Source organism: Ranitomeya variabilis, chromosome 3 (genome assembly GCF_051348905.1).
Source record: "Ranitomeya variabilis isolate aRanVar5 chromosome 3, aRanVar5.hap1, whole genome shotgun sequence".
Classification (NCBI taxonomy): domain Eukaryota; kingdom Metazoa; phylum Chordata; class Amphibia; order Anura; family Dendrobatidae; genus Ranitomeya; species Ranitomeya variabilis.
Genome location: NC_135234.1, coordinates 684,331,907 through 684,403,995, shown reverse-complemented (window position 1 = coordinate 684,403,995; position 72,089 = coordinate 684,331,907). Strand labels below are relative to the sequence as shown.

The following is a 72,089-nucleotide window of genomic DNA, read 5'->3' as shown; positions in this document are numbered from 1 at the left end:
AACCCTAGGGATCCTAACCCTAACCCTTAGGGTTAGGATCCTAACCCTTAGGCCGGAGACACACTGGTGCGAGAGACGGCCGAGTCTCGCTGGTTAAAAGCAAGCTGTGGCACCTGCACTCCGGAGCGGAGCGTGCGGCTCCATGTATTGCTATGCAGCTGCACGCTCCGCTCCAGAATGCAGGTGCCACAGCTTGCTTTTAACCAGCGAGACTCGGCCGTATCTCGCACCAGTGTGTCTCCGGCCTAAGGGTTAGGATCCCTAGGGTAACGGTTAGGGTTAGGATCCCTAGTAACCCTAGGAATCCTAACCCTAACCCTAGGGATCCTAACCCTAACCCTTAGGGTTAGGATCCTAACCCTTAGGGTTAGGGTTTGGATCCCTATGGTTAGTGTTATGGTTAGGGGTAGGGTTTGGATCCCTTTATCACCTTGATGGTGGGGGGTGGCTTAGGGTTAGGATCCCTTTATCACCTTGATGGTGGGGGGTGGCTTAGGGTTAGGGTTTGGATACCTTTATCACCTTGATGGTGGGGGGTGGCTTAGGGTTAGGATCCCTTTAGCACCTTGATGGTGGGGGGTGGCTTATCAGTGACCTGGTGACCAGGACATTCTAATAAAAAGCTACCCCTAACCCTAACCCTAGGGATCCTAACCCTAGCTAATTCTATTAATAGTGTGTTTTCTAGTTGATTTTGATGTTTGGCAGCTGTCACACACTTCTCAGCATGCGTTTCAAAAACGCAAATGCGGGAAAAAACGCATGTAAACGCGGGAAAAATCCGCGTTTTGCCGCAAAAAATTTTTTGGGCGCAAAAACGCATGCGTCAAAAAACGCACCGTTTGCATGCGTTTTCATGCGTTTTTTCACCACATGCGTTTTTTTAAAAAACGCTGCAGATCAAAACGCAAGCGTGAAACCAGCCTAAGATGGTTTTGTGTTTAAGGACCTGTGGTGATGTCACGCTCACCTGACTGGCCATGTGACAGGTACCTGGGTGTGGTTACACCTATGTAAAGGAGGTGTGTGTAGCACATGGTGTGAGTGTTTGGGAGTCTGCAAGTGTGGACAGACTTCCATGTGTCCTGGCTGGACACTGCAGAGTGGCCTGTGTGTTGGACGGTTCCAAGTGGGGACAGACGTCCTGAACAGCACACAGAGACCATATTTAGGCTGGAGAGCCTGCGTGCTGGACATGGCACAGCCTGTGTGCCTACAGGTCTGAGAGAGAGCGGAGCTCTACTGTGGACATTGAGGATTCATCTGTCTGATGTAAGATTGTTTATCGTTTGTTCATCTTTCTATGGTTTATGGAGAGAATAAACCAAACAGACTGCTTTAAGTGGAAAACCGTGCCTGAGTGCTTGACTACCGCAGCCAAGAGAGTGTCTCCCCAAGACCTGTAGTGGGTGAAATGCTACAATTGGTGTTTCGAATGCGGGCAACGATCACATGGAGCACATGTTGCAGCGCTGGCTGGTCTGAGCCAGAAGAGTGGACGGTCTTGACAACCATGAGTAAATACTGACCGGGGTCTGTAAGAACTGCTGTTTATGGGATACCTCTGAGGAGAAGAGGGATCCGGGAACCTGTTTGGCCGGCAGGTAACAGACAGGAGTCTGTGTTATTCTGACCGGGGTCAGTGAGAATTGTTGCTTGTGGAATACCTTCGAGGAAAAGAGGGTTCCAGGAACCTGTGTGGCCGGCACCAACAGGTAACGGACAGGAGTCCGTGTGATACTGACCGGGGTCAGTTAGAAACTGTGTTTGGGCTGTAAAGCCGGGTGTGTAACAGACAGGAGTCTGTGCTGTGCTGACCGGGGTCAGTGAGAGACTGTTTTTCCTATAAAGAATGTGTGCAGGTGTTTGCTGTGGACCGGCGAGTCCATGTATTTCTTTTTTTTCTTCTCTGATCAACTTGCTGTGGCTCGGCGGGGCCACGAAGACTGAAGGCGTCTGGCGGTAACTCGGCGGGGTTACGAAGTTTGCTGTGGATCGGCGGGTCCACGAAGTCTGTGGTGGTTACGTGCAGTGCAGTTGCAGCAGGAGGATTTGCAGCAGCCGGAGGTGCCGGTGGTTTGTGTCTGCAGCGGGAGCTGTGGTAGCACCAGTAGGAACTGGTGAGGTGTTGGAAAAGACATTGCTGGACCAGGTCGTGCAGACTCTTAAAGGGCCAGTGCCGAGCTAAAGAGACATATACTGTGGAACTGTTGGGGCTTGAGAGTACTGTGGGGAAGTCCACAGGGTGTACCCCAGAGTGGGGTAGTGTCCCTAAAGGGGGTGGAGTCCCAAAAACAGAGCGGTGACCCAAATAATTATGGTTGGCCAAAAAGGGGCCGGGCATCCCAAAAAAGGGGCGGTGTCCCAAAAGGGGGTAGTTGCCCAAAAGGGGGTGGAGTCCCTAAAGGGGGTGGTGGCTCTAAAGGAGAAAATAGCCCACAAGGGGGTGGTGGTCCTAAAAGGGCAGAGTCCAAAAAGGGGACAGTGACCCAAAAAGGGGTGGAGCTTTCAAAAGGGGCGGAATTGGTTACCTCACTAGACATGTCTGGGGAACAGCAGTGTTTGTGTTTTGCATATTCCGAGTGCAGCGTAGACTTCCCATTTGATGACAGGCTGCAGGTGTGCACTGTTTTGTTACACCGTGAAGGAGTTTCTGGACTGCTGGACTCAAAGAGTCAGGTGACTCTGAAGGGAACTCCTCTTGTTCTCTGTCTAACCGAGAAAAGGTCAAGGTTCGCTGCATCCATGGGGTCACTGTGGACTATACTGTGGACAGAGTGATCATTGATATGTTCAAAAGTGTAGAGTGCCAAGATGGCGGTATAACACCAAACTTGTTCTACCCCTTTGAGAGGGGCCGGGACTTTGTGATCTTTGAAGACATATGGGAAGTTGACGCAGTGTGGGGTTGTTCAGAGGAGAGATGGAATGGTCATATTGAAGCCCCACTACAGCAGCAGGCTGTGGGGATTCCTGTTAATGGGATGTATAAAGAGGAAGTAGCGCCACCTAAGGTCAATAGTCCAGAGTTACGGGTGACCGGAAGAAAGTGTGGGTCTGACACCTGTTTAAGTGGGGACTTGTTGTTCCAAGATGACAGGGTGAGAGGGGGTGATGCCTATTCAGACTTTGACTCAAACGCAAGGGGAAAAGAGTGCAGTAAGGGGAGCCAAGTAAAAACGACACATCTTCATCTCGTCGTGGGGGCCGCGGAAAGACGATGTCACGTGCAGATCAGGTTATCGTCCCTGATGAGGGGGTTACTTTATCTCTGACAAACCCTAGCACTGAGGTAGTTAGTGACGGGCTGGGGTTAGAACAGACCTGTAGTAGACCCACATCTGCAATGCCCGAAAAGAGTGAAGTGGCTCAGTATGATGAGGACTCCAGAGTACCTGATGCTGAAAAGATGGAGAACTCTGAAGTTACCAAGAGCCAAGAGGTATCTAAGAGTAAACAAACAGAGAGCCCTGCAGAGACTATAGATGTGGGTGCAGAAACAGGCGGAACCCTGAAGAGGCAGAGTGTGGGTGGCAAGAGACCCCATCTGAAAGTTTAATTAAAGAACTGGTGGTGCGGCATGTGCTAGCCATAAGAGAGCAGGACCATAACATAGAGCTGCTTAAAGAAACAGTCGAACGAGAAAGGGTCCTGAGGCAAGCAATTGAGCACAGAGTGGGTGACCTAGAGAAGGAAGTCTCTGAGCTCAGAGGTCACCTATCAGGGTGTCAAAACATGAACAAGGCCATATTGAAAGATATGGAGGTGTTCAGAGAGGCCCAAGAGAAGAATCAGCAGGAGCTTCTCCACAGAGAGGATGAGCGTCGCTGCTTGGTAGACGAGCAAGATAAAGTTCTCCAAGACCTTAAGACAAAGGAGACTAATCAACAGCTCCAGAAATCCACGGACGACCGGGAAATCGAACTGTTGCGCTCTCCCGATCTGATCGCTATGAATGAGAGTGAGATGGAGAGGCTGACCAAAGAAGGGGCCTCCACGGAGGATGAAATCCAGCAAGGGAAGTGCCATGCAGATGGCTGAACAAAGGACATCGAGGTCTTGGAAAACTGCGCTGACGCTAAGGACGAGGAGGTCCAACGATATGACCAAGAAGGTGAGACTTCGATCTTCAAGTGCGTAATAGACGGGCTATCCTTTTGAATTGGGACCGTGGAAGACTAGTGGAAGATTATTTTTGGTTGCTTTAGGATGACAACTCGCATAAAGCAACAAACTGTTGTGTAAGTGGAAGACGAGGTGGTGTACGATGAAGCCACTGACCCAACCTGGTAAGGTGACAAGCAGAGCAAGGATAGCAGCGCACAGGTTGGGGGGGATGCCCAGCATTACAACAGGGAAGAAGAGGCAGTGGGGTGACCATTGACACCGGGTGGGCAACTGTTCCCCAGAGCACCAACACAGGTGAAGTTGCCAAGCAAAGGGTTAGGTGTTTACCAGTCCAACGCTTTTTTAAAGACAATCCAGTTAACCCAAAAAAGACCATTTGCAACAACTGCCATGCCAGCATCAGCAGGGGCAGCACAACTACCAGCCTGACCACCACCAGCATGCTCAGGCACATGCGAGCACGAGCAAAGCACCCGACTACTTGGGCCAAACTCCAGGGTCGAGAAAGTGTCTGCGGGTGACACCACTGTCTCTTTCCCCGTTCTACGTGCACGTCAATCCCTGGTCCATGACTTAGGCGAAGATGCCTCCCATCCTGCACCTATCGCTGAACCCTTGCAACCACCTTCGGCAACCATGTCTACGTCCTTGTTGCAGCGCAGAGTTCAGATGTCCCGACCCCAGTCCTTGAAACGCAAATGTAAATACGCAGCGACACATCAGATGCAGCAGAGGTAGGGTAACACTCACAAAGATCTGGGGCAGTTTTCTCAGACCTTCCCAGCGCCAAGGCCCTGATGCATGTGGCACTCTAACAAGGAGGGAAAAGTTTTGGAAGATGCTAAAGGACTACCTTGCTGACTATACCAGTGTCCTCCGTAATTCTTCTGTGCCTTACAACTATTAGGTATCCAAGCTAGACATGTGGCATGAACTGTCACTCTACGCCTTAGAGGTCCTGGCCTGCCCTGCCGCTAGCATTTTGACAGAGCGGGGTTTTAGTGCAGCTGCGGGTATTATAACCGATAGCATTATCAGTTGACAGGCGATTGCATCTAACAGGCTGATTCTTATCAAAATGTTTAAGGGCTGGATTACACCAGACTTCTGTACACCAGGTGACAACAGTGGAACATAAACTCAAATCCTGTGTTTTTGTTTTTTTCTGGTCTATTCCCATGCACACCCTGCCACCCAAAAATGGGTATATGCTTCAGGATTTCATCTTTTTTGTGTCATCCTCCTCTTCCTCCCCCACCATATCAACAGGTTGATCATGCTACTCTCACTATAAATTTTTAAAGATGTTTATGATGCCCACATTGACAATTGACCTATGCTGCTCCCATGACTTTTCAGCGCTGTTTACATCGTTTTCCGCAATTTTCAGTCCTTCGGGGGGCGAAAGGTCCGCCAGAAAAATGCTCTAGTTTCCCATTGACTTCTATTATACTCATTATTTGTGTCGAACACCTGAGAATTAGGATTTGCTCGACTTGAGTAACAAGTACCCAAGCATTTTAGTGCTCGCTCATCACTACAAATAACGTCTTTACAAAAGAAAGGTGAATGCTTTAAGATCGGCAAAGCATAACTTGTCAGAATACTGTAGCAAAAGGGATAATAAATGTAACAAAGATGGAACTGCAACCATCTCATAGAGACGTCCAGGCCGACCACGGAAATTATCACCTAAAAAGTAGTGTCTTCTGATTACAAGGGTTGAAGAAAATCGAAATGCAAGTTCACTGCAGCGATTTAAAGAAATTTAAATCGAAAGCGGGATGTTTCCTGAGACAGAGTACGGCATACACTGCAGAAAAATGGCACGCATGGGTGTCATCTACGAAGAAAGCCTCTCCTAAAGTCCAAAAATCAAAAAAGCCCACCTAAATTTTGCCAGGTAAAAAAATATGAAAACTACTGAGACTCTGTATACTCTGGAGTGATGAGTCCAAGATACACGTTTTTGAAAAAGACTTCAAAACTGTATGGTGTTGCAAAGAGGAGTACAAAGAAAAATGCATGGTGCCTAGAGTGAAACACGGTGGTGACCGAGTCCTTATGTGGAAAATCAGAAAAAACTTGGCACTCTAGAGGAGGGTAACGGAAGTCGCTTCGCTTCGTACTGCATCCAGGCTATCCGAATAAACCTAATGGAACCGGTATTGACAGGATACACGCTTTTCTCTTTAGACCAGTAAAATTTGTTCTGATGAAGGTCCGGATGTGGACCGAAAACTTTCAAAATCTTATCTTTAAGGATGCACATCAATAAATATCTTTTTTCACGCCAAAGTTCCTCTAGAGTGCCAAGTTTTTTTTCTGATTTTGGGCTGGATACCCTACTTGAGCACCCATCTTATACATTCCTACGAGTGCCCTGTTGCTCCTTCTCAATATTGATGAGTCCTTATGTGGGGCTGCATGAATGTTGCTGGTGTCAGGAGCTGCATTTCACAGTTTCATGAATTCACAGATCTACTGCTCTATATTGAAATCAAAGATGCTACCATGACTCCGTGCCCTTGGTAGACATGCACTTTTCTAACATGACAATGATCCAAAACACATCTAACGCCTGTTACATTTTTGAAGACCAGGGTGAAAAAAATTCAGTGTCCAAGTGTCTACTGTTCTGAACCCAGTCAAAACACCTATGAGGAATTCTGAAGAGACACGTTGAGCATCGCTCTCCATCCAGAATCCAGGCTCTAAAAGAGGTTGTTCCTGAAGAATGGAAAAAAAGATGTTGCAATATGTCCTCAAATTGTTCATTCCATGCCTAGAAGTTTTGGTGCTGTCCATAAAAATCATGGAGGGCAAACAAAACACTAGATTTGTAGTAGCTTTTGATGTGGGGTGTACTCATTTTTGCATCAACTAATTTGAGTAAAAATGAAGAGTTTGTAATGAAAGTTATATTAACCTTTCATGTTATGGATTAACAAACGCACTGACAGAAGGGAAGATTGAAGGTGGCTGTTGCAGAGTCTGAAGGTCATGATATTCTGTCATCTGACCACCAAGGTCACTGATTGGCTGCAGGGTCAGGTGACTAATGGACAAGATGTCATGGCTTCCAAAGCTGGTGGAGGGGACCAGCACAGGAGCAGCAGGGATGGGATTGATAAATTACCTTACTCTTGATTCTGCTGTAGCCATCTCCTCCCTCTGCAAGTTTTCCAAACGTGGTAGAAAATCCCTCTAAATTATTTACTAATTGTGGGGTTAGTGTGATGTCAATGTGATTTCTGGAACAATTTTAGTACACTTATTAAAGGATTTGTTCTAAGAAATTGAAAACAAGATAGGTGATAACCGATATTGGGCATTGCCATAGACCAGGGATGGGCAATAAAGGGGGTTGTCCTGTCCAAATTGGTAAGTCTGCAGTCACTGTGCGCTGCGGGGACTCGCCGGATTCTGATTCGGGTCTGGAGGGTATGAATGCGTTCTAAATACTCTCGGCAAGAGCTCATCCAGTGTGCACGGTCTCGCTCTCTCGAATCTGCCCTCTGTGCCTCCACGGATGAAACCCCAAACACTGCATCAGACTTCAGCGATCAGGCCTGACCAGTGACCGTCAGGTACCAACGCCGAACATTTCAGCTTGGGTTCACCCATCTCTAGTCACCTGGTATTTGCCATGTAATCTGAGAGCAGCAGAACGCAGTGCAGTGGTAAAGACCCCGATTCCTGCAATGTCATAGGGCTGCACACTACGGTTTTAGTACATTCAATTTTTTCTGCTGCAGATCTAGAAGTTCTCTATTGCTGAGCTTTGTATAACTCCGCCCACACGCACCCACTGATTGGCTGCTCTCAGGATACTGTGCATAGGCAGAAAGCTGCCAATCAGGGCCAGGAGTTTTACAGAGCTCATGAATATGGCAAACTACATGGCAGCAGATGTGGGGCTCATGCAAATTGGTCCAAGCACAGACCGCGGCTCTCCTGCCAGGATTGTGACAGCCTCAGACATATATGACGCCATCATGACCCGGGCAGTCCGCTCACTGCGGTCTAAGGCCGAGTTCACATTAGCGTTTCTGTGTGCAGCGTATGAGCCGCATGCATCATGTGCACATATCTTTAACCCCTTCCCGACATGTGACGGAATAGTACGTCACATGTCGGGACCCCCGCTTTGATGTGCGCTCCGGCGGTGAGCGCACATCAAAGTCGCGACATGTCAGCTGTTTTTTACAGCTGACATGTGCGCGCAATAGCGGCGGGTGAAATCGCGATCACCCGCCGCTATTAACTAGTTAAATGCCGCTGTCAAACTCAGACAGCGGCATTTAACTACCGCATCCGGCCGTGCGGCCGGATATGAGCGCATCGCCGACCCCCGTCACATGATCGGAGGTCGGCGATGCTTGTACATTGTAACCATAGAGGTCCTGGAGACCTCTATGGTTACTGATCGCCGGTGGCTGTGAGCGCCCCCCTGTGGTCGGCGCTCACAGCACACCTGCATTTTAGCTACATAACAGCGATCTGATGATCGCTGTTATGTAGCAGAGCCGATCGGGCTGTGCCTGCTTCTAGCCTCCCATGGAGGCTATAGAAGCATGGTAAAAGTTAAAAAAAAAAGTAAAAAAAAATGTGAAAAAAATAAAAAAAATATAAAAGTTTAAATCACCCCCCTTTCGCCCCAATCAAAATAAATCAATAAAAAAAAAAACCAACCTACACATATTTGGTATCGCCGCGTTCAGAATCGCCCGATCTATCAATAAAAAAAAAGCATTAACCTGATCGCTAAACGGCGTAATGAAAAAAAAAATCGAAACGCCAGATTTACGTTTTTTTTGGTCGCCACGACATTGCATTAAAATGCAATAACGGGCGATCAAAAGAACGTATCTGCACCAAAATGCTATCATTAAAAATGCCAGCTCGGCACGCAAAAAATAAGCCCTCACCCGACCCCAGATCACGAAAAATGGAGACGCTACGGGTATCGGAAAATGGCGCAATTTTATTTATTTATTTTTTTGCAAAGTTTGGAATTTTTTTTCACCACTTAGGTAAAAAAGAACCTAGTCATGTTAGGTGTCTATGAACTCGTACTGACCTGGAGAATCATAATGGCAGGTAAGTTTTACCATTTAGTGAACCTAGCAAAATAGGCAAGCAAAAAACAAGTGTGGGATTGCACTTTTTTTGCAATTTCACTGCACTTGGAATTTTTTTCCCGTTTTCTAGTACACGACATGGTAAAACCAATGATGTCGTTCAAAAGTACAACTCGTCCCGCAAAAAATAAGCCCTCACATGGCCAAATTGACGGAAAAATAAAAAAGTTATGGCTCTGGGAAGGAGGGGAGCGAAAAATGAAAACGGAAAAACGGAAAAAGCTCCGGGGGTGAAGGGGTTAAAGGGCCACTGTCACCCCCTCCAGCCGTTATAAACTAAGAGAGCCACCTTGTGCAGCAGTAATGCTGCAGTCTAACAAGGTGGCTCTTTTAGTTTTTGATTCAGTTATTACCTCAATAAAGCGTTTTAAAAATTGGCCACAAATACCAGATATTGTATCTGGAGGCGGTCCGAAGCGTCCTGTATGAATCTCCCAACTGCCGTCACTCTTCTCTTCAGGGGCGATGGTCGCCGCCCCCTTCGCGGTGTTGCTTCTTAAATCCGGCGCCTGCGCTGTGCGTGCCTGCCTGGGGCCTGCGCAGTGTTCATTGTCAGTCAGCTCAGATGCCGGGTGCCTGACTGCGCCTGTGCGGGCACCCTGTTGCTGAATCCCCGCCCCGCACTGTGTTATTCATTATGCACAGTGCGGGGCTGGGGTTCCTGGGCATGCGCACTGCGCTTGTCAGACGCTCCCCCGGTCCCCCGCCTTCCAGCATTGCCGGAATATACAGGTTTCATTGCCGACGTTTTGAACAGCCACAAAGAACAACGCTGGAAGGCGGGGGATCGGGGGAGCGTCTGACAAGCGCAGTGCGCATGCCCAGGAACCCCAGCCCCACACTGTGCATAATGAATAACACAGTGCGGGGCGGGGATTCAGCAACAGGGCGGCCGCACAGGCGCAGTCAGGCACCCGGCATCTGAGCTGACTGACAATGAACACTGCGCAGGCCCCAGGCAGGCACGCACAGCGCAGGATTTAAGAAGCAACACTGCGAAGGGGGCGGCGACCATCGCCCCTGAAGAGAAGAGTGACGGCGGTTGGGAGATTCATACAGGACGCTTCGGACCGCCTCCAGATACAATATCTGGTATTTGTGGCCAATTTTTAAAATGCTTTATTGAGGTAATAACTTAATCAAAAACTAAAAGAGCCACCTTGTTAGACTGCAGCATTACTGCTGCACAAGGTGGCTCTTTTAGTTTATAACGGCTGGAGGGGGTGACAGTGGCCCTTTAACATGGTGTATGCAGGGACATGGTTGCTTCATGGTGTGCGGCGAAAGCAACATGTTGCATTTTTTGAGGCGTCAAATAAACGCAGTACTGTCTATGGGAACACATTGGTACACAAGGACATGCGTTTGATACATATGCGTACATCAGACTGCGCATGTCCAGGAAATGATGTCACCACCTCCACCAGGCGCATAAACAACGCAAACGCATGCCAAAACGCATTTAAACACATGCACATGGTTATTTTGCGTCATGCGTAAAATGATGCGGAGGCGTAAGCATGCAGATGATACGCTGCGCACAGAAACGCCAATGTGAACCTAGCCCAAGAGTGGACCAATCTGTAAGGGCGTCTGACTGAGCCCGCACCGCCGTGTCTGACTGAGCCCGCACCGCCGTGTCTCACTGAGCCCGCACCGCCGTGTCTGACTGAGCCCGCACCGCCGTGTCTGACTGAGCCCGCACCGCCGTGTCTGACTGAGCCCGCACCGCCGTGTCTGACTGAGCCCGCACCGCCGTGTCTGACTGAGCCCGCACCGCCGTGTCTGACTGAGCCCGCACCGCCGTGTCTCACTGAGCCCGCACCGCCGTGTCTGACTGAGCCCGCACCGCCGTGTCTGACTGAGCCCGCACCGCCGTGTCTGACTGAGCCCGCACCGCCGTGTCTGACTGAGCCCGCACCGCCGTGTCTCACTGAGCCCGCACCGCCGTGTCTGACTGAGCCCGCACCGCAGCGCACACAGCTCGGACTAGCAGCACCGCTACACTACAGCCCACGGCTGGAAAAGATGGAGGCCGCACTCCGTCCACACGGATGGCCCCTGCTGTCCTCTTGGCACAGGCCTGTAGTTCTGGGAGTTTAACATAACGCAGACTAGTGGTCAGCAAGGCCCGCTGTGTGTGAACCAAGCCTGACACGGCCATCATTCCCTGGCTCATTCCATGCAGGAGTGACCCGGATTATTTCCATGGCCTCATCCTACAACCTGCACAGCACTAGCCCTGACTCATGCGGCCCCCAGCACACTGAGCACAGCACAGAATCTCCTCGGCTCACACGGCTGATAGTGATAGGAGGACTAGGAAGCGTCTACCACGACTTAATCCTCTGAAACACGCGCCGCTGACGTCACTGATCTCCGCCCACTGCTCGCTCCTCCCACTCTCGCCCATCTTTCAGCGATACATACATTCTCTCCGCCCCCCGTGCCGGCTGAAGCCATGACGTCATCGCATCCTCATGGCAACAGCGGGCGGAGCTTGCGAATTCAAACTTGAGCGGGAACGTTAGTGTGGAGAGGAGTGTGGTGACCGGGAGCGGCGGACAGGACGGTAGCTAAACGTGTTGCTGCACATGCGCGGTCCTCGTGTATAACCGGGGAGCAGTCAGCCGGTAAGTGAGTGGCGTCGGGGGAACGGTTCACAGGGAAAATAGGGGCGAGGAGTGCCGGGTATAGTGTGCGGCCGTGTGTGCACCCGCTGGGGAGGCCGAGGGCTCAGACGGGAGGATGGATGTGTGTGTGTGTGTGTGTGTGTGTGTGTGTGTGTGTGTGTGTGTGTGTGTGTGTGTGTGTGTGTGTGTGTGTGTCCCCTTCTCTGTGCACTGACATGAGATGGTATGAGTCTCCAATGTTCCTGGTTCAGTTATTGTCCGCAGAGCCAATGAGATGTCCTCAGCGCTGCAGCCAATCAGTGGCTCTTCCCAATTTGATGGCACAGAGCTGTTGTGCTCACTGATTGTCTGCAGCGTTAAAGACAATGCCAGGGTCAGTGGCGCAGACTAAACTCTGGACTCCTTAGGGAGGGAGGGGGGTATTTAGTGTTTTTTTTTTTTCTGAAACCATAAACCCATTTAATGTCAAAAAGTGGAAGTGATACAACTGGCCGCAGGGGGACCCCACTGACTGTGAGCGCTGTCTGTCTATCATTGTGTCCATCTCTAGAGTAGCATGCACTTTTTTTTTTCTTCCTGTATAAAAAGTCACAAATAGAAACCAGTTGCACCCCATAATGACCGGTGGCCCCCCAGATCCACTCTTAATATTCATTCTCTGTACCTTAAAAAAAAAAAAATCTGCCAATGTCAAAATGCAAACGTACCCATGGCTTTAGGCCATGTGCACACAGCAGATTCCAATGTGGAATTTTCTGCTGCGGAATTGATAAATCCGCAGTGAAAAACCGATGCGGTTTTTACTGCGGATATATCGCGGTTTCTTCTGCGGTTTCCTCTGTGTGTTTTCACCTGCAGATTTCTATTGGAGCAGGTGTAAACCCGCAGTGGATTCCGCAGAAAGAATTGACATGCTGCGGAAAATAAACTGCTGCGTTTCCGAGCGTTTTTTTCCGCAGCATGTGCACAGCGGATTTTGTTTCCCATAGGTTTACATTATACTGTAAGTGCAGCGCCCCAGAGTCCTGGTCGTTGCAGTAACGTTGCTCTGCCGCTAAGGGGAGTGATGTTACGTCTGACTGCACTAAAGGAGTTCACCTGATCAGGTAACACTCACATTACACTTCACACTCCGGCCACCAGGGGGGGTGGTTCTATCTAGTAGGCCACTCCTCACACTCTGGTAAAACTGGGGGTTGGACAGGAAGACAGAGAGAAGTAGCTGGGAAGAGCTAGAGAGAGGACCTGTCAGGGATGGGATCCTGGCAGACTCCCAAGAAAGGACAAAAAGTGAGAAAAATAGGAATCCAGCAAAGAGGCGATAGGACCAGAAGGAGTCGTGCTGTAAGATCGAGGCAACATCCTTCTGAGGCGAAAACAGTCGGTGGCCGGAACGCCGAGAAAGTAAGAGACTTTAAGCATTACTGCAAACCACGGCAGGGCAGCCAATGATAGGTTGGCTGTCTCACATAAACACCTAAGCAGACAACGGAGGCAGCTGTGGGAGAGGGGCGACTCTAGGGTCCCGGAAGAACTCCAGGCCTACCCCGTCATACGGGTGCGTCCTAACCATATCATCTGGGGGACGGAGAGAACGAACATCAGAGACAGATAGAACAAGTTGTGAGGACTATCCTGGGATGCACAGCAGGGAAGGACTACAACACACAGCGCTAGAAGGTAGACACTGATTCCCACCTGAAAAGGGAACTCCGGATGTGCCGTTGGACCGGCCGGTCTCAGCCAGCCCTGTTAACAGTGCTCTGGATTGGGTACTTCCAAACCTTCGGTAGTAAAAAGGTAAAGAGACTGCAACCTGGTGTCCTCGTTAATTACTGTGACCGGCGCTGCACCACATCCTCACCACCACCCACACATCGAACTGTTATTCCTATCATTGGGCGCCCCTCAGCAGGGTCACGGACCGGGTCTAGCCACCGTGACAACCCCAGAGCAGAGACTCAGGGGCCCGGTACCGGGTACCCCTCGGCCCTGCGGCAGTGGGGGCGCTACATAAACTCATGGGAAACTGCTGCGGATCGGCAGCGTGTGCACATAGCCTCAGAGCTCGCTGTGCTTGCCTCTGTATAATGGAGGCGATGAGTCTCTGGGCTTCTGTATATGTGAGTACATGGAATGTTAATGATTTCGATAGATTCTCCTGCCTTCTATAGGGTTATGTGAAGCTCCCTCTCTGTGATGGCACATAAACTGCAGTAGGGAAAATGGAGCGTCGGTCCTGAACCATGAAGCCTATTCTAGTCATTAGTGTCACGTGATAGATCTGGCACAGTCATATTTCATTATTCTCTTCTTGTAGCAGAGGAACAATTAGGTCATGTGCCCATGTTGCGGATTTTTCCGCAGTGGATTTTGAAAATCCGCAGTGCAAAACCACTGCGGATTTTCACGCGGTTTCTTCTGCGGATTCCTCTGCGGGTTTTCAACTGAACTTTCCTATTGGTGCATGTTGAAAACCGCTGCGGAATCCGTAGAAAGAAGTGACATGCTGCGGAAAATAATCCGCAGCGTTTCCGCGCGCATTTTTCCGCAGCATGTGCACAGCAATTTTTTTTTCCCATAGGTGTACATGGTACTGTAAACTTAGGGAAAACTGCTGCGGATCCGCAGCGTCAAATCCGCAGCGTGTGCACATACCCTTATTGTCCAACACGGGTGTGACACAGAGCCCATGTTCCCCGTCAAAACGAAATCCTCAAAAGTCTGATAAAGGATTTGGGTTTAGAGGAACCCTGGTTCATGGTGGCGTAACTAGGAGTGTCAGGAGCCGTGCGCTGGCAGCGGTGCTGTATCCGTGTATGTTGCAGCGGGGCCAGGGGCTGTGTACTTCGGATGAGTGCCCATGCAGATCCAGTGGCTCCTCTGCCCTGCTCCCCCAGACTCACAGGTCTCTGTGTGCATAGTCGCCATCTCTTCAAAGTACAGTATAATTTTCTCTGAAACATTGCAGCGCTTGAGTTATAGCACAATAGCGCAGCTTATGTTATACGCGTGACGCCCGTGGTTCAGCCGGCATGAATCAGATGATATGTCCCACTACTTGGGCAGCCCATCCTCAATCACTGTACTTCCCCATGTGAAATAAGAGCAGCTCTCCTAGCCTCCGGTGCCGCTCCAGCGATGTTGGCGCCTGCTCTCCCAGGGCTCATGTGACATTATAGCACACGAGCCCGGCCAGTGGCCATTTCACTCTGCTTTCATCCGGACGTAACTGACATCACACTTGCGCGTGGCTGGGCTCTGTAGTTCCTCCCCTAAGCTCCACCCACTTCCAAATGCATCCTGCGTACCTTTAACATTGGGTACACAGGGACATGCGTTGTATGCGGCGTTCTGACATGCCTGCCGACTGCACTGGAACGCAAATACATTAGCTTCCTCTTGCGAGGATGGGCATGCAACCGATGCAGTCAGTGGCTGTATGACCTGGACAAGAAGTAGCCACCACATGACCTGCACTTTGACTCCTGGTATCGCCTAGGAGAAATGATCATTGGCAGCACGGTGGCTCAGTGGTTAGCGCTGGAGTCCTGGGTTCAAATCCCACCAAGGACAACGTCTGCAAGGAGTTTGTATGTTCTCCCCATGTTTGCGTGGGTTTCCTCCCACATTCCAAACACATACTGATAGGGAATTCAGATTGGGAGCCCCAAAAGCGACAGTGATGATATAATGTGTGCAAACTGTAAACCGCTGTGGAATATGTTAGCGCTATATAAAAATAAAGATGATTATTATTTTTGCAGCCTGAATACATGTCGGGGAGCTGTTTGTTAGGGAATCCCCACATCTACTCAGGCTGTCTCGGCTGCAAATCATGCAGCTGCCGCGACACACACATAATCTACGAGCATGCTTGGCAAACTCTAGTATCGAGTATACTCACTCATCGCTATTCATTATATATTTTAATACGTTGGTGGCACAGCGGGGTTGAACTTATAATTTTAATACTAGTAATACCAAATATATTGGGAGCAATCGTGTGCACTGTTCTCCTAGGTGCAGCGGTGATGGCAGCCCCTTCTTGTGTGCGCTCCGGCCCTCTGTACACATTGTGTGACGCACACGCAGATTAAGAGCATTGCTTGCCTATAGATGCTGCAGCGCAGGCAGTTGAATAACAATTATTTATTTTTTCTTTAAGGCCACTATACTGTCTGCACAATATTTTAAACCAGTAGTGTGAAGAATATGGGAGCTAAACTTTCTTGCCAATCACCTACCATATTCTGTTCAAGATCATAGTCCTCTTATAAAGTGTGAAGCTGAGACAGGAAACCATTCTCAGTAGGTGACCCAGCCCAATTCACACCTCCAGCAGTTAGCTGGGACCAAGACTTTCCTGGCTGGATCCCTATTGAGAGTGTGAAGCTAATATGCCCTAGCTGGATACCGCTTACATTTTCGAGATCCCTCAATAAAGACTAAAATCTGCTCCGGTCTTAAACTAGAAAGGTTGGAATCTGCACTCTGGGTAGATGGTGGTGCTCACTGGTAGGACAGCTATCCCGACAATAATGCAGGCACTCCGGAGCTACAGTGAAAAGTACATGTACTGAGCGATCTTTAGAGTTTATAATGTATAAAACACACAAGGAACATATCACAAAGGGGATGGGGGTAGCTATAGCATAGTTAAGACTGAAGATAAGGAAGGCAACGTGCAGACCATAAATATGTATAGGTGCGCAGAACCTAAGGTGCTGTAACACGCTTTGACAGGTAACCCATTCGATAAAAGGTCTCATTTAGGCTTTTTTTTTCCCTCTAGTTGGGGCAGGGGGAAGTTTTACCACTTTTTCTATCAGTGAGTGAAAAAACACAGCAAACAGTTGGCATCCAAATGTTGTCTGAATTGTATTTGTTTTTCCTCTACGGACCCCCTAGATTTTCATTATTTTGTTTAATTCAACACTCTCATCAATGACAGGTCTACTCGACTTTGCGCAGACCATTTGGTCTGTGAATAGCCCCATAGATTGTGATTGGGAGGGGATGGGGCCGACTTCCAAATGTCTGGTGTGCAGATGCTCACAATCAGTTTTCACACAGTGGTGTGAGAATGTAATCTGAAGATCTGGCAATTAGTCCATTTCTGTACCATATGATCATTTAACAGTATTAAGGACCTGGAGCAGGTGTGCCTGCATCTACTCCCCCCAAAGACCTGCAAGCTCTGTGTAAGCAGTACATCATCAAATGGTGTATATGATTGTAGCATGAAGAGACCCTGCATATGGGAATGAATGTGGCGACATGGAGAAGCCGTACTGTAATGCCTAACCTCCAGATTTGTATCCACTCTATGATCAGCCTTGAGCCTAAACCCCATGGACAAGATGTGACCTATATTGGGGCACGTAGGGGTGTATTCACAAAAATCCGGCGACTTGTTTTGCGAATGTGGTTTCTGCAGCAGGACTCTCCCTTCAGTCTCATGAACATTAAAGGGGCGTTCCCATCATAGGAAGTGACTGCTGTGACCCCAATATTCTGAGAATGAAGTGGTGTGCAGGAGGCTACAGCACTACTGGATTTACTACTTTGCTCAGGCTAGGGTCCAGGAACAGCTTTGCAGGGAAAATCTTAGGCGGCTGCAGCAGTAAACCAGAGCTGTGACCCCTGCATTCTTAGTTGGTAGGTGGGCTTTAGGGCTGGCTCCTACTAACAAGAAAGTGGTGACATGTCCTGAGTCTCACTTTCTATTATAATCCTCATTTTAATGTTGAGATTTTGAAAATGGGAAGCTAAACCTGAAAAATGTAAAATTTAGCACTGCCTGCTTCCAATTGTGTGGAATAGACCATGTGAAACATTGTTACAGTATATAATCTCCAAAATGTGGTAATAAAGATTGTCCTGTGTGCAGAGGGACGCGGACATACTGTAGTGTTCGTTTTCTAGTCTCCCCACAGACAATCTGCATGATTTAATAGTTTTGTTTGAAGAAAATGCAGTCCCTATAGAAATGCCAACAGTTTTGCTTATGTAATATGTGGCTTGTTACTGGTGGGTTTCAGAGAAGCACGGCGCGATGTGATCGGTGATTAGAAGATTCCCTTCACATTCACTGGAGGAGTCACTCGGGTGCATTGCTTAACTCCTACTGACTAATCCAGTTCTGACCCTCCTGACAGATGGATTTTTCTAAACTGGTGTCACATATGGTAATGGCTTTGGAATGCTTCTAATCCCAGTGATTGAGACTGAGTGTGAAGGAACAAAAGCAAAACAGATGACTCAAAATGAGGCCCATTTTGCAACTTATACACTGCTTAAAAAATAACAGAACACTAAAATCCCACATCCTAGATATCACTAAATGAAATATTCCAGTTGTAAATCTTTATTCATTACATAGTGGAATGTGTTGAGAGCAAAACCTAAAAATCATCAATGTAAATCACAACTAATATTCCACGGAGATCTGGAGTTGGAATGGTGCTCAAAATCAAAGTGGAAAATGAAGTTTCAGGCTGATACAACTTCAGTGGAAGTGCTTCAGGACAAGGAAATGATGCTCAGTAGTGAGTGTGGCCTCCACGTGCCTGTATGATCTCCCTACAACGCCTGATGAGGCAGCGGATGGTCTCCTGAGTGATCTCCGAGACTTGGACTAAAGCATCCGCCAACTCCTGCACAGTCTGTGGTGCAGTGTGACGTTGGTGGATGGTGCGAGACATGATGTCCCAGATGTGTTCAATCGGATTCAGGTCTGGGTAAAGGGCAGGCCAGTCCATAGCTTCAATGCCTTCATCTTGCAGGAACTACTGACACTCCAGCCACATGAGGTCTGGCATTGTCCTGCATTAGAAGGAATCCAGGGCCAACCGCACCAGCATATGGTCTCAAAGGGGTCTGAGGATCTCATCTCGGTACCTAATGGCAGTCAGGCTACCTCTGGCGAGCACATGAAGGGCTGTGCGGCCCTCCAAAGAAATGCCACCCCACACCATTACTGATGCACTGACAAACCGGTCATGCTGAAGGATGTTGCAGGCAGCAGATCGCTCTCCATGGCGTCTCAAGACTCTGTCACGTCTGCCACATGTTCTCAGTGTGAGCCTGCTTTCATCTGTGATGAGCACAGGGCGCCAGGGGCAAATTTGCCAATGCTGGTGTTCTGTGGCAAATGCCAAGCGTCCTGCACGGTGTTGGGCTGTGAGCACAACCCCCATCTGTGGACGTCGGGCACTCAGGCCATCCTCATGGAGTCGGTTTCTAACTAGTGATGAGCGAGTATACTCATTGCTCGGGTGGTCTCAGAGTATTTAGTGCTCGGAGATTTAGTTTTCGTCACCTCAGCTGCATGATTTACGGCTCGGCTGCTGGACAGCTTGAATACATGTGGGGATTCCCTAGCAACCAGGCAACCCCCACATGTACTCAGGCTGGCTAGCAGCCGTAATTCATGCAGCTGAGTCAACAAAAACTAAATCTCCGAGCACTAACAAATACTCGGAGACCACCCAAGCAATGAGTATACTCACTCATCACTATTTCTAACCGTTTGTGCAGACACATGCATATTTGTGGCCTGCTGGAGGTCATTTTGCAAGGCTCTGGCAGTGCTCCTCCTGTTCCCCCTTGCACAAAGGCTGAGAGCGCTCCTGCTGCTGGGTTGTTGCCCTCCTACAGCCCCCTCCACGTATCCTGTTGTACTGGCCTGTCTCCTGGTAGCGCCTCTGGACACTACTCTGACACACGGCAAACCTTCTTGCCACAGCTGGCATTGATGTGCCATCCTGGATGAGCTGCACTACCTGAGCCACTTGAGTGGGTTGTAGAGTCCGTCTCATGCTACCACGAGTGTGTAAGCACAAACAACATTCAAAAGTAACCAAAACATCAGCCAGAAAGCATTGGTACTGAGATGTGGTCTGTGGTCCCCACCTGCAGATCCACTCCTTTGAGTGTGTCTTGATAATTGCCAATAATTTCCATCTGTTGTCTATTCCATTTGCACAACAGCATGTGAAATTGGTTGTCAAACAGTGTTGCTTCCTAAGGGTACTGTCACACTCTGCAACTTTCCAACGATCACGACCAGCGATACGACCTGGCCGTGATCGTTGGTAAGTCGTTGTGTGGTCACACAGACCGCTCTCCAGCGACCAACGATGCCGAGGTCCCGGGTAACCAGGGTAAACATCGGGTTACTAAGCGGATGGCCGTGCTTAGTAACCCGATGTTTACCCTGGTTACCAGCGTAAAAGTAAAAAAAAAAAACGTACATACTCACATTCCGGTGCCCGCCAGGTCCCTTGCCGTCTGCTTCCCGCTCTGACTGAGTGCCGCCGTAAAGTAAAAGCAGATCACAGCGGTGACGTCACCGCTGTGCTCTGCTCTTACTTTCCGGCCGGCAGTCAGTCAGAGCGGGAAGCAGACTGCAAGGGACCTGACGGGCACCGGAATGTGAGTATGTACGTTTTTTTTAAATTTTTTTTTACTTTTACGCTGGTAACCACGGTAAACATCGGGTTACTAAGCGCAGCCCTGCGCTTAGTAACCCGATGTTTACCCCGGTTACAAGCGAACACATCGCTGGATCGCTGTCACACACCGATCCAGCGATGACAGCGGGAGATCCAGCGACGAAATAAAGTTCCAAACGATCTGCTACGACGTACGATTCTCAGCAGGGTCCCTGATCGCTGCTGCGTGTCAGACACAGCGATATCGTATGGATATCGCTGGAACGTCACGGATCGTACCGTCGTAGCGACCAAAGTGCCACTGTGTGACGGTACCCTAAGTTGACAGTTTGATTTCACAGAAGTTTGATTTACTTGGAGTTATATTCTGTTGTTTAACCCCTTTTTGCCAGCTGACGGAATAGTACGTCAGCTGGCAGATCCCCTGCTTTAAGGTGGGCTCCGGCGGCGAGCCCACCTTAAAGCCACGACATGTCAGCTGTTCTGTACAGCTGACATGTGCGCGCAATGAGCGCGAGCGGAATCGCGATCCGCCCGCGCCCATGAACTAGTTAAATGCCGCCGTCAAGCGCTGACAGCGGCATTTAACTAGCGCGCGGCCGGGGGTACTCGCGCTGCTGACCCCCGTCACATGATCGGGGGTCAGCAGTGCATCGCCATAACAACCAGAGGTCTCCTCGAGACCTCTATGGTTGTTGATGGCCGAATGCTTTGAGCGCCACCCTGTGGTCGGCGCTCAAGTACACGACCATTTCTGCTACATAGAGGTGATCTGTATTTCACCTCTATGTAGCAGAGCCGATCGAGTTGTGCATGCTTCTAGCCTCCTATGGAGGCTATTGAAGCATGCCAAAATTAAGAGAAAAAAGTGTTTAAAAATATTTAAAAAATAAAAAAAATATAAAAGTTCAAATCACCCCCCCTTTCGCCCCAATCAAAATAAAATAATTTAAAAAAAATCAAACCTACACATATTTGGTATCGCCGCGTTCAGAATCGCCCGATCTATCAATAAAAACAAAGGATTAACCTGACCGCTAAATGGCGTAGCGAGAAAAAAAATCAAAACGCCAAAATTACGTTTTTTGGTCGCCGCGACATTGCAATAACGGGCGATCAAAAGAACATATCTACACCAAAATGGTATCATTAAAAACGCCAGCTCGGCACGCAAAAAATAAGCCCTCACCCGACCCCAGATCACGAAAATTGGAGACGCTACGGGTATCGGAAAATCGCGCATTTTTTTTTTTTTTTTTTTTTTAAGCAAACTTTGGAATTTTTTTCCACCACTCAGATAAAAAATAACCTAGACATGTTAGGTGTCTATGAACTCGTAATGACCTGGAGAATCATAATGGCAGGACAGTTTTAGCATTTGATGAACGTAGCAAAAAAGCCAAACAAAAAACAAGTGTGAGATTGCACTTTTTTTGCAATTTCATCACACTTGGAATTGTTTTCCCGTTTTCTGTTACACGGCATGGTAAAACCAATGGTATCGTTCAAAAGTACATCTCGTCCCGCAAAAAATAAGCCCTCACATGGCCATATTGACGGAAAAATAAAAAAGTTATGGCTCTGGGAAGGAGGGGAGCGAAAAACTAAAACGAAAAAACGGAAATATGCCATTTTAAAGCCGTATTCATAGTGCCCAGCTTTTGCCTTTAGAGTCTTGCACCCCATAAATTGTTAACCATCTCCATATTAAGTTTTTTATTGGTACGGTTTTGGACTGCTCTGAGAGGGGTGGATTATTCCTGCACACTTCACATGACGCAACCTACAGTTAGGTCCATATATATTTTGGACAGAGACAACATTTTTCTAATTTTGGTTATAGACATTGCCACAATGAATTTTATACAACAATTCAGATGCAGTTGAAGTTCAGACTTTCAGCTTTCATTTGAGGGTATCCACATTAAAATTGGATGAAGGGCTTAGGAGTTTCAGCTCCTTAACATGTGCCACCCTGTTTTGTGAAGGGACCAAAAGTAATTGGACAGATTCAATAATTGTAAATAAAATGTTCACTTTTAGTACTTGGTTGAAAACCCTCTGTTGGCAATGACTGCCTGAAGTCTTGAACTCATGGACATCACCAGACGCTGTGTTTCCTCCTTTTTGATGCTCTGCCAGGCCTTCACTGCGGTGGTTTTCAGTTGCTGTTTGTGGGCCTTTCTGTGTGAAGTTTAGTCTTTAACAAGTGAAATGCTGCTCAATTGGGTTGAGATCAGGTGACTGACTTGGCCATTCAAGAATATTCCACTTCTTTGCTTTAATTAACTCCTGGGTTGCTTTGGTTTTATGTTTTGGGTCATTGTCTATCTGTAGTATGAAACGACGACCAATCAGTTTGGCTGCATTTGGCTGGATCTGAGCACACAGTATGGCTCTGAATACCTCAGAATTCATTCGGCTGCTTCTGTCCTGTGTCACATCATCAATAAACACTAGTGACCCAGTGCCACTGGCAGCCATGCATGCCCAAGCCATCACACTGCCTCCGCCGTGTTTTACAGAGGATGTGGTATGCTTTGCATCATGAGCTGTACCACGCCTTCGCCATACTTTTCTCTTTCCATCATTCTGGTAGAGGTTGATCTTGGTTTCATCTGTCCAAAGAATGTTCTTCCAGAACTGTGCTGGGTTTTTTAGATGATTTTTAGCAAAGTCCAGTCTAGCCTTTTTATTCTTGATGCTTATTAGTGGCTTGCACCGTGCAGTGAACCCTCTGTATTTACTTTCATGCAGTCTTCTCTTTATGGTAGATTTGGATATTGATACGCCGACCTCCTGGAGAGTGTTGTTCACTTGGTTGGCTGTTGTGAAGGGGTTTATCTTCACCATGGAGATTATTCTGCGATCATCCACCGCTGTTGTCTTCTGTGGGCGCCCAGGTCTTTTTGCATTGATGAGTTCATCAGTAATTTCTTTCTTTCTCAGGATGTACCAAACTGTAGATTTTGCCACTCCTAATATTGTAGCAATTTCTCGGACGTTTTTTTTTGTTTTGTTTTGGCAGCATAAGGATGGCTTGTTTCACCTGCATGAAGAGCTCCTTTGACCGCATGTTTACTTCACAGCAAAACCTTCCAAATGCAAGCACCACACCTCAATTCAACTCCAGGCCTTTTATCTGCTTAATTGAGAATGACCTAACAAAGGGATTGCCCACACCTGTCCATGAAATAGCCTTGGAGTCAATTGTCCAATTACTTTTGGTCCCTTTAAAAACAGGGTTGCACATGTTATGGAGCTGAATCTCCTAAACCCTTCATCCAATTTTAATGAATTGTATCCCCTGGCGTCCAACGGAAGATGGATGTGGAACCACATGAAGGGAAGTAATGGATCCAGGATGTACTGCGGGACTGGACGGGAAATCCCTGGGGCTGACAGAACCAGTAAACGTAGAGATAGTCCAGGAGGAACAGATGGTAATGTTGAAAATGTGCTGTCTTAAGGACACAAGAAATGAGAAATGTTGCTCCCGATACTGTTAAGGTACCGTCACACTAAACGATATCGCTAGCGATCCGTGACGTTGCAGCGTCCTCGCTAGCGATATCGTTTCGTTTGACACGCAGCAGCGATCAGGATCCTGCTGTGATGTCGCTGGTCGCTGAATAAAGTCCAGAACTTTATTTGGTCGTCCGATCGCTGTGTATCGTTGTGTTTGACACCAAAAGCAACGATACCAGCGATGTTTTACACTGGTAACCAGGGTAAACATCGGGTTACTAAGCGCAGGGCCGCGCTTAGTAACCCGATGTTTACCCTGGTTACCAGCGTAAAAGTAAAAAAACCAAACAGTACATACTCACCTGCGCGTCCCCCAGCCTCTTCTTCCTGACACTGACTGAGCTTAATGTGACGGTACCTTTAAGGTACCGTCACATTAAGCGACGCTGCAGCGATAGCGACAACGATGCTGATCGCTGCAGCGTCGCTGTTTGATCGCTGGAGAGCTGTCACACAGACCGCTCTCCAGCGACCAACGATGCCGAGGTCCCCGGGTAACCAGGGTAAACATCGGGTTGCTAAGCGCAGGGCCGTGCTTAGTAACCCGATGTTTACCCTGGTTACCAGCGTAAAAGTAAAAAAAACAAACAGTACATGCTCACCTGCGCGTCCCCCAGCGTCTGCTTCCTGACACTGACTGAGCTCCGGCCCTAACAGCACAGCGGTGACGTCACCGCTGTGCTTTCACTTTCACTTCAGGGCCGGAGCTCAGTCAGTGTCAGGAAGCAGAGGCTGGGGGACGCGCAGGTGAGTATGTACTGTTTGTTTTTTTTACTTTTACGCTGGTAACCAGGGTAAACATCGGGTTACTAAGCGCGGCCCTGCGCTTAGTAACCCGATGTTTACCCTGGTTACCAGTGTAAAACATCGCTGGTATCGTTGCTTTTGGTGTCAAACACAACGATACACAGCGATCGGACGACCAAATAAAGTTCTGGACTTTATTCAGCGACCAGCGACATCACAGCAGGATCCTGATCGCTGCTGCGTGTCAAACTAAACGATATCGCTAGCGAGGACGCTGCAACGTCACGGATCGCTAGCGATATCGTTTAGTGTGACGGTACCTTAAGTCTAATTAACTTGAGCTGTCCAGTAGACTTCTGTGTCTTGAAACAAACTGGGTGTCCTGAGTTTTGCACGGTGGCTCTGGAAGATGGCGGCCTACAGAAAGTGGAGAGTCTGTGGCCTAAACGTGAGTGTGATACACCCCACACGAGTGGACATTGGGACAGGGACATGATTTTTCCTGTAGTGTCAGGGCCACATGGAGCAGCAGATTGTCCACGGCTTCTGCCCTCAGTCACTGCATAAGATGTTTTGTTTTTCTCTTCATATACAACTGAATTTGATTCCATTTTATTGTCAGTTTGATGAAAAAGCTATATTTTTGGAGGGATTATTATTTTATTTTTTGTCTGTACACAAAATCCCGTTAGCAAGTGGCTCTGCCGCTATTGACAGGTTGAAAGCTTCCTGGCAGTGTGTCCACTGCACCCGTGCACAGCCCATATCTATTAAGGGCCTGTATTGTGGGCAGTGATGGAGTGGGTGAGATCAGAGCTTCGTTACGGTAACTTTATCTGGTAATTCATTGCATTAATAATTAAGTGTTTCTGAAATCTTTTGATAGAAAATGTCTGTATACTTAATGATGTCCATCTATTCTATAACCTGGCATCATTGTGGCACTAGACACAGTGATGCCTACATGATATTAGAAGCAGTCTGTTTAAATACCCTGAGCCTATATAGTGTTGTCACCACACACATCTGTACATTACTGCTGTTAGCTGTATGGAGCAGATTAGCCAGAAACTAGACCTTCTCAAGATTATTACATTCCCACATTTGGCATTTATTTTACCTTAAGACTACGTTCACACACTGCGCTACTGCATGCACCGGACAGCCACTGCCACCAACATTGGCGAATAAGAACATGAGCTTGTAAGTAAACCCTCAATGTTGCCGCAAACTCCTTTGTGGATGTGGCTGTCACATCATGGTGGCACACGTCCGTGGATTGTATAGAATCACAGCTCGGCTCTGGTGACGTTAGTGATGGAGCAGCATCTCCAGACATGGCCCATGGATGAATGGTTTTCTCATCTTGTATAACCCATTAATGCGTATGGATGCAACTGTACATGAGCGCTGGGGTTCGCTTGTGAGGAGGGGGCTTGGGAGCGGAGCTCCTTCCACACTCCACTGAGGCCAGCGTCTGTATCTGAGCTCCGGGGGTTTGTATTAACCTTTTTATATGCAACTCTCAATCTTATAATGGCATCTATATAGAGCCGTAGCTGGTACATGTGCGCCCAGGCTCCCACATGCCCCCCGCCACAGTGGTTACCTTGTCAGACAGAGGCCGGCTGCAAGCCCATGTCACTGTTTTGATATTCTTGTGAAGGCCAACCACAGGTCTTTATGCAGCGCCCCAGAGTCCTGGTCGTTGCAGTAATGTCGCTCTTCCACCAGGGGGAGTGATGTTACGTCTGATGGCACTAAAGGAGTTCACCTGACCAGGTATCAGTCACACATTACACTTCACACTCCAGTCCACCAGGGGGAGCAAAGGTTCTATGTACTAGGCCACTCCTCACACTCGGGTAAAACTGGTGGGTTGGATAGGAAGTTAGACAGAAAGCACCTGGGTTCGACCCAGAGAAGACCTGTCGGGCAGACAGGGGGAGAAGGAGGAACATCTGAGCTGCAGACAGAAGTCCCTGTCAGGGGTGGGATCCTGACAGAGCAAGAGATAGAACGTTACGGAGCTGTGCCTGCACCTCATTGCGGCAGCATCCTAAGAAAGGACACGAAGCGAAGTATATTGTGGAGAGTGAGAAACGAGATCGCAGCACAAGGAGAACACCGGGAGGAGTTGTGCCTTAACCCCTTCCCGACCCATGACGCCTATGTGGCGTCATGGAATGATCGCATCCCTGCAGATCGGGTGAAAGGGTTAACTCCTATTTTACCCGATCTGCAGGGAGAGGGGGAGTTGTACTTCAGCCTAGGGGGGGGTGGCTTTGCCCCCACGTGGCTACGATCGCTCTGATTGACTGTTGAAAGTGCAACAGCCAATCAGAGCAATTTGCAATATTTCACCTATGAAAATGGTGAAATATTGCAATCCAGCCATGGCCGATGCTGCAATAGCATCTGCCATGGCTGGAAATCATGTTCTGGCCCCCCCCACCGCCCCCGATCTCCTCCCCAGTCCTCCGTTCTGTCCGGTACCCCCCTCCGTCCCCCTGTTCGCTCCCCCGTGCTCCTGTCCGCTCCCCCCGTCCTCCGATCCACCCCCTCATACTTACCGATCCTCCCAAAGTCGGTCCGTCTTCTCCCTGGGCGCCGCCATCTTCCAAGATGGCGGGCGCATGCTCAGTACGCCCGCCGACTCTGCCGGCTGGCAGATTCGTTACAAGTACATTTTGATCGCTGTGGTAGGTTCTACCACAGCGATCAAAATAAAAAAATAATAAATAAACCCCCCCCTTTATCACCCCCATAGGTAGGGACAATAATAAAATAAAGAAAATATTTTTTTTTCTTTTTCCACTAGGGTTAGGGTTAGAACTAGGGGTAGGGTTAGGGGTAGGGTTATGGCATGTGCACACAGAGCGGATCGGCCGCGGATCCGCAGCGGATCGGCCGCGGATCCGCCGCGGATCCGCAGCGGATCGGCCGCGGATCCGCAGCGGATCGGCCGCTGCGAATTCGAAGCAGTTTTCCATCAGGTTTACAGTACCATGTACACCTAAGGAAAACCAAATCCGCTGTGCCCATGGTGCGGAAAATTCCGTGCAGAAACGCTGCATTGTATTTTCCGCAGCATGTCAATTCTTTGTGCGGATTCCGCAGCGTTTTACACCTGTTCCTCAATAGGAATCCGCAGGTGAAATCCGCACAAAAAAACACTGGAAATCTGCTGTAAATCCGCAGGCAAAACGCAGTGCCTTTTACCTGCAGATTTTTCAAAAATCGTGCGGAAAAATCTCACACGAATCCGCAACGTGGGCACATAGCCTTAGGGTTAGGGTTGGAATTAGAGTTAGGGTTGGAATTAGGGCTAGGGTTTGAAATAGGGTTAAGATTAGGCTTGTGGTTAGGGTTACGGATAGGGTTAGGGGTGTGTTGGGGTTAGGGTTGGGATTAGGGTTACGGTTGGGATTAGGGTTAGGATTAGGGTTGGAATTAGGGTTACGGTTGTGTTGCGGTTAGGGTTGTGGTTAGGGGTGTGTTGGGGTTAGGGTTGTGATTAGGGTTATGGCTACAGTTGGGATTAGGATTAGGGGTGTGTTGGGGTTAGTGTTGAAGTTAGAATTGAGGGGTTTCCACTGTTTAGGCACATCAGGGGTCTCCAAACGCAACATGGCGCCACCATTGATTCCAGCCAATCTTGCGTTCAAAAAGTCAAATGGTGCTCCCGCCCTTCCAAGCCCCGACGTGCGCCCAAACAGTGGTTTACCCCCACATTTGGGGTACCAGCGTACTCAGGACAAACTGGGCAACAACTGTTGGGGTCCAATTTCTCCTGTTACCCTTGCAAAAATAAAAAATTACTTGCTAAAACATAATTTTTGAGGAAAGAACAATTATTTTTTATTTTCACGGCTCTGCGTTATAAACTTTTGTGAAGCACTTGGGGGTTGAAAGTGCTCACCACACATCTAGATAAGTTCCTTCGGGGGTCTAGTTTCCAAAATGGGGTCACTTGTGGGGGGTTTCTACTGTTTAGGCATATCAGGGGCTCTGCAAACGTAACATGATGCCCGCAGACCATTCCTTCAAAGTCTGCATTCCAAAACGTCACTACTTCCCTTCCGAGCCCCGGCATGTGCCCAAACAGTGGTTTACCCCCACATATGGGGTATCAGCGTACTCAGGAGAAACTGGACAACAACTTTTGGGGTCCAATTTCTCCTGTTACCCTTGGGAAAATAAAAAATTGTGGGCTAAAAAATCATTTTTGAGAAAAGAAAAATTATTTTTTATTTTCATGGCTCTGCGTTATAAACTTCTGTGAAGCACTTGGGGGTTCAAAGTGCTCACCACACATCTAGATTAGTTCCTTGGGAGGTCTAGTTTCCAAAATGGGGTCACTTGTGCGGGAGCTCCAATGTTTAGGCACACAGGGGCTCTCCAAACGCGACATGGTGTCCGCTAATGATTGGAGCTAATTTTCCATTCAAAAAGCCAAATGGCGCGCCTTCCCTTCCGAGCCCTGCCGTGCGCCTAAACAGTGGTTTACCCCCACATATGGGGTATCATTGTACTCAGGACAAACTGGACAACAACATTTGGGGTCCAATTTCTCCTATTACCCTTGGGAAAATAAAAAATTCTGGGCTAAAAATCATATTTGAGGAAAGAAAAATTATTTTTTATTTTCACGGCTCTGCGTTATAAACTTCTGTGAAGCACCTGGGGGTTATAAGTGCTCACTATGCTTCTAGATAAGTTCCTTGGGGGGTCTAGTTTCCAAAATGTGAACACTTGTGGGGGAGCTCCAATGTTTAGGCACACGGGGGCTCTCCAAACGCGACATGGTGTCCGCTAAAGATTGGAGCCAATTTTTCATTCAAAAAGTCAAATGGCGCTCCTTCCCTTCCGAGCCCTGCCGTGCGCCCAAACAGTGGTTTACCCCCACATATGAGGTATCAGCGTACTCAGGACAAATTGGACAACAACGTTCGTGGTCCAGTTTCTCCTTTTACCCTTGGGAAAATAAAAAATTGTTGCTAAAAGATCATTTTTGTGACTAAAAAGTTAAATGTTCATTTTTTACTTCCATGTTGCTTCTGCTGCTGTGAAACACCTGAAGGGTTAATAAACTTCTTGAATGTGGTTTTGAGCACCTTGAGGGGTGCAGTTTTTAGAATGGTGTCACTTTTGGGTATTTTCAGCCATATAGAACCCTCAAACTGACTTCAAATGTGAGGTGGTCCCTAAAAAAAAATGGTTTTGTAAATTTTGTTGTAAAAATGAGAAATCACTGGTCAAATTTTAACCCTTATAACTTCCTAGCAAAAAAAAAATTTGTTTCCAAAATTGTGCTGATGTAAAGTAGACATGTGGGAAATGTTATTTATTAACTATTTTGTGTCACATAACTCTCTGGTTTAACAGAATAAAAATTCAAAATGTGAAAATTGCGAAATTTTCAAAATTTTTGCCAAATTTCCGTTTTTTTTTCACAAATAAACTCAGAAATTATCGACCTAAATTTTCCACTAACATGAAGCCCAATATGTCACGAAAAAACAATCTCAGAATCGCTAGGATCCGTTGAAGCGTTCCTGAGTTATTACCTCATAAAGGGACACTGGTCAGAATTGCAAAAAACGGCAAGGTCATGAAGGGGTTAAGATCGATAACATCCTTCTGAGGCGCGTAGCCGGTGGCCGGAACACCGAAGGAGTAATTGGCTCTACCCATTACTTTGAACTACGGCAGGACAGTTCAATTCCAAGTTGGCTGCCCGACCTTAATACCTAATGAAGACAATGGAGGCAAATTGTGGGAGAGGGGCGTCACTAGTGTCCCTATAAAATAGCTCCAGGCCTACCCCGTCATACGGGTCGTCCTAGCCATACCATCTGGGGGACGGAGAGAGAACATCAGAATCATACACGACAGTTGTGAGGACTATCCCGTGGTGCTCAGCAGGGAAGTACTACAACACACAGGCGCTAGTAGGAAGGCTACTGATTTCCACCTGCAAAGGGAACTCTGGATGTGCCTTCGGACCGGCCGGACTCAGCCAGCCCTGTGAACAGTGCTCTGGACTGTGGACGCTGAAGTCTTCAGTAAAAGGTAAAGAGACTGCAACCTCGTGTCCTCGTTATTTACTGCGACCTACCATCACCATTTACTCTACTGGGAAGCCCTGGGGACATACTTCACCTGTGGGAAGGTATTCCATCTAGCTGCCACTCCATCACCCCAGCGGACCCCTCCGCAGCGTCGGTCATCCTGACCGAACACCACAGGTGGCGTCACGAACACCGTACAAACTACAATCCCCTTTAAGTGGACGCCCCCTCAGAAGGGCCACGGTCCGGGTCGGGCCACCGTGACATCCCCAGAAGCAGAGGGAAGGACTAGGTACCGAGTACCCCATTGCCCTTACGCGTGGGGGCGCTCCATTTACAGATGCTGAAACAGCCGTAAGTGCAACACATTGAGGGGGGTTTGCTTGGGCTCCCATATGTGCATCACAATGGGGGGGGGGGGGGTTTGCTGGGGCTCCCATATGTGCAGTGCTGGGGGTGCTGAGGCTCCCGTATGTGCACCTCAGTGGGGAGGGCTCACATATGTGCAATACTGGGGGGGTTGCTGAGGCTCCCATATGTACTGGGTGGGATGGTTGCTGAGGCTCCCATATGTGCAGTACTGGGGGGGTTTGAGGCTCCCATATGTGCAGTGCTGGGGGGTTCTGAGGCTCCCATATGTGCAGTACTGGGGGGGGGGGGGTTGAGGCTCCCATATGTGCAGTACTGGGGGGGATGGTTGCTGAGGCTCCCATATCTGCAGTACTGGGTGGGGGGGGGGGGGTTTGAGGCTCCCATATGTGCAGTACTGGGGGGGGGATTTGGAGGATGCTCATTCAGTTGTTTAATTTTGTAGAAAAAAGCAGATCACAGACATGGCACAAAACTGAAGTCATTTCAAATGGTAACTTTCTGGCTTTAAGAAACACTAAAAGAAATCAAGAACAAAAAATGTGGTAGTCAGTAATGTTGTTTTTTTTTTTGTTTTTTTTTTTAACCAAGCGTAGGGGAAAAATGATGGAATCACTCAATTCTGAAGAAAAAAATTCAGGAATCATGATAAACAAACAAACAATTCAAAAACATCACTAGTATTTTGTTGCACCACCTCTGGCTTTTTATAACTGCTTGCAGTCTGAGGCATGGACTTAAGGTACCTTCACACTAAACGATATCGCTAGCGATCCGTGACTTTGCAGCGTCCTGGCTAGCGATATCGTTGAGTGTGACACGCAGCAGCGATCAGGATCCTGCTGTGATATCGCTGGTCGTTTAGGAAAGTTCAGAACTTTATTTGGTCGTCAGACCGGCGTGTATCGTTGTGTTTGACAGCAAAAGCAACGATGCCAGCGATGTTTTACAATGGTAACCAGGGTAAATATCGGGTTACTAAGCGCAGGGCCGCGCTTAGTAACCCGATGTTTACCCTGGTTACCATCGTAAAAGTAAAAAAAACAAACAGTACATACTCGCCCTCTGATGTCTGTCACACGTCCCTCGCCGTCCGCTTCCTGCACTGACTGAGCGCCGGCCGTAAAGTAAAAGCAGAGCACAGCGGTGACGTCACCGCTCTGCTGTTAGGGCCGGCACTCAGTCAGTGCAGGGAAGCGGACGCCGGGAGACGCGAAGGTGAGTATGTACTGTTTGTTATTTTACATTTTACACTGGTAACCAGGGTAAACATCGGGTTACTACCTGCGCTTAGTAACCCGATGTTTACCCGGGGACTTCGGGATCGTTGGTCACTGGAGAGCGGTCTGTGTGACAGCTCTCCAGTGACCAAACAGCGACGCTGCAGCGATCGGCATCGTTGTCTGTATCGCTGCAGCGTCGCTTAGTGTGAAGGTACCTTTAATGAGTATCAAACAGTACTCTTCATCAATCTGGCTCCAACTTTCTCTGATTGCTGTTGCCAGATCCGCTTTGCAGGTTGGAGCCTTGTCATGGACCATTTTCTTCAACTTCCACCAAAGATTTTCAATTGGACTGAGATCCGGACTATTTGCAGGCCATTGACCTTATGTGTATATTTTCAAGGAATGTTTTCAGTTTTTGCTCTATGGCAGGATGCATTATCATCTTGAAAAATGATTTCATCATCCCCAAACATCCTTTCAAATGATGGGATATGAAAAGTGTCCAAAATATCAACATATACTTCTGCATTTATTGAAGATGTAATGGCAGCCATCTCCCCAGTGCCTTTACCTGACATGCAGCCCCATATCATCAATGACTGTGGAAATTTGCATGTTCTCTTCAGGCAGTCATCTTTATAGATCTCATTGGAACGGCACCAAACAAAAGTTCCAGCATCATCACCTTGCCCAATGCAGATTCGTGATTCATCACTGAATATGACTTTCATCCAGTCATCCACAGTCCATGATTGCTTTTCCTTATCCCATTATAACCTTGTTTTTTTTCTGTTTAGGTGTTGATGGCTTTCGTTTAGCTTTTCTGTATGTAAATTCCATTTTTTTTAGGCGATTTCTTACAGTTCGGTCACAGACGTTGACTCCAGTTTCCACCCATTCGTTCCTCATTTGTTTTGTTGTGCATTTCCTGTTTGAGACATATTGCTTGAAGTTTCTGGTCTTGATGCTTTGATGTCTTCCTTGGTTTACCAGTATGTTTGCCTTTATCAACCTTCCCATGTTGTTTGTATTTGGTCCAGATTTTAGGCACAGCTGACTGTGAACCACCAACATCTTTTGAAACATTGTGTGATGATTTACCGTATATACTCTAGTATAAGCCGAGATTTTCAGCCCAAATTTTTGGGCTGAAAGTGCCCCTCTCGGCTTATACTCGAGTCACGGTCTGTGGCAGGGTCGGCGGGTGAGGGGGAGAGGGCGCTGAGGCATAATTACCTAGTCCCGGCGATCCTGGCGATCCCCCTGCCCGTCACAGTGTCTTCGGGTGCCGCAGCTCTTCCCCTGTACAGCGGTCACGTGGGACCGCTCATTAGAGAAATGAATATGGACTCCACTCCCATAGGGTCGGAGCCGCCTATTCATTTCTCTAATCAGCGGTGCCGGTGACCGCTGATAGAGGAAGAGGCTGCGGCACCCGGAGACCAGCTGTCCAGGGGAAGGAGCGGGACGCCGGGAGCAGGTAAGTATCGCATATTTACCTGTCCACGATCCACACGCCGGGCGCCGCTCCATCTTCCCGGCATCTCTCCGCTCTGACTGTTCAGGACAGAGGGCGCGATGACGCATATAGTGTGCGCGCCGCCCTCTGCCTGATCAGTCAGTGCGGAGAGACGCCGGGACGGGATGCTGGGGAGCTGCAAGCAAGAGAGGTGAGTATGTGTTTTGTTTTTTTTATTGCAGCAGCAGCGTTATATATGGCACTGCTTTATGTGGAGCATCTATGGGGCCAAACTGAACGCTGCAGAGCATTCCATATGGGGCAGCTTTATAATGAGCATCTATGGGGCCAAACTGAACGCTGCAGAGCATATATGGCACTGCTTTATGTGGAGCATCTATGGGGCCAAACTGAACGCTGCAGAGCATTCCATATGGGGCAGCTTTATAATGAGCATCTATGGGGCCAAACTGAACAGTGCAGAGCATATATGGCACAGCTTTATATGGAGCATCTATGGGGCCATAATGAACGGTGCAGAGCATTCTATATGGCACAGCTATATATGGATAATATATGGGGCAATAATCAATGGTATGGAGCATTATATATGGCACAGCTTTATATGGAGCATCTATTGGGCAATGAATGGTATGGAGCATCTATTTTTATTTTTGAAATTCACCGGTAGCTGCTGCATTTTCCACCCTAGGCTTATACTCGAGTCAATAAGTTTTCCCAGTTTTTTGTGGCAAGATTAGGGGGGTCGGCTTATACTCGGGTCGGCTTATACTCGAGTATATACGGTACTCTCTTTTAAGAGTTTGATAATCCTCTCCTTTGTTTCAATTGACATCTCTCGTGTTGGAGCCATGATTCCTGTCAGTCCACTTGGTGCAACAGCTCTCCAAGGTGTGATCACTCCTTTTTAGATGCAGACTAACGAGCAGATCTAATTTGATGCATGTTATTTTTGAGTATGAAAACTTACAGGGTGATTCCATAATTTTCCCCTATGCTTGGTTAAAAAAAGTAACCATTACTGACTACCACATATTTTTTTGTTCTTGATTTCTTTTAGTGTTTCATAAAGCCAGAAAGTTGCCATTTGAAATGACTTTAGTTTTGTGCCATGTTTGTGATCTTCTTTTTTTCTACAAAATTAAACAACTGAATGAGCATCCTCCAAGGCCGGTGATTCCATAATTTTTTCCAGGGGTTGTAGAATCAGACTTTATCAGCATGCACAAGCAACAAGAGTACCCCAACAAAAACGCTGCAAAAACCCCCACACCAAAAATACTTGTGAACTTAGCCTTAAACGGTTAACTCGCTGCACTATTGATGGTGAGAAATATACATTACAGGTCTCTGAAAAGTGCAAAATAAACATATTTATACAAATATTTTTTTCCCACTACTTAAGAAATAAACCTCTGTAAGGTTGTATTGACCTGGAGAATCTCGCAGCCATGTAACTTACCATACAATGAATACTGTAAAAACGAACCATACTAGGATTGCATCTGTTTTTCTCTATTTAGTTCTACTTGGACTTTTCTTTTTATTCTTTTTTTATTTTTTTTGTAATTACATTATATGGTAAAACGGTTGGATTTATTCAAAACTTCAACTTGTCCTGCAAAAAACAAGCCCTGGTATGGCTGTGTCATTGTCCAAAGAAATTTATGGTTCTTGGTGAGTAAAGGAAGAGCATATATGGTGGATAAAAATGTGTTTAAAGCAAACCTGTCAGCAGTTTTGGCCGATATAAGATACAGCCACTGCCTTTCAGAGCTTATCTATAGCATTCTATAATGCTGTAGATAAGCCTCCCGGTCAGACCTAAAAGATAAGGAAAAAAAAAGTTTTATTATACTCACCCAGGGGCGGTCTGGTCCGATGGGTGTCGCAGGTCCGGGTCCAGCACCTCCCATCTTCTTGCGATGCCGCCCTCCGATTGCTTCATGGCTCCCTGGCATCGCGCTCCGGCGTACTGATTTGCCCTGTTGAGAGCAGAGTAAATTCCTGCAGTGCCGGCGCTGGGCCTCTCTGACCTTTCCCGGTGCCTGCGCACTGCAGGAATTTACTCTGCTCTCAACAGGGCAAATCAGTACGCTGGAGCGCGATGCCGGGGAGCCATGAAGCAATAGGAGGGTGGCATCGCCAGAAGATGGAGGCGCCGGATCCAGACCTGCAACACCCATCGGACCGGACCGCCACCAGGTGAGTATAATAGAACTTATTTTTCTTCAGTTGCAGGTCGTACCGGGAGCTTATCTACTGCATTATAGAATGCTGTGTGTAAGCCCTGAAAAGCAGTGGCCGTTTCTTCAATTGGCCAAAACTGCGGACAGCTTCCCTTTAAAAAAAAAAAAAAAAAGCTTTGGCTGTGCAGGTGGTGGGATTCGCTACTCCCAATGCTTCTACTTCTGCTGTAATGGCGGAAAAAGGCAAAGTGAAAACAGGGCTATAGATGGCAATGACTTGAAAGCCATTTGTGTTGTGTCCCTCCCTGAAAGTGTTCCTGTGTTCAGATGGGCACAGAAATGTAGCACAGTGTTTTTTTTTTTTTCTTTTTTTCCCTGTCTGAACAAATGGACACATTGTAAAAGGGAAGAAATAAAACTTACTTTGAGCTCAGTTTGTGTCGTTGCATTCTTTATAGCCCTGTTGGTGGTTCGTCTGGATCACATTTTTCGTAGGAACTGGAATTCTGACCGAACCCACAAAACATTGCAGAAACGCAGTGTGACCGGTGACGGGCCCAGGCACCTATCAGCAGGGCTGTGGAGTCGGAGGTTTGGCCTCCACAGCCCTGCCTACCAGTCAACAGTAAATATCGGACTCCGCCAAGCTAAATGTAACTGGAATGTCGCACTTCTCAGACTAAAGTTTATTTTCTGTATAGAAATCTGGGCCTTCTTTCTGTCTATTTGCTAGAAATCTTGCTAATTATCGCAATGTTTTCCACTGCAGGGCGATGGCGACTTCAATGCTGACCTTGCGCCATCATTTTGAGCAGTTAATTCGCCAGGTGGACGGTCTGAACGAGGGCATAGAGCCACGTAAGTACCCGAGCACCTTATAGAACTATTGCTATAAAAAATGTGCTTCTTATACGGTATGTGAAGCTTTCTGACGACTGTCAAAGAACGTCTTCTTGAAAGTGTTCCTTGAGAATGCTAAATATGCTCCAGGGGCATGTTCTATCAAATTGGTATTTTACTTTTAAATCAATATATACATTTACAGTGGGGCTGGCATGCACCGCACATCTTCAATATGAACCTGAATGTAATTGGAAAGGCCAGTGCTGTGAAGTCCGAATCTCCTTCCTGCAGCAGAATAGATTATCTGGAAAAGACACTTCGCTTTACCAGCAGAGTTCTCATTAGTTGGGAGAAATGTTTTTTTAATATGTTCTGCTTCGTTTTAATTTTCAGGATGACCGCTGTTAGACATAACAGATCCCATTTAATTGAATCAATCTTGGCATAACCGGAGATTTCCTAAGCAGAATTGGTCAGCCTTGGCTTACATTGCCAGAAAGCTACATTTTATGCACCAAATCTATGTTCCCCTATCAGTGGCCAGTCTTGGAGCACTCAGTAGGATGTGACCCACCAATCCAAATTTCTTTATCACAGTCATAAAACCTACAAAGAACAAAATGAGCAGAAACCCTGCTGTAACTTAATAAGTGAAAAGCAAAAGTGCATCTACACAAGGTTCTTAGTAATACTGTTTTTGATATAATAAAAAAAAAAAAAAAAAGAAAGAAAAGCCCTCCCACCGTTGACAAGGTGACCCTGATCGGAATGGTCCTACGCTGTCTAATGTTAAAAACCTTACCATGTGTCAGTTGACCTAGGTGTGTGAACCCTGAGTTATGGTAAGCTTTTTAATTTTAGACAGCGTAGGACTGTCCCGATCAGGGTCACCTTGTCGACGGTGGGATGGCTTTTCTGCTATTTTTGGTCACAAACCGTATTACTAAGAACCCTGTTGTTTAGATGCACTTTTACTTACTTAGGTACAGCAGAGTTTTTGCTCATTTTGTTCTTTGTAGGTTTTCTATGCTTTATGGCCAATGTGAACATGTTTGTGCTGCATGTATCCCAACTTAAACCAAGCTCAAGTTTTGTGTTTTATCACAGTCGTGCTATTTAGAAAGCACTCTGGTGTGCCCCCGGGTACTAGTATTTGTGGGGGTCCTAGTTATTTAACATTCATGCTCTTTATAGGAAAGCCCCACCAGCGTAATGTTTGCCTCCACACAGACTAAGACTAGTTTCATACCACTACATCTGACTCTCCACTATATTTTATGCCTTTTAGAATTCATACTGCTGGCTAGGAATTTTGAAGATTTCCGAAGAAAATGGCAAAAAAATGAACAAGAGCTGGTAAAAAGCCGAGAGCTGCTGATGAAGACAGAGACTGAGCGCAGCGCACTTGAAGTAAAGCTGAAACATGCTCGCAATCAGGTGGACGTGGAGATTAAGAGGCGGCAGAAGGCTGAAGCTGAATGCGAGAAACTAGTGAGGACTTCATAACTTTTCAGTTTTACTTCCCCACGTGGGCTTTAATATGACAGATCTTTTTTTTTTTGCGGTAGGAGCGTCAGATTCAGTTGATAAGAGAGCTGCTGATGTGTGACCCGTCGGGCAGTATTCAGCTCAGTGAACAGCAGAGAAGTGCACTGGCGTTTCTGAATAACAGAACACAATTGTCTACAGATGGCAATGGGACTAGGAGGTAGAAAAAGTGTCTTCTCTCTTCACTGTTAATCTCCAACTTTACACGGATGTGTGTAGTTTCTGCATGCAGGGACATATAGCTTGTACTAATTAGGTGTGTTGTGCATAGTAATTGATTACTGACGTAGGTTCTCTGCATTGGAGCTGGATCTGGTGCAATCTGCTGAGCAGGCATCAAGGATCCTCCTGATTTTCATCTTTCTCCCCTCGCCATCATTGTTCCTGATTCATGTAATTTTGACTTTTTTTTTTTCTTTTTCCCCCCTCCCCTTTCAGATTATCTACAATAGATGAATCTGGATCCATCCTCTCAGACATCAGCTTCGACAAAACCGAGGACTCGCTGGTAATTGAACAAAAACTTTTCTGAAGTCGTCTGTTTTTACTGTTAATGATGGTTTAGGGAATTATATCGATGCAATGAAAATTTACACATCGTTGTAAATTGGGTTAAGCAAAATTTACAGTCTTTCTGTTTGCAATAAACCAATGAAACAAGAACAATTTAACGTAACACATAACAAATTGTTTCTCCCGATTCCTCACAAAATGCTACCTTTCAATGACTAATAAGGTCACAGAATTATTCAACCCCCTTGATGAAAAGCCACTTTAGTACTTTGTAGTGCACATTTTGGCTGTCATGACCTGTAAATGCGAGACATAGCCAGATACCAGCTTGTTGGCCTATTACTCATTGGCTATGGCCTGCAGATCACTAATTTTTTTTTTTTTTTTTTTAAATTATTATTTTTATGGCTTTCAACCACAAACTTTCAGGACTTCTGAAACTAAGCCTTGGTGGACTTTGAGATATGCTTAGGATCATTGTTCTATTACAGGGGTGTACAACATTTGTCGGTTCAAGGTTCACATTGCCATACTGAAACAATCCCAATGCTTGCATTTTTTTTATTTTTAAGGGGGTAGTTACATGGATAATTACCAAAACCACCATGAGTGCATTAATACATCACCAGAAACAAATTATTTCAGAAGGATTTGTATAGTTTCTGCTATTTAAACACACACACACACACACACACACACACACACACACACACACACACACACACACACACACACACACACACACCTCAGTGTGAACACACGCTAACTTAAACGGAGGTGTTTTGTTTTTTTTTTTAAAGCAGAAACTCGCCAAACCCTTCTCATAATCATCAATCTTTAAGCTTTGACCTTTTTTTTAAGTTTAACATGGCTATGAAACACGTTATGGATTGATACATGTGTACAAGATCAGAACCACTGTCTGCACACGCGTGCAGTATGAGAACTACCAGCAGTACATGAATGCAGCACCAGAACTACCATCAGTACATGCATGCATCGCCAGAACCACTGTCTGTATATGCTCTCCCACACTGCCCTTCTCCAAAATAACCCCTTTACATATCTCCCCAAAACTAGCCTGCCCCTTTCACAGTTGTCCCCCCCACCACTCCTATTTGCCCCGTAATGTACCAAACTTTCACATGTTCCCACGTAGTGACACATCCCTACCCTACCCTGGTCCCTCAGCATAATAGGGTATTTAGTGCTCATGTTCTTCTATGTATAAATTGGATTGCACTCAGACTAATGTTCATTGATTTGGTGTTCATCTGCATGTTATTAATTTTACCTCACACCCATTTTGGAATAAAAAAATTGCACAGCACACTGACCATGCGTGTGCTGTCCGATTTTTATGCACTTATCTCATAGGAGACCCGACATTTCATCAGCCAAGTACAGTAAATTCAATCAGAATAGAAAGATAAGATAATTAGTGCAGCGCATGTGTAGTTACTGTACATTTATTTAGCTGATAGATGTTAAGTAAAAAAAAAAAATGGCATGTTGTCCCTCTAATTTTTAATTACCAGCTGAGGGAAAGCAAACAGCTGTGGGCTGATATTTATAGGCTGGGAAGGGTCCTGGATATAGGACTACTAACATCAGCCGTTAGCTGCCCCAGAAATGGCACATCTAATTCCTGATGGAGCCAGCAGGCAATCGGGGTAAGGATTTTAAGGTTGATGTCAGCTATGTAATATCCGCTGACATCAAGCCGAGGGACATGGTAATGGAGAGGCACCTCTAAGACATCCTATTACTAACGCTGTAGTCCATAAACACACTAACTGCCTTAAGTTCACGCTGTGAGTGGTGACATTAGTAAGGTTCATCAGCTGTGAACTGCGATAACCTTACTGACATCAGCACTTGTCACAGCAACTGGATTCACACGCTACACTCGGCGTGTGCCGACTGCCATGCTGAGCGGTCACATTACTGATGTCACCGCTCAACACTGCCTCCGGATGTAGCAGAGTCGGGGATTGTCGTGGGACCTCCTTGTTATGGACCCCTTTTGGATAATTCTATTTTTTAATGGTACTAAATGGGAAAAAATGTTTTACTGTGTATTTCTTTTGACTATGGTGTTAGTAATGGGGGTGTCTTGGGGTATTTGCGCACAATCAAGACTTAGCAGTGCGTTGGACTCACTGCCTGTCTACTGTGTCCAAAGCGCTGCCGGCTGTTGAACGCAGGTGAATCTGCCTGTGTTCACTGAACCGTGTGGATTTGCCACGTCCAATACATTGCACAGGTGAAATTTTCTCTTGCGGTGTCTCCGCAAGATAGGGACATGCTGCAGTCTGGAGAGACGCGCCGCATGTCCGTCTTCTTGGGCGTCTCTGAACTCATAGTGGTCATAGGATTTCTTGAAATCCCTTCCACTATGCTGTGACATTTGGACGCTGCAGAACTACGCAAAGTCCAACCCGCATCGTTTACTGATCGTGTGTGCATACCATTATAGACACCTCAATTATGAACCCCTGGGCTTGACATCAGCAGACATTACAAAGCTGAGAAACTCCAAAACGATTACTCCGATTGCCAACGCTCAAGTGCAATCGGGAAGAGCCGAGGCTAAGCGCATGAATTGGTGCATCTAACGGCTGAGAGCTGGTGTTTAGTCTGTGAGGGGACCAATATCCATGGCCCCTTTCCAGCCTATTAATATCAGCCCAAAGCTGTCTGCTTAGCCTTTGTTGGTTATTTAAAAAAAAAAAAAAAAAGAAAGAAAGAGAACCCCACGTTTTTTTGCTGTCCCCCTTTTTAAGAATTAGAAAACTCTGCACAGATACTAATAGGCAGGGAAGATCAATGGATAGTTGTACCTTCCCGGATTAATAACACTAGCCCGCAGCTGTCTGCTTTCCCTCAGCTGGCTATTAAAAATAAAGTAGACCCCACTCCATTTTAATAGGTTTAAAGAGGCTAAACACCCTTTAGTGCCACATGAAAAACGCTAATTTTGCTAGTTTATTATATGCAGGGGGCTTGTGACATGAAATGCCTATTTATTCTATCTACACTACCGTTCAAAAGTTTAGGGTCACCCAGACACTTTTGTGTTTTCCATGAAAACTCATACTTTTATTAATCAAATGAGTTGCCAAATTAATTGACAATCTAGTCCAGACATTGACAAGGTTCGAAAAAAAGATTTTTATTTGAAATAATAATTTTCTCCTTCAAACTTTGCTTTCGTCAAAGAATGCTCACTTTGCAGCAATTCCAGCATTGCAGACCTTTGGCATTCTAGCAGTTAATTTGCTGAGGTAATCTGGAGAAATTTCACCCCATGCTTCCTGTAGCCCCCCCCCCCCCCACAAGTTGGTTTGGCTTGATGGACAATTTTTGCACCATACGGTCAAGCTGCTCCCACAACAGCTTAATGGGGTTGAGATCTGGTGACTGCGCAGGTCACTCCATTACAGATAGAATACCAGCTGCCTGCTTCATCCCTAAATAGTTCTTGCATAATTTGGAGGTGTGCTTTGGGTCATTGTCCTGTTGTAGGATGAAATTGGCTCCAATCAAGCGCTGTCCACAGTGTATGGCATGGCGTTGCAAAATGGAGTGATCGCCTTCCTTATTCAAAATCCCTTGTTGCCTTATACAAATCTCACTAATTTACCTGCACCAAAGCAACCCCAGACCATCACATTACCTCCACCATGCTTGACAGATGGCGTCAGGCACTCTTCCAGCATCTTTTCAGTCGTTCTGCGTCTCACAAAGGTTCTTCTGTGTGATCCAAACACCTCAAACTTGGATTTGTCTGTGCATAACACTTTTTTCAATCTTTATCCATTGTCTGTGTTCTTTTGCCCATTATAATCTTTTCCTTTTATTAGCCAGTCTCAGATATAGCTTTTTCTTTGCCACCCTGTCCTGAAGGCCAGCATCCCGAAGTCGCCTCTTCACTGTAGATGTTGACACTGACGTTTTGCGTGTGCTATTTAATGAAGCTGCCAGTTGAGGACCTGTGAGGCGTTGATTTCTCAAACAGACTCTAATGAACTTCTTGTCTTTGTTGCTCAGTTGTGCAGCGGGGCCTCCCACTTCTCTTTCTACTCTGGTTAGAGCCTGTTTGTGCTCACCTCTGAAGGGAGTAATACACACCACTGTAGGAAATCTTCAGTTTGGCGATTTCTCGCATGGAATAGCCTTCATTTCTAAGAACAAGAATAGACTGTTGAGTTTCACATGAAAGTTCTTTTTTTTTTCTTACCATTTTGAGAGTTTAATGGATCCAACAAATGTAATGCTCCAGATTCTCAACTAGCTCAAAGGAAGGTCAGGTTTCTAGGTTCTCTAATCAGCCAAACTGTTTTCAGCTGTGCTAACATGCTTGCACAAGGGTTTTCAAGGGTATTCTAACCATCCATTAGCCTTACACAGTTGGCAAACACAAAGTACCATAAGAACACTGGAGTGATGGTTGTTGGAAATGGGCCTCTATACACCTATGAAGATATTGCATTACAAACCAGACGTGCGCAGCTAAAAGTCATTTACCACAATAACAATGTATAGAGCGTATTTCTGAATCATTTAATCTTAGCTTCATTGGAAAAAACTGTGCTTTTCTTTCAAAAATAAGTACATTTCTAAGTGACCCTAAACTTTTGAATGGTAGTACCGTACTTTTCGCTTTGTAAGATGCTCCGGATTATATGACGCACCCCTAATTTTGAGGAGAAAAGTAGGAAAAAAAACACTTTTTTTTAATAAATTGGTGGTGCTTATAATCCATGTGTCTTATTGTTTACCGGGGGTGGAGGCTGCGGTGAAGAGGGGTCCCAGGGTCTCTGCTGGAGGAGGCAGGAGTGGAGCATTGCTGCAGGCTGGGATGAGGGGTTGTGCAGGTGTCCTGTGCTGCAGGGGTGTCTCCGGTGCTGCGAGGGCTCTGCTGACATTTTGTGAAAGGCCAGAGCCCCCCGGCAGTTCGTCCATGCTTTCCTGTGCGGTGGACTTCGGGAAAATGGCCATCGGGAGGCAGCGCATGCGCAGATGGAGATCTTAGGACCAAGATCTCGAGAAATGAGATCTCGGTGCTGAAATCTCATCTGTGCGTCTTACAAAGCGAAAAATATGGTATATGTAAGATTGATTTGAAAACTAGCTTTATATGACAGAGAATTACTGAAAGTAAAAGCGGATGCTACTTGATAAAAATCGCATTGTACTGGCATGAGACTAGTCTTACTTTTCATGAACATCGGACTGATTTTATTTACGCAGATCGGTGCAAGCCCTTTAGTCTTTGGCTCCTCCATAGAGAGCTTACCAGTGCTCGACATTTCCTCTGCTTGTGCGGAGCCAGAAGCAGCAGTATGATTGTCAGCAGCGTGCTGACCTCACCACGCTGCTGCACATCGGTACGGGGGCTGAAGAGCGGTTTCTCTGCTTCATTCCCAGCGCTGCAGTGTTCAAATATATTCGTGTCTGAAAGTAGTACTAAATAACGTCATGAAGGGCTTAAATATTTCCGATACTCCAGTGGCAACAGCTACTTTCTGTGTTGAATTTAGAGAGAACATTTTATTGTGCTGAGCTATTTACATTGATTTATTGCACTAGTGACAGCGGCTCTCTGAAGCCGATCCCTGTATAGATAAGTCATAGTTGTTGATCTAAGAACATTTCTGGTGGCCCGGGCCCTGCATGTGTTCTGTATGACTGCTGCTCGTATTTGGATGACTTGTGTAGAATATATTTTTTTTTACATGTTGAATCTTTTCATTAGGATTGGGATTCTTCTATTGTTAGAAATGTGAGACTGAAGAAAAGAGAAAAGCGAGTAAGTTGGCATTTTATTTTATTTATAATTGTAACTTTTTAATTATTTTTGCTGCTTTTTACCAGTAGATTTTGTCTTTTCTAGCGCTCCTCAAGACAGCAAACAGAAGGACCTCCTGTTCCATCAAAGAGGACCCGCTCATTTGGGCTGGCCGTGGATCCGGTATGCCACTACTTACCACCAAACTTCTAATTGTATTTGCACCTTTCATGGGTTATCCGGAGTGATATCTAATATTCCTTTGTAGTAGTAATCTTCTTTTTAAAGGTCACTAAAGCTGCTGAAGCCTAACACAATTAATGGCATTATCGAATTTAAAGAATTTTTCACAGATTTTTGAGGTAATCATAGGGGACTTTCTGTTCAGAACCCTAATTGGGTGTAAAAGTGCCTCAGAGAGCCTCTCTTGCAGTCTTGTGGACCTGTCCTCTTCTGCAATACGCAAGGCTACTTATTGATCTGCGTCCAGTTTTTCATACAACATATGTCCCCCCCCCCATTCATAATATATATAGTTTTGAACGTCACTTTTCAGGGTGAAAAGCCAGCATTTATTGGCTTTGTAAACTAGGTTGTCTGTTCTCATGGGGGGCACTTGGTGCTGGGCAGCCCACCTAATCTAATAGTATGGGCTGTAAGCCTGGCACTGCAATACCTTGTGTGATCAGAACCCTATACCAGGTGCTTCTGTGCAATTTAATAGTAAGCAATCGCCTCTTCCAATAAATTGGTAGGTTGTGAGCGGTTGTCAGTATGCACCTGTGTTGCTGCCATCTTTACTACATGGGTTTGCTGCATCCTGATACTGCATTAGTTCTGAGACCTGGGCAGGTAAATACTGCTGCCCCTTTTTTGCTGTGTTAACATATAAAGTAGGGCCAATATCTATAAGCCCTCTTACACAGCAATTTAGAAGCGGTCTAGATGTCCCCAATGCGCTCTCCATAAAACCAAAAAATAGCTTTTATTATACTCGCCTATGGGGCAGTCCGGTCCAATGGGCGTCACTGTTCTTGATATGGCTCTTGCTTGGTGTGGATGACGCGTTCTGCATCATCCAGTATCCTCCATCGCGCTTCTGTGCAGGCTTTCTTCTGTGGCCGGTGCTCATAGCAGATGATCATTTTAGCTACAGGCTGAAGCCCTGATATGTGTAGCACAGGCGATCGGATGACGTTAGCTTCCAGTCTTCGCCCCATTCAAAATAAAACTATAAAAAAACCACATATTTGGGCGATTCTGAACTCTGCAAAACCAATCGGAAAACTGCGTAAAGAGAAAAAAAAAAAAAAAATGAAAACGCCAGAATTACGTTTGTTGTTTTTTTGCCGCAACATTGTAACAGGTTATCAAAAGACTAACCCAAAATGCTATCAATAAAAACGTCAGCTCAGCACGCAAAAAATAAGGCTTCACCCAAATCGTGTTCTCATACACTTCATGCAGTTAATAGCCTCTGTGTCTGTACTGCTACATACTTAGGCAGTTAACTGGTTCATGCAGCCTTACATGAACACCCGAGCCTTACACTATGGCTGGTCCAAATAACTAAAGCAATTGTTACCATCCACCTCTCGTGTCTCCCCTTTCCCTCATAGTTTGTAAGCTTGCGAGCAGGGCCCTCATTCCTCCTGGTATCTGTTTTGAACTGTGATTTCTGTTATGCTGTAATGTCTATTGTCTGTACAAGTCCCCTCTATAATTTGTAAAGTGCTGCGGAATATGTTGGCGCTATATAAATAAAATTATTATTATCCCAAAAAAAGGCGCTTTTTTTTTTTTTTGGCTAACTTTGGATTTTTTTTTTTTTACCACTTAACCCATTATCTACCAATGTCCTTTTTTTGGGACACCTAATCTTTAGCTTCTAGCAGCTATGATTTTATAATTTTTATAATTGGGTCCAATTTTTTGTGTTTGTAAGATGAATGTTTTCAAAATGGGAAATCATGTCATTGTCATTTTTAATTGAATATTGGGACGCCCTTTTCTGAAAAATCCATACTTGTAAAAATTTAGCAAATTATGTTTCTGATTCATTAGGACCCAAATCATTAATCTGTCAATAAAAAAAAAAATGAAAAGTGCTAATTTTGCAAGTAATGGGTTAAATAAAAAAGAACCTAGACATGTTTGGTGTCTGAACTCGTAATGACCTGGAGAATCACAATGGCAGGTCAGTTTTAGCTTTTAGTGAACGTGGTAACGAAAGACGAAGAACACTTGTGGAATTGCACTCTTTTTGCAATTTCACTGTACTTTTGATTTATTTATTTATTTTTTTTCCCCCCGTTTTCCAGTACACGATATGGTAAAACCAATGGTGTCCTTTAAGGCCATGTGCACACGCTGCCTATTCCATTGCGGAATTTTCCGCAGCGGATTTGATAAATCCGCAGTGCAAAACCGCTGCGGATTTATCACGGTTTCTATTGCGGATTCCGCTGCGGGTTTTCACCTGCAGTTTTCTATTGGAGCAGGTGTAAACCTGCATCAGAATCCGCACAAAGAATTGACATGCTGCGGAATGTAAACCGCTGCGTTTCCGCGCTTTTTTTTCCGCAGCATGTGCACTGCGGATTTAATTTCCCATAGGTTTACATTATACTGTAATCGCATGGGGAAACTGCTGCGGACCCACAGAAAAATCCGCAGCGTGTGCACATACCCTAAATGTACAAGTCATCCTGCAAAAAAAAAAAGGCCTCACATTCCATATTGACAGAAAAATAAGGTCGTGAAGGGGTTAAGAGACTGTTCCATCTAAATAGGTTGTCAACCATTTTTCTTTTCACTGCCAATTCATCATATGCAAACCACATTAAAGTTGAATATGCAAGGGAACAAAGCCTATCATAGCCAAATGTCATAAAATTAGTAATAAACCCCAATTGTAAAAGTTGTTTGGCTTTTATAGGCTGTTTCCTTGCATATTCAACCTTGATGTGGTCTGCTGCTGATATACCGGCAGTAAGGAGATCAGAAAAATGAGGGTTTCAAACTCCGACACGGTCATAGCGGGCACCCAGATGGATTCTGAGTTAACTCATTCTGTGGACGATAATACAGTGTGACACAGGCTGTAGAAGGCACAGTTCCAAAGTTTTAATGAAATCCAATTGTGCAAAAAAATATTTAGTCCCAGTTACATATCATTAAGTGGAAAAAAAAGTCACCAGAGGTGGATATCGCCTTTATCATATGTGACTAGTAGAAACTATAATGTGAATCCATACCAATTCTTCTCCTTTTGCGTTCCTTATCCTCTAGGCCAATGAGTCCATAGTGGCGAAGACCACGGTAACTGTTCCAAATAATGGCGGTGTTATTGAAGCGGTCTCAACCATAGAGACTGTGCCGTACTATACACGTAGCCGTAGGACTGGTGAGTTTCTAGACATTTCATTATACTTGGAGCAACTTTACCTCTTCTACGGCCTTCTACATGCTGCTATTATGTACATTGCTGACATTGTCTTTGCTCTTAGCCCAGCTACAGCCATGGAATAGCGACTCTAGTTTAATGAGCAGACAGTTTGATGAACGACATGAGGCGGACAACTGCAGGACTCCCCAGAATCAGGGACTGAGACTTCATGAATTTATTTCAAAAACAGTAAGTCTATTACAACAAAGGATAATTTTCTTCATCATTTGCTTTTTATTTTTTGTTAAACAATTAATTTAACTTTCAGGTTATTAAACCGGAGTCTTGTGTTCCCTGTGGGAAAAGGATCAAATTTGGAAAACTTTCTTGGAAATGTCGGGACTGCCGTGTTGTGGCTCACCCAGAATGCCGCGATCGCTGCCCTCTTCCGTGTATCCCAACTTCCGGAAACACTCCAGTCCGTATTGGAGAGGTACTGTCTGAGCAGTACTAGTGGCTGCCTTATATCTGCCTAAGTTGGATTCCAAATGTTTCCATTTTGAGGGACTGGCAGCAGCCCCTGCTGTAGACATGCATGTGTAATGCAGGTGCCTGGATGCAACATACAGCGATAATGAGGCAGAAACAGCCAGGGGTTCATGTATTGGTATTTTTATACTATGAAAACTTCTAAACAATTAGGGATAGTACATATGTAATTTAACAATATAGAGAATTATAACCGGTTATGAATAAGCTAGTAAGTCTCAGTACTTAACGTTAGTGGTGTGCCCAGTGTTTGGATTTGGAGAGCCTCCACGTAAGGGCATTGGGGTACTCGGCACTGGGTCCTTCAGTTCAGGGGATGTCACGGTGGCCCGACCCGTTCCGTGGCCCTTTGAGGGGTGTCCAATAAAAGGAATAGTTCTTATGGGGGAAAGGTCTTTTAAGGGATAATGTTCCTGACGCCACCTGTGGTATTCGGTCAGGGTGACCGACGCTGCTGTGAGGGGTCCGCTGGGGTGATGTTATGGCAGCTAGATGGTATACCTTCCCACAGGTGAAGTGTATCCCCAGGGCTTCCCAGAGTGTAGATAATGGATGGTGTGAGGCGCAGTGAATATCGAGGACACAAGGTTGCAGTCTCTTTACCTTTACTGAAGGCTTCAGTGTCCACAGTCCCGGGTACGGACCACAGGGTAGGCAGAGTCCGGCCGGTCTGAAGGCAAATCCAGAGTCCCCTGATCCAGGTGGAAATCAGTAGCCTTCCTCTAGCGCCTGTGTGTTGTAGTACCCCCCTGCTGAGCTTCTCGGTAAGGTCCTCACAACTTTTGTAGATGGAATGTCTTTGTCTCTGTCCCCCAGATGGTATGGATAGGACAAACCCGTATGACTGATGGCCTGAGGCTTTTTACAGGGACCCTACGACGCCCCAGCCCCCACAAGTTGCCACCGTGCCTCCTGGGTATATGGTCAGGCAGCTAACGTGGAATTAACTGTCCTGCCGGTCTCTGAAGCAAGGCTTGTAGACGATTGCTCCCTCGGTGTTCCGGCTACCGGATTCTGCGCCTCAGAAAGGAGGCAGCCTTTTGCAGGGCAGAACTCCCTCTGGATTCCTCTCCTTGTGCTATGACTTCGTTTCTCACCCGCTACAATACAATTCTCTTTCATGTCCTTCCTTAGGATGCTGCCGTACGTGGGTCAGGCGCAGCTCCGTGGCTCTCTGTCTAGGCCTCTGACAGGATCCCACCCCTGTCAGGGACCTCTGTCCGCAGCTTAGAAGTTCCTCCTTTCTGGCTGCCTCACAGGATGCTGCCTGGGTGAAGCCCAGTCAGCTTCTGCCTCTTTCTATCCAGACCACTAGTTTTACCTAACTGTGAGGAGTGCCCTAATAGATAGGAGCATAGCTCCCCCTGGTGGAGTGGAGTGTGGCGTATGGTTTGTGATACCTGGTAGGAAGATCTCCTTTATTGCCTTCAGACGCAACATCTCTCCCCCTGGTGGAAGACTAACATTACTGCAACCACCAGGACTCTGTGGCGCTGCACAAACCCCCCTCGGTTAAATCCAAATCCAGTACTCCCGGACAGAGAGAAAACAACAATACATTAGCAAAAGACATGCAAAATTTTTGAAATACTATAAAACAAATTAATATAACAATGCTTCCCTTTATGGGAGGTGAGTACAGGTATACTATCTACTAAGTGCAACTACCCTCTCTAAGGGTATACTATAAAACCTCAAAGTGCAACTCTGTATGCTATTCTTAATGTACCGTCACACCCAGCGACGCTGCAGCAATATAGACAACGAGCCAATCGCTGCAGCGTCGCTGTTTAGGTTGCTGGGGAGCTGTCGCACAGATGGCTCTCTCCAGCGACCAACGATCAGAGGAACGACTTCGGCATCGTTGAAACTGTCTTCAACGATGCCGAAGTCCCCCTGCAGCACCCGGGTAACCAGGGTAAACATCGGGTTACTAAGTGCAGGGCCGCGCTTAGTAACCCGATATTTACCCTGGTTACCATTGTAAAAGTAAAAAAAAAAAAAAACACTACACACTCACCTTCTGATGTCTGTCACGTCCCCCGGCGTCCACAGGGTTACGCGCTGCTGCTCAGAGCTTCCTGCACTCACTGAATGTGTCAGCGCCGGCAGAGGAGCAGAGCACAGCGGTGACGTCACCGCTGTGCTCTGCTTTGACAGTCAGTGCAGGAAGCTCTCGGCAGCAGAGCGTAACCCTGTGGACGACGGGGGATGTGACAGACATCAGAATGTGAGTATGTACTGGTTTTTTTTTTTTTACTGTTACAATGGAAACCAGGGTAAATATCGGGTCACTAAGCGCGGCCCTGCGCTTAGTAACCCGATGTTTACCCTGGTTACAAGTGAACACATCGCTGGATCGGCGTCACACACGCCGATCCAACGATGGACAGCGGGTGATCAGCGACTAAATAAAGTTCTGGACTTCTAGCTCCGACCAGCGATATCACAGCGGGATCCAGATCGCTGCTGCGTGTCAAACACAACGAAATCGCTATCCAGGACGCTGCAACGTCACGGATCGTCGTCGTTCTCGCTGCAAAGTTGCTTAGTGTGAAGGTACCTTTACTCTTCTACACATGCAGGACCATCTGTCTACCCCCACGGGCACACTGCATTTTTCTTCACTTTATTTAACCTCAATTTTATTTAAAGTACATCATCTAACATTTTCTATTCTTGGCTACATACTATCAGCTATGTAAACATTATTACTATCTAACTGCTCAATATTTTCAAACATTATCACTTTTCAGGAAAGTGCAACAAACTAACATTCCCTTTAAGGGTAACTCAAGTCTTTTCTGAGGTAGTGCAAACAATTAATATTCAAGTCAATTATCAACTTTAAAACAGCAAGAACTTTCACGATGCCATCAGGAACAGTCTCTTCGAAAAACTCTTCTTGTAAAACCAGTAGAGAGCACCTTTAAGAAGGTGCAAACTATATACAGGCAGTTTATGAACCATTCACCGTCCATGATCCAAATGTTCTTAACAGGCAATAATAAAACTTGTGCAAACTAGCTGCAACTGAAATATAGGATCCCTTTAAACAGGGGATCCCTTTAAGGAAAGAACCCTGGACGGGTTCAGTACTTGTAAAGCAGCAAAGAAGAATCAGTTAACTATATACATTCTTGTCGGTTTTCTTTTCGGTTTTTCGAGGTTTATTCTGGTGGTTTCCACCAGGGTTTCACCTGGCATGTAACCCTTTTTGGCCTACGAAAGGTGGAATCCAAGGTTACACCTGGCGCTGGGTAGACACCATTAGCCTGTCTCCCATGCACGGTCAGGTTGTGCGCAGCGATGAAAGTTTGGGTGGCTTGGTGGTGAGCATCGGTTACAACGGGAACCGCTGCAGCCGCATCGGCAGTGAGTTCGTTCTCTTGGGTCTTGGTACCGCCATGAGGGCTGCGCACCGCTGCACATCCCGAGCCCACCAACTATTCCCTTTCCGGCACCGGATGTAGGTCATGGCATCCCCGGGGTACAAGCCTAGGTCCACGTAGTCTCCTCGGAGGCAGGATTCCACTTCCTCCCGGGTGACGTGGACTCTCACCGGTAACCCGATCTCCTGGATGAAGCCCTTTCCTTCCTGGGGGTGAAAGATCACGACACCCCACTTTGGTGGAAAGTCGTCCAGCGGTTCGCCCTGGGCGTCTTGTTCTATTTCCTCTTTATATTGCGAGATTAGATGTCGCCGGTACTCTTCCCAGGGAAAGGCCCTAAGATCATGCCCTTTCGACCTGGAGACTGGTGGTGAGGCTGTCGGGGCTCCAGCGGTCACCTCGGAAGTGAGCAGGCGCTGGGGGCAAGCAGATTCCTGGAATGCCGCTGTATCGAGTAACTGCGCGCGAGGTTGCTTCACCAACACCGTTCCGCTCCTCCGGGGAAGGCGTCAGGACCAGTGGCGGCACAGACAATGGATCCCACACGAACAGCTCCCAGGGATCCATACTTTCCAGGGGCGGCATGTCCCGGTACTCTGGTGGCGGGGGTCTGTGCTGGGTCATTTTCTTTCATGAGTCCCCACGGGTCTCCATCTCCGCTTCTTCCTCTCCTGAAGAGTGGTTTCGCTTTCTTGGTCTCTGCCCGCCATCAAAGATCAGGAGGCGGATCTCGGCTGCTGACAGACACGTTCTCAAGGTACACAGATATTTAGACTGGGCGGCCATTGTTTTTCGCGCTTCTCAGTTCGTTCACGCCCACAACTCCATGCCCTTCTCCTTCTGCGCTCCTCATGGCGCTGTAATGGCGGCGGTTTTGGCGGAAAAGGGCAATACACAGTTCTTAAGCAAATCACAGTTCTGGCACAGTTCTTAGGCGCACATGACCCGATTTTCAGGCTTAAGTAGATCCTGTTCGTGATGCCAAGATTTGGAGCGCCCCCACGTAAGGGCAATGGGGTACTCGGCACCGGGTCCTTCAGTTCAGGGGATGTCACGGTGGCCCGACCCAGTCCGTGGCTCTTTGAGGGGTGTCCAATAAAAGGAATAGTTCTTATGGGGGAAAGGTCTTTAAAGGGATAATGTTCGTGACGCCACCTGTGGTATTCGGTCAGGGTGACCGGCGCTGCTGTGAGGGGTCCGCTGGGGTGATAACATCTAGATGGTGTACCTTCCCACAGGTGAAGTGTATCCCCAGGGCTTCCCAGAGTGTAGATAATGGATGGTGTGAGGCGCAGTGAATATCGAGGACACAAGGTTGCAGTCTCTTTACCTTTACTGAAGGCTTCAGTGTCCACAGTCCCAGGTACGGACCACAGGGTAGGCAGAGTCCGGCCGGTCTGAAGGCAAATCCAGAGTCCCCTGATCCAGGTGGAAATCAGTAGCCTTCCTCTAGCGCCTGTGTTGTAGTACCTCCCTGCTGAGCTTCTCAGTAAGGTCCTCACAACTTTTGTAGATGGAATGTCTTTCTCTCTGTCCCCCAGATGGTATGGATAGGACAAACCCGTATGACTGATGGCCTGAGGCTTTTTACAGGGACCCTACGACGCCCCAGCCCCCACAAGTTGCCACCGTGCCTCCTGGGTATATGGTCAGGCAGCTAACGTGGAATTAACTGTCCTGCCGGTCTCTGAAGCAAGGCTTGTAGACGATTGCTCCCTCGGTGTTCCGGCTACCGGATTCTGCGCCTCAGAAAGGAGGCAGCCTTTTGCAGGGCAGAACTCCCTCTGGATTCCTCTCCTTGTGCTATGACTTCGTTTCTCACCCGCTACAATACAATTCTCTTTGTGTCCTTCCTTAGGATGCTGCCGCACGTGGGTCAGGCACAGTTCCGTGGCTCTGTCTAGGCCTCTGACAGGATCCCACCCCTGTCAGGGACCTCTCTGTCCGCAGCTTAGATGTTCCTCCTTTCCTCTGGCTGCCTCGCAGGATGCTTCCTGGGTGAAGCCCATTCAGCTTCTGCCTCTTTCTATCCAGACCACCAGTTTTACCTAATTGTGAGGAGTGCCCTAATACACTATGTTCCAAATTATTATGCAAATGACATTTTTCTCTGATTTTCCTAAATGGTTGGTGCAAATGACAGTCAGTCTAATAAAAGTCATCACCCGTTAGAGTATACATTGCATTTTATTGAATAAACCTCCCAATGATAACAGTGTAATCTCCAAAATGAATAAAAACTTAAAATGCACTGTTCCAAATTATTAGGCACAGTAGAATTTCTAAATATTTGATATGTTTTAAAGAACTGAGAATGCTCATTTGTGGAATTTGCAGCTTTAGGAGGTCACATTCACTGAACAAAAAAGCTATTTAACTCCAAAACATCCTAACAGGCCAAGTTACATGTTACCATAGGAACCCTTCTTTGATATCACCTTCACAATTCTTGCATCCATTGAGTTTCTGCTTGTATTTCTGTGCATGAAGTCAGAATTGCCTCCCAGAGCTGCTGTTTTGATGTGAACTGCCTCCCATCCTCATAGATCTTTTGCTTGATGATACTCCAAAAGTTCTCTATAGGGTTGAGGTCAGGGGAAGATGGTGGCCACACCATGAGTTTATCTCCTTTTATGCCCATAGCAGCCAATGACTCAGAGGGATTCTTTGCAGCATGAGATGGTACATTGCCATGCATGAAGATGATTTTGCTCCTGAAGGCACATTTCTGCTTTTTATACCATGGAGGAAAGTTGTCAGTCATACACTCTATATACTTTGCAGAGGTCATTTTCACACCTTCAGGAACCTTAAAGGGCCCTACCAGCTGTTTCTCAATGATTCCGGCCCAAAACATGACTCCTCCACCTCCTTGCTGTTGTTGCAGCCTTGTTGGGACATGTTGGCCATACACCAACCATCCACTACTCCATCCGTTTGGACCATCCAGGGTTGCTCAACACTTATCAGTAAACAAGAATGTTTGGAAATTAGTCTTCATGTATGTGTGGGCCCAATACAACCATTTCTGCTTGTGAACACTGTTTAAGGGTGGCCGAATAGTAGGTTTATGCACCACAGCAAGCCTTTGAAGGAGCCTACACCTTGAGGTTCGAGGGACTCCAGAGGCACCAGCAGCTTCAAATGTCTGTTTGCTGGTTTGTAATGGCTTTTTAGCAGCTGCTCTCTTAATCCGATGAACTTGCCTGGCAGAAACCTTCCTCATTATGCCTTTATCAGCACAAACACGTCTGTGCTCAGATACAGCCACAAATCTCTTAACAGTACGATGATCACGCTTGAGTTTTCGGGAAATTTCTAATGTTTTGATCCCTTCACCAAGGCATTGCACTATTTGATGCTTTTCAGCAGCAGAGATCCTTTTTCTTTCCCATGTTACTTGAAAACTGTGACCTGCTTAATAATGTGGAACATCATTTTAAAGTAGTTTTCCTTTAATTAGAATCACCTGGAAAACTAATTATCCCATGTGTTTAAGATTGATTTCAGTGATCCATTGAGCCCTGAGACACAATACCATGCATGAGTTTATTTGAAAAACAAAAAAATTAAATCTTTATCACACTTAAATCCAATTTGCATAATAATTTGGAACACAGTGTAGATGGGAGCATAGCTCCCCCTGGTGGTCTGGAGTGTGGCGTATGGTTTGTGATACCTGGTAGGAAGATCTCCTTTATTGCCTTCAGATGTAACATCACTCCCCCTGGTGGAAGAATAACATTACTGCAACGACCAGGACTCTGGGGTGCTGCAGAAACACCACGTGAGTTCTCACTTGAAGCTCTGACTCTAGTGGGGGTCACTGGGTTTTCCTGCTAGGCCACAAGTCTCTTCCTGTTGTAGTCTATTAACCACTTTCTGACCTCAGACGGGATAGTACGTCCGAGGTCAGATTCGCTCTGCTTTGATGTGGGCTCCGGCGGTGATCCCGCATCAAAGCCGCGACATGTCAGCTGTTTTGAACAGCTGACATGTGCGGGTAATACCGCCGCTATTAACTAGCTAAATGCCGTTGACAGCGGCATTTAACTACTGCTTCCGGCCGCGCGGCCGGAAATGCCCGCATCGCCGACCCCCGTCACATGATCGGGGGTCAGCGATGCGTCGGCATAGTAACCAGAGGTCTCCTTGAAACCTCTATGGTTACTGATACCGGCTTGCTGTGAGCGCCACCCTGTGGTCGGCGTTCATAGCAAGCCTGCAATTCAGCTACATAGGAGTGATCTGATGACCGCTGCTATGTAGCAGAGCCGATCAGGCTATGCCAGCTTCTAGTCTCCCATGGGGGCTATTGAATCATGGTAAAAAAAAATTAAATTAAAAAAAAAAAATTTAAAAGTTGAAATCACCCCCCTTTCGCCCCATTCAAAATAAAACAATAAAAAAAAAACATCCAACCTACACATATTTAGTATCGCCGCGTTCAGAATTACCCGATCAATTTAAAAAAAAAAAAAACAGGATTGACCTGATCGCTAAACGGCGTAGCGAAAAAAAAAATTTGAAACTCCAAAATTAAGTTTTTGGTCGCCGCGACATTGCATTAAAATGCAATAACGGGCGATCAAAAGAATGTATCTGCACCAAAATGGTATCACTAAAAACGTCAGCTCGGCACGCAAAAAATAAGCCCTCACCTGACCCCAGATCACGAAAAATGGAGATGCTACGAGTATCGGAAAATTGCGCAATTTTTTTTTTTTTTTTAAGCAAAGTTTTGAATTCTTTTTCACCACTTGGATAAAAAAAATAACCTAGACATGTTTGGTGTCTATGAACTCGTAATGACCTGGAGAATCATAATGGCAGGTCAGTTTTAGCATTTAGTGAACCCAGCAAAAAAGCCAAATAAACACGCATGGGATTGCACTTTTTGTGCAATTTCACCGCACTTGGAATTTTTTTTCCCCATTTTCTAGTACACGACATAGTAAAGCTAATGATGTCATTCAAAAGTACAACATGTCCCGCAAAAAATAAGCCCTCACATGGCCATATTGACAGAAAAATAAAAAAAGTTATGGCTCTGGGAAGGAGGGGAGCGAAAAACTAACACGGAAAAGCGGAAAATCCCAAGGTTATGAAGGGGTTAATGCCCGTTGAGCCTCCCATGCACCAACAGGTCCCGTCCCATCCTGTAATCCCAGCCGACTCTGGTACCGAAGGTGATAGCTGCAAGTGATGGTCCTGTCCACTTTCACTGTCCCCCCTCTCACAGGCATGCCTCAACTGTTGCAGTCGCCGCACGGCTCTTCTCGGCTTGACCGTCAGCGAAAGTCTCTCCGGCTCGGGGCAGAGAGGACTGGGCCTCAACTCTTGACAGGCGTAGTCCAACCTTGGAGGCTTGACCAGCACAGGGCGCAGATTACGGTTCTGACCAGTGAAGGCCGCACTCGGGGATATATCTTCCTGGGGATCCAGACCTTGCCAGGTGGTGACCGACACCCGGGTAGCACAGACTCTCTGAGGCCTGTCACATTGGTCTCAGTGGAGTCTCTGGAGCACGTCTGCCCCACTCTTTCCTGGTGCCAAATCCACCTGTGGTTTGGCGCGCTGGGCTTTTATATCAGGGCAGTTCTTACAGAAAGTCACCTGATCTGGTCCAGCACACAAGGTTCCTTCCACGCAAATCTTCCAGCACACTTTGGTTCCGCTTGATTTTAGCTGGCCAGCGGATGGCAGTCTTTCCTCATTAATGGCACATCTTGCTCCAAGCTTAGAGGGGTCATGTTGTCTGGTTACACATGTATGATAGGAGTGTGTGGCTAGCTATCATCTCTATAAAGATGGCCTCCTAGGGCATACTTGTCTTGTTCATGGTCAGACTGACCGTGTCAGATTTTGCTGAACACTGCAGTTACTCTTATTTAGGTTGGCACTTGGTAATGCTATTGCCATGCATAATTGCCTGCAGTTTCCATGCTAGATCTAGTTTCAGGTTGGGGGCAGCATTGTGAGGTCAAATCTAAATTGATGCTGAGCCACTTGCAGTAAATGACCACAGCTGACAACTTTCTGTATAATATCAAAATGACATGACCATGCGCCATAAATTAGCTCTGTTATAGAAAGAGTCCTTTGTTGTGCCCTCCAAAAATCTTTCAATCTCCTGGCTGTGAAACGGGCAAAGTTGCGTGACAGTGAAGCAATAAATGTCAGCAAATTATGTGACAATTCTATGTTCATAGTAGATTAGAGATTCTAGACGATGCCTGGTAATATATTGCTTTAGCTGTAATGTAAAGGAATAGGAAAACGGCGCCAAGCCTGTGCACGGGTTCTGTTTCTGCAGGTGTGGCTCTGACAGGGAAGGTATTGCAGGTGTGCGGCTACATGGGGAAAGGACCCTACTTTGTGGTTTGTGGGGCTGTATGGAGGAACGGCACCTTATTTTGCCGTTGTGGGGCTGTATGGAGGAACGACACCTTATTTTGCCGTTGTGGGGCTGTATGGAGGAACGGCACCTTATTTTGCCGTTGTGGGGCTGTATGGAGGAACGGCACCTTATTTTGCCGTTGTGGGGCTGTATGGAGGAACGGCACCTTATTTTGCCTCTGTGGGGCTGTATGGAGGAACGGCACCTTATTTTGCCGTTGTGGGGCTGTATGGAGGAACGGCACCTTATTTTGCCGTTGTGGGGCTGTATGGAGGAACGGCACCTTATTTTGCCGTTGTGGGGCTGTATGGAGGAACGGCACCTTATTTTGCCGTTGTGGGGCTGTATGGAGGAACGGCACCTTATTTTGCAGTTGTGGGGCTGTATGGAGGAACGGCACCTTATTTTGCCGCTGTGGGGCTGTATGGAGGAACGGCACCTTACTTTGCCGTTGTGGGGCTGTATGGAGGAACGGCACCTTATTTTGCCGTTGTGGGGCTGTATGGAGGAACGGCACCTTATTTTGCCGTTGTGGGGCTGTATGGAGGAACGGCACCTTATTTTGCCGTTGTGGGGCTGTATGGAGGAACGGCACCTTATTTTGCCGTTGTGGGGCTGTATGGAGGAACGGCACCTTATTTTGCAGTTGTGGGGCTGTATGGAGGAACGGCACCTTATTTTGCCGCTGTGGGGCTGTATGGAGGAACGGCACCTTACTTTGCCGTTGTGGGGCTGTATGGAGGAACGGCACCTTATTTTGCCGTTGTGGGGCTGTATGGAGGAACGGCACCTTATTTTGCCGTTGTGGGGCTGTATGGAGGAACGGCACCTTTTTTTGCCGTTGTGGGGCTGTATGGAGGAACGGCACCTTATTTTGCCGTTGTGGGGCTGTATGGAGGAACGGCACCTTATTTTGCCGTTGTGGGGCTGTATGGAGGAACGGCACCTTATTTTGCAGTTGTGGGGCTGTATGGAGGAACGGCACCTTATTTTGCCGCTGTGGGGCTGTATGGAGGAACGGCACCTTATTTTGCCGCTGTGGGGCTGTATGGAGGAACGGCACCTTACTTTGCCGTTGTGGGGCTGTATGGAGGAACGGCACCTTATTTTGCCGTTGTGGGGCTGTATGGAGGAACGGCACCTTATTTTGCCGTTGTGGGAGCATAGATGGAAGGGGAAAGTAGCCATGTATTGCTGATGTGTTTGCATGTGGGGGGGACATCCCATGTGGGGGGGACATCCCATGTGTCCAGATGTGATGCTGTAGGAGGAGGTAAAGGAAGCGGCCATGCTTTTTGATTTATGATAAACCCTTTTAAGTGTTTTGCCAACTTCCCCAACAGAGCACACATCTGCTGCCAACATCAATCCTCTCAGATGTGTGCACTCACAGATGGCTGCAAACATCGGAGACCACTGACGTTGTTAGCCGCAGTCATGACATGTACACTGAAGTCTAAAACTGTCTGATTTCCTCTCTTATAGGGTGCACTCGCAGATTTTGTTCCACTTACGTCTCCAATGATTCCTCCTTTAGTGGTTTACTGTGTCAGTGAAATTGAACAACGAGGACTTCATGAGGTAAAGCCGTCTTCTTGGTTAATTTGCAAATGAAATCTGTTCCTAAATGTGACTGAAGTGACTTTTACTTCTGCATCCTTTACCAGAATGACTCCACAATATGGCTATGAAACAACCGATCTCTCAAATTAACCTAAATGAACAAGCGTTCACCACAGCAGACTATATGAGCCCTGACCTGTTTAGTACATTGGTTCCGGCCCAATGCCCCTGTGCTTGTAACCCTGTGTGACTTAATCCAGGATCTGTAGGAATACTGAATGCCATGTCGTGTGTTGTTTTTTTTTTTTTTTTAAGACTGGTTTGTACAGAATCTCTGGCTGTGACCGTACCATAAAAGACCTAAAGGAGAAGTTTTTGAGAGGCAAGAGCGTGCCCATGTTAAGTAAAGTGGATGACATCCATGCGGTCTGTGGATTCCTCAAGGACTTTTTGCGTAACCTGAAGGAGCCACTTCTTACCTTCCGCCTCAATAAAGTGTTCATGAACGCAGCTGGTAAGGACTTCTAGGTTTCTAAAGATTTTTCTTTTCTTTTTTTCCATCAAATCAATAAAATTTCAGAGGGTACAGATTTACTTTTGACCAAGTCGACGTCATATCAGTTTGGTATTTCTAAAACTCTGCCTCTTCTTTGCCAGAAATAGCGGATGACGATAACAGCATTGCGGCCATATATCAAGCAGTCGACGATCTTCCAGCAGCCAACAGAGACACACTTGCCTTCTTAATGATCCACCTTCAAAGGTTGGTGTTCATTGTATGGCCTCGCCTCTTTGTCGGCCACGGTCTCACCTCTTTGTCGGCCACGGCCTCACCTCTTTGTCGGCCACGGCCTCGCCTCGTTTTGTAACCATTTTCTTACACTATTCAACAGAGTGGCTGAGAGTACAGACTGTAGGATGGATGTAATCAACCTGTCTAAGGTGTTTGGCCCAACCTTGGTGGGAAATGCAGTCCCTGATCCTGATCCAATGACCATTCTACAAGATACAAAGCGGCAACCAAAGGTTTGGATGTTTCTCCCTTGTCTCTAGTTGTGTTCGTGCATGGATAGGTGTGGACAAATCTTGTTAACAAATATATTTTCTATAAAATTAGGTTGTGGAACGATTAATGTCACTACCAGCAGATTTCTGGAATCAGTTCATGATGGTAGAAAATATTGATCCTTCTCATATAATAGAAAATACAAATGTATTCAACACTCCCCAGACTCCTGATGTCAAAAGTAAGTTACAAGTCTGTGTCCACCTTCTTAATGTTGCCTAAATCTTCCACTAAAGATGACATGGCTTTGTGCTGATGTGCTCACATTATGTATTGCTCACGGCTTTGCGTTATTCTGGAGTTCTGATGGATCCAGTGGGAATTAGCGATATTCTATCACGTTTTTAGATGCGCTCTTAAAGCATTACTCTGGACAGGAAACCTGGTTATTTTGCTGATCAGTAAGGGGGAAGGTTATTGCAGGGTATGCTTATCAGGACTTCCAAATTAAACCATGAACGGCAGCACAGGAGAGAAGCGGTCAGTGAAAAAACTATATTTTAAAGGGGTTTTCTCAATATGAAACTTCAGGAGTGCAGTGCCCCCGACTTCCTGCTTTTCCGGGGCACCGAGCTTCTGCGGTTTGATAGTTTAGGCCCGTGGCATGGTTGCACCGCTGGTCCGATGTGTGCACTCTCCCAGCTTTGCACTAAGGCTGGTTCGATGCAGCGATCCAGACAGCGGCACGAGTGGGCTCTAAAGCCAAAACTCATTGCCAAGATCACCAGCCACGTGGAAAGTGCAGGGTGGCTAGTAACTTAGGAAGCAGGCTGTACACTATAAATTGAAAATCTCTCCCGTCTTGAGGATGCAGGAAAGTATTTTTAATGCGACAAATTGTACAATTCTTTAGATGTATTTCTAACATTTTGAGTTTTCCTCATTTCTGAATTTGAGACAACACCTTGTGCATCTTTAGTTAATGAGCCATGTGCAGAGCGAAACATCACTGCTTCCAGCTTTTCTAAATATTACATTTTCACTCCACCTATAAAAGTAACCTGCCTGAGACGACACTCTTTACCCACGCTTTACAGCATATTCCCGAATACAGAAGGACATCCATTAAAAACATTATGAAAGTATTGTGTAAATCAGGCCTGGACACCACCTCTGCCTCTCCCTGACATGTGGATCTGACAAGATGCTGGCTGGAGAGCAGAAAGGTGCAGGAACGCCTTACCTACTCATTAAAGCAGGCCTTTCCTTTTACTCAGACAACCCCCTTCTCAATCTGTATGTTTGCCCCCAGTAAAATAACACCTATACTCTCCTTCCAGTGCCGCCTGCGCAGGCTCTCATGGCGATCACATGACCTTGCTGCATCATGTGATCCCTGTGGCCAATCAGCAGCCACTTCACTGTTTCAGACAAATCGCATACATCCAGAGGAAGTGAGTTGCTGCTCTTCCTTCCCCTGGTTGTATCCAAAGCCTGGGAGAGTGAAACCAGCACGGACTAGCCGCAGAGATGGCGTCGTGCCAGGAGAGCCTGTGCCGACACCACTGGTGGTGGTATTTTACTGGGGGCAAACATAGCGATTGAGAAGTGGTTGTCCATTGCAGGAAGACCATGCTGAGCTGTATACACCGTACTTTCCCCTGCTGCAGCTGTAGGCGCCTCGAGATGTGGTTTACAAGGAGCTATTAGTCGCTGTTCTATGTAGCTGCCCGTCTCGGTCACTAACCGCAACACCTAAAAATCAGTCATGTTGTCAGCTGTTTGCATTAATGGGCAGATGGAGCTTGATATTGTCAGTGACCGCACCTGGGCTTCATAGGCTTTATCTATTCTGCACAAATTGGAAGGTTTTTGAACCCCACTGCGCTTCAGTGTGTTCCTCTTCTAACCAGGGTGTTCCCTTTCCCATTTCAGTTAGCATGTTGGGACCTCTGACAACTCCTGAGCAACAAATCACCAAAACTCCTTCTACAAGTTCCCTGTCCCAGAAAGTTCGATCCACCATTGGCAAGAGTACACCGAAGTAAGTCATCGCGATCTTGGGAAATAAAATAGCTTGTTACAACCGGTCCAATCCTGTTCTGTTGATGCAAAAAAAAAAAAGGTGTAAGGGCCTGTTTATGCAGGGCGAGCTGTAGTTTTAAAAAAGTATATGTTTTGTTTTTTGTTTTTTTTCTAAAATACAAAGGAAATGTCTCTTCTTTAGTGTTTGTCCAACCCCAAAATCTAAATTATTTTTTAAGCTGATCTGTGCTATATTGTAATATACAACTCCACTATCAATTTATGTTTTTCCAATAATGGAGCTATGTAAATTATTTTTTTTTTTGGGGGGTGGGGGGGTGTATGTGGGGCAGTTTTTTTTGTTTTATATATTTTTTTTTTTTTTACTTTATTTAAGACACTTTGTCACCATTTACATTGAAAGAAAAAAAAAATGAAATCTTACAGTTTTCACTTTGAACTACTTTACAGTTCGATTTTCATTAGTTACCTGGCACACATCTCTAAAATGCTCAGGCGAGATGGTCCCCATAACTGCAGCAATGAAAAAAACAATATTTCATTACATTGTGTTGCCTATAATAATTAAAACTTTTATTCTTCATTTTTTTTTGTATCTGTTTGTGGAAGAACTTTAGGGACGAAGTCACCTATTTATTTATGTCTTTTAGATTCGGGAGCAAGAGTAAATCTGTTACCAACTTTGCTCGACAGGGCAATTTCTTTGCCTCTCCGCTACTGAAATAGACCACCAACATTCAAGCACGTGAAATTGCACATTATAACATGTATAGATAATGTGGGTTTTAATACTTATAATGCAGGGTTTCTACAGTACTGTAACATGCAAGAGGTAATGCTGCCCAAGTAACGTTTTTACTTGCAAGTCTACATTTATTGCTACATACTGAATGCAGGGTTTTAAAAGAGACTATTTGATGTGACTTTTTTTTTTTTTAATTCCCTCCCCCCCCCCCCCATTTTTTTTTTCCTTCAAACTATTGTATGACACGAAGCAGCTTTCCGTATTGCTGGAGACAATAGTTTTTATGCTGGGGTGTAGGTGGCAATGACGACCCTCTTGTGTATACTCCATTTGCTTTGGATATTGTATATTTTGTGTATATCCTTTTCTGCCTGAAATACTTTTTGAGGACAAACATCTCGCTGACAAACAGCTTTTACGGTCACATTAAAATGTTAAAGGGAACCAGTCATCATGATTTAGTATGTTAAGATAAAGGTATGGCCACAGAGGCACGGTTATGATTTAGTGGATACCTGTAGGTTAGAAATTCACGTTCTGGTACTTGTTGTAGAAATGTTGGTACAATACCCTGTACGTGCACTGAGGTGGGACCGTGGGTAGGGTCTTTGGCTCTGCCGCGGCCCCTCTGCATTTGCACAAGCCTCTTCTTCTTCTTTTTTTTTTTTTTTTTAAGTTTGCGCGAGCGCCACCAACACACATTCATTTCTCAGTGGTCTTCAGCAAAATGGTGTCGGTGGCGGACATGCGAATTTTCAGACCTCTGCTAAATTTAGGAGGTCAAGAACATCTCTAGCACAAACTCTGAAGAGGGAAGCTCGTATAAACGCAGAGGGGCCATGGCAGAGCCGAAAACCCTACCTACAGTCCCGCCCCGATGTGTGAAGATATTGCACCAAAACTTGGAACGTGAATTAAACAAGAACCAGGATGCAAATATCTTCCCTACAGGTATCTATTAAATCAGTATAAAAACACCATTATGGCCATAGATTAATTATAATATACTAAATTGTGATGACCAGTTCCCTTTAAACCTTGTACTTTAGTTGGGGGAAGCTTGCATGCTTTTTATACGGTATCCTACATAATTTCTGTAAATACGGCACTGATAAATTATCTTTTTAACCCAGTTTCTGCCTTGTTTTGAGTATTTCTTCTATGAATCTGATAGATACAAATTTGTGTCTTAAAGTAGGATTAATATTGAAGACTGTCGCCCACTAATCATCCACATGATTATTTATGATGGGGTACCATGGGTCGTTGCATGAAATACTTCAGTAGTCCTCAATGTCTACCAGGTTTCCCAGCAAATATACTTTAGACACAAATCAATCTAGTAGTAAATGACACCGCGACATATGAAACCAACCACTATGTCAGTGCAGATGTCTAAATCGAACCCTACCACAGGCATAACTATTACATTGCCCGAGTATTTTAGCAGCTTAAAGAGACATCCAGTTTTGGGCTGTGTAGAGATGGGGAATGGGCATAAACGGAACAGGCTTACAGATTCTCACACTGCACTTCTGGAACTTGTCCGATTGTAAAATACTATGGCTGCAACAAATTTTTCCTGTTTAACTGAATCAAATGTAAGACCGCCATACATAGTGGAGAAAGGTTGCCCGAGCCTGCCGATTTGGCAGCAAATGACCTTCTGATATGTATGTGGGGCTTCTTGACTCTCCCCCAACAGATGTCAGGGGAAATAGGTGGTCTTCTTTCTCAGTGCTGAAACCGCATGAACACTCGTCTGACTGTTATCTTGTATGGCAGCTTTAGGTCACCATGAACCCAGGCTGGCCATACATTAGAGATTTCACGTGGGTCCTGAAGATTGTCACTCATGGTTAGTCGGTGAGGCTTTAACTTCTTGCATGATCACAAAAAGACACCAATATCTTAAGTGGTCTAGGCTTGATGTGATGCAGCTGTTTTATTCAGCATGAACCACAGCGCCCAACAACTTCTAAAAAAAATTCACCATGGCATTTTGAAGTTATCTGCAATCGGCCAACATCTCACACTTCTATTTGTGTCATAAAAAGGTAACTATGGTCATCAGAAAAATGGTATCAATCTGCTTCTGTCAGTCCAAAGTCTGCTGACTGAACGGCGAGGTCTGAACAATGCTATAACACGCCTGCAATCAATATAGCGATCTGAGAATGACCTGAACATACAAATGTTTGGGACCTACGTGACTGAGCGTCCTTGGGATCAGTGTACTGCAGTTCTGGAAATGTGATACTGCTAGTCCATCCAACTCCTGCCTTTATAGCACAGATCTGCAGGACTTATTTAAAGGGAACCTGTCACCCCCTCAGGCGTTTGTAACTAAAAGAGCCATCTTGTGCAGCACAAATGCTGCATTCTGACAAGGTGGTGCTTTTAGTTATGATGCCTGCACACGGTGAAATAAACGTTTATAAAATGTGCCCCTCATACCGTGAAACCGTCCTGGAGGCGAGACTTTTCTTCCTAATCAGACGCAGCACAGCAGTCACTCCGGGCCTGTGGGCGCCGCCACCTCTTGCAGCATTATCGTTCCCGGTGCCTGCGCATTAATTTTTTATTTTTTTTTCCGGGCATCTGCAGTTGCGCTGCCCTTTGAACTAACAGCGCAGGCGCCGGGGACGATAATGCTGCAAGAGGCGGTGGTGCCCGGCGCGCACAGGCCCGGAGTGACGGCTGTGCTGCGTTTGATTAGGAAGGAAAGTCCCGCCTCCGGGACTGTTTCACGGTATGAGGGGCACATTTTATAAGCGTTTATTTCAGCGTGTGCAGGGAGCATAACTAAAAGAGCCACCTTGTCAGAATGCAGCATTAGTGCAGCACAAGGTGGCTCTTTTAGTTACAAACGCCTGAGGGGGGTGACAGGTTCCCTTTAAGTCAGTCTTTTGGCTTTCAGACGTGAAAATTACATTACTCGAGGCATTTCATTTTCATTGAAAATATTCCCAATTCAATAAAATAGAAATTTTATACAAGAGTGCTTTAATACACTTGGCCTTCAATTGAAGGTTTATTTATTCATTTTTAATGCACTTCCCTTTATAATGTTTTGTAATTTACCCTTGAAGCTCACCTCTGTCTGGTACGTTCTCTCCAATTGCCAGTATTTCTTACACTTTTAATGGAGATTCATACTAACCTGCATATAGCCGAACACTGCGGAGAGAAAATAAATTTTCTCCCTGGCAGCATTTGGTTTGTCACGGGTGTGGCGCTGGTGTAGGTTCAGTCACTGCTGTGACTATAGAGTGACGGTTGTCACCGCTTCCCTGGCACTGACTTGCACTGATTCTACATTGTGACTGGCTGGCTGTCAATCAGGGCTGGGACACTGTTACAGCCACCGCTCTGTATACTCTGTCCTGAACCAGTGCCGCCTCCTTGACTGAAACCAAATTCTGCCGGGGAGAATAAAGTTAAGCACTTTATTGGGCAGCACCCACCTGAGAGAGGGGTTCTGCCCAAAGAGACAGGGAACCTGCTGATAAAAAGCGGGTGTCCTTATGGGAACTTGCAAGCTTGTCCTTTTTGCAGCACTCATCCAGGGGAGCAGGGTGCTGGCATCAGCCGCCTTGTGCCTCCAACGGGCCGTACTTCCGGGCTTTGGCCCCCACGCATGCGCACGGCCATTTAGCGTTCCTGACCCGGAGGTGCTCAGGGTTCACTTTTGAGGTTCCGGGGAGGTGTATTCCAGCATGGAAAGGTGGGTGGGTGGGTTGGGAGTATAAAACCCGGCAGTGTCCTGCTGCTGGTGTGCCCACAGGATGTCCTCTCCAGGAGAATCCAAGGTGCACCCACAGGTGGTGGAAGTGCAGATCCACAGCAAATCCAAGAGTTCCAGAGAGGGTGACTCCACTGATGAGACTGAACGTAGCAAGAAATTTGAGCCGTCTACAACTAATGCTGTGCCTCCACCTCCAGAACTGGTACCACATTGACAAACTTAACTGGGTGAGTGTTACATGGCTCTGCCTACTAAGGTGATTACCCCTTCTGTCTGTGTACCCCCTTTAAGCTAATAAAGCTAAAAAAATCAAAGTGGAACGAATGTGCCTTGTGCTCGCAGCCCCTTCCTGACACATATACTAAAAGGCTGTGTCAGAAGTGTATCAGCCAGACTTTGGAGGAGGAATCATCTGTTAGGTCCACTGATATACGGGCAATGATAAGGGAGGAGCTCCAGTCCCTAAAACACTCAGACAAACCTAAAAAATATAACACCGGAACAAGGAGTTGTTTCCAGCTTCTCTGCCGATAATGACCAGGTTAGGTCCCTCTGATAATTATCTTCATCATCATCATCATTCTTCATCATCATCATTGATCATCATCCATCATCATCATCCTGTTTCCCCATAGAAAGCATTGATAACCTGGTAAAATCTGTTAGCAATACCATAGGAATTTCAGATACAAAAGAAACAAGAACTACGCAGGAGATCATGTTTGCGGGCATCTCGCAAAAAAAGAGACGTTTGTTTCCAGTCTTCACAGCGATCAAGGATCTGGTTAAAAAGGAATGGGATAAACAAGAGCGGCGAGGGTTCCTCCCTTCATTTTCTAAGAGGAAATATCCCTTTGACGATTTAAGACTTGGCAACCTGGTCTAAAGTTCCCAAAGTGGAAACTGCAGTGGCGTCGACATCTTAACGTTTTGCCCTACCCGTAGAGGACTCTGGGGTTCTAGCCGACCCTCTGGACTGCAAGGCAGAGACGTTGCTCAAAAGATCATGGGAATCCTGTACTGGGGCCTTTAAACCGGCTATATCTGGCACGTGTACGGCAAGGTCAATGTTGGTCTAGGTTGATCAGCTAGAACAGGGGTGGGGAACCTTTTTTCCAGCTGGGGGCCATTTGGAAATTTCTACCATCATGCGGGGGCCACACAAAACTGATCATCTTGAAAATTACCCCGGTATATTTAGTCAATTAATTACGGTAACTCACCCTTAATGTGACGGCTGGAGCTGCTTCTCTTTGGTGCAGCTGTAATGTTATGTGATACTGATCATGTTGCATCTCACAGCTGCTTTTCCAGGTTTGTGTCGGCCAGAAGAGTTGTCAACTTTTTTTTCATAAGTTTTGTAAATTGTATACATCACATAGGAGACTCTGAGACTACGGTATGTACACCACATAGGAGACGCTGGGACTGCTGTATATACATCACACTGGAGATGCAGGGACTACTGTATATACATCACATAGGAGACGCAGGGACTGCAGTATATACATCACACAGGAGATGCAGGGACTGCTGTGCATACATAACAGGAAACATTGAGACTGCTGTATATGCATCACAGGAGACTCTGAAGATATAAATTACAGGAGGGGCTGGGGGGGCATAGACATCACTGGAGATGCTGGGACATTCATCACCGAGGAGGCTGGGGGAAATAGACATCACTGTGGGGCTATATACATCACTAGGAAGCACAGACAGCACTGGGGTTATATATGTCCCGGGGGGGGGGGGGGGAATATACATCACTGGTGCAGTCACATACGTCACTGGGGGCTATATATATCACAGGTGGGGGGATATACAGCACTTTTGGGGTAAATGCAGAACTGAGGAATATACACATCACTTGGGGTGATATACAGCACGGGGGGGACAGGCATCGCCGGGGAGGCACATAGATCATTGGGTGGGGGGCTCATAGCTGGAGGGGACAGATGACAGGGGGCACAGATCACAAATATCACAGGGTGTACATAGCAGGGGGGGCACAAAGATCACAGGGGCACAAAGCTGGGAGCCACAGATATCACAGAGGTGCACATAGCTGGGGGCATATAGATGGGGCACAGAAATCATGGGCACATAGCTGGGGGGAACAGGGTTCACAGGGGGACATATAGCTATGGGGCACAGATCACGGGGGGGTACATAGTTGGGTCCACAGAGATCACGATGGCACAAAGATCACAAGGTGGCATATAGTTGGGGGGCACATAGACCACAGGGGGGCACATTACCAGTAGAAAAGCACAGAGCTGCTGGTACAGAGTTCCCTGGGGAGGCACAGAGCAGCCAGCACAGAGATCGCTCTGGACTCAGCAGCAGCTCCTCTTCCAGGACGGCAGAGCATTGGGCGTTAACTAGTGATGAGCGAATATACTCGTTACTCGAGATTTCCCGAGTAGGCTCGGTTGTCCTCTGAGTATTTTTTAGTGCTCGGAGATTGTTTTTAGCACCGCAGCTGAATGATTTACATTTGTTAGCCAGCATAAGTACATGTGGGGATTCCCTAGCAACCAAGCAACCCCCACATGTACTTATGCTGGCTAACAGATGTAAATCATTCAGCTGCGGCGCTAAAAACTAAAACTTCGAGCGCTAAAAAATACTCGGAGGACACCCGAGCGTGCTCGGGAAATCTTGAGTAACGAGTATATTCGCTCATCACTAGCGCTAACCCTACCCATCCAGACAACGTCATCATTCATGTGCAGGGCAGGCAGCATTCTATAATGAACGTTGCGTGCCGTGCACTTGGGGGTTAATGGGCCAGCAGGATACGGCTGCCTCCCAAGCATTGGGGAACTCCGGGGACCTGTCCACGGGCCGCATGAAAAGTCATGCGGCCCGTGGGCCGGAGAAACTGTTGGCTTTTATACCATTGATCAGGGGAGCTACGGCATATCTAGCTGATGCTTCTGCGGACTCCCTACAGCTGGCGGTTACATCAGCTGGTCTCACAAATTCTGCTTGCCGGGCCTTATAGCTGAAACGCTGGAGGGGTGATGCACAATCAAAATCTAAGTTGTGCGTAATTCCATGCTAGGGTGAGTACCTGTTTGGCAGAATGCTCGATAAGATCCTCACTAACTCTGGAGAGCGAAAGAATGGGTTCCCTAACCAATTTGTTCCGTCCTACAGGGGGGCCTTCAAGAAGCGGCCATTTGGTAAAAGGAAGTCCTATAAGGACCGAGATCGCTGGAAGACTGAGTCCAAGCAAAAAGGTGCCTTTTTTTATTTGATCCTCTTCCAAAAGCGGAAACAAGTTCTGCTAACCCTTGCCCTGCTGTGGGTGGCAGATTTTAAATTTTTTTGCCACAAATGGAGATAACATCTAATCCCTGGACCTTGAGCCTAATATCATGGGGATTGAAGCTGGAGTTCAGTCAGATCCGGATTCCTTTATAGTGACTTCTCCTAAGTCCCCTGCACAACAGGCTCTTGAGTCTGAGGTCCTGAGTCTGTTGTCTAAACATGTTCTGGGGACCAGGAGGGAAGGGGGTTTTGTTCCCCTTTGTTCCTGGTCTCCAAGCCAGATGGCTCATATAGAACCATTATTAATCTGAAGAGATTGAATACCATCCTTTGATTTCACACCTTCAAGATGGAGTCTATAAAGTCAGCGATTACTTTTATTTCCCAGAAGCTTCATGACTGTCCTGGACCTGAAGGATGCCTACTACCATCTGGCCATACATGCGAGTTCCAGCAGTACCTCAGAGTGGAGGTAATCATGGGCGGTCATGTCCGACATTTCCAATTCACAGCGATGCCATTTGGTCTTTCCATGACTCCTCATATCTTCATAAAATTGATATTGGAGGTGATGGCTTATTTGCGACTGCGGGACACACTTATTATTCCATACTTGGATGATTTCTTGATAGTAGGGAAGTGTCTGCCTCCCAATGTAGATGTCACCTTGCTGACAAGATTTTATCCTTACAGGCGTTGGACTGGATAATCAACCTGGACAAGTCCAGACTGGTTCTAGTAACTCTTCAGTCCTTCCTGGGTCTACACCTAGTCAAAGGTTTCTCTTCACAGGGGAAAAGATGCTGATTATAATCAATAAGGTTAGGACTGCAATTGAGAACACTTATGTTCCTGAGATATGCTATATCCCTCCTGGGGTGCCTTACGGCCAGTATTCCAGCAGTTCAATGGGCTCGATTTCATATTAGGTGTCTGCAGCAAGAAATCCTCTGTGCAGTAGAACGACTGCAGTGCCACCTTAATGGCAGGATGACTTTGTCATTAGAAGTAATAAACTCCCTGTCCTGGTTAGATCAGAATCATCTCAAAAAGGGGGTTCCATGGGTAGTGAGACCTTCTATGATAGTTACTACTGATGCTAGTCCCGATGGATGGAGGGCTCATCTGGGCCACACGAAGGGGTTTGGAGTCACAAAGAGCACTTTACCACGATGGATCAGAGATGCAATTTGTCTGGCCTACTCGGCAAAAGGTGAAAGTTCCCTGGACGGAAGTAAGAGCCCATTCAGCACGGGCTATGGCATCCTGGGCTGAGTAGGCAGACATCTCAATCGATC

At 46.5% G+C, this 72,089-nt stretch overlaps 1 protein-coding gene across 2 annotated transcripts; it reads left to right on the top strand.

The window, feature by feature from the left end:
• The first annotated feature begins 11,723 nt into the window (after positions 1-11,723).
• Positions 11,724-64,897, top strand: RACGAP1 (Rac GTPase activating protein 1). 2 transcript variants are annotated; one of them, XR_013224041.1, is made up of 18 exons: positions 11,755-11,905; positions 36,747-36,835; positions 38,109-38,311; positions 38,389-38,528; positions 38,807-38,876; positions 44,643-44,696; positions 44,781-44,858; positions 47,967-48,081; positions 48,185-48,312; positions 48,392-48,556; positions 59,890-59,985; positions 60,283-60,481; positions 60,625-60,730; positions 60,861-60,993; positions 61,085-61,214; positions 62,909-63,017; positions 63,670-64,363; positions 64,611-64,897. XR_013224041.1 is itself a non-coding variant. In XM_077298056.1 (17 exons), exons 2-17 carry the CDS (start codon positions 36,751-36,753, stop codon positions 63,743-63,745), a joined length of 1,887 nt encoding a protein of 628 aa, XP_077154171.1. In that variant the 5' UTR covers positions 11,724-11,905; positions 36,747-36,750; the 3' UTR covers positions 63,746-64,897. The 2 variants fall into 2 exon arrangements, 1 of the variants encoding a protein (XP_077154171.1); XM_077298056.1 differs by having other exon boundaries at positions 11,724-11,905; positions 63,670-64,897.
• Positions 64,898-72,089: the final 7,192 nt, after the last annotated feature.

Bases quoted from the DNA above. Each gene is read 5' to 3' on its own strand.
- RACGAP1 (XM_077298056.1), top strand. From the start codon at position 36,751: ATGGCGACTTCAATGCTGACCTTGCGCCATCATTTTGAGCAGTTAATT. The intron at 38,529-38,806 runs GTAGAAAAAGTG...CTCCCCTTTCAG, and splicing joins GATGGCAATGGGACTAGGAG to ATTATCTACAATAGATGAAT. The intron at 60,482-60,624 runs GTAAGGACTTCT...CTTCTTTGCCAG, and splicing joins AGTGTTCATGAACGCAGCTG to AAATAGCGGATGACGATAAC.